Below are 70,918 nucleotides of genomic sequence, written 5' to 3'. Positions count from 1 at the left end.
CCCACCCCTGCTCCTGTTTCGTTCTTCTCTAACCTTTCTCAGGCTTGGGAAACTGATGCAGGCAGATCTGAGGCCCTCCACTCACAGTCCCGTCTCCAGCACTTCCCCCCTCCTCCCCGCAGTCTCTGCTGCCTTCAGGAGGCCCCAAGGGCTAGGTAGCTTCACCCTATCCCACTAATAGCCCTGCTATACTGTCAGGTTCACCCCTCTCACCCCGTTCTTGGTTCACGGAAGTCTCTACAACTACTAGTGACTCCATCTTTGGATGAACGGAAGCCTCCCTCATCCTCCCACCACAGCCTTGACTTGCTGTGATTTGTTTCAGCCCGAGACTGGTCTTCAACAAGGCGGGGGGCGGGGGCAGATGGAGAGCAACACAGCCTCCAGAAGCGAGACTGTTACTAGAGAGACGGCCTCCCCCTGGAAAACCAGAGTAATTAACTTCAGCAAAAAACACAGGTCCCTGGACCAAGACAGGCGCCCACAGTGCCTCTCTACAGCCTTCCAGGGCAGCAGACCCCATTCTGACCACCAGGTGGCGCTAAGTCCCCAGGTGACTGGCTGCCTTACGCGCTCCCCAGCTTCTCTGTGGGAGAGATCTAGAGCCGGCAAGAACCAGAAATTGCCAGAATGCAGCAGAAACACCGAAGTCCACTATTGGACTTTAGGCCTTCCTGGCAGGCCAGTCTTTCCCTAAGGGAGGGAGGCCTGGGAGAGGAAAACGGGAGAGAAACAGACTCAGTCAGGCGACCCCCTCCCTACCTTTTGCTAAATTCAGGTTTATGTATGTATGCTCATAATCTCAATTTCACAAATGAGGGAACAGAGACACAGAGAGCTTAACTTAGCCCATTCATGCTGAACTCCCTAGCACCCCAGAAGAGGTAGGATGTTAACAGCCTCTTCTTGCAGGAAACTGAAGCCCAGAGACTGATAATCAAGTCTCTTGATAAGAGCTTGAGCCCTACTCCACACACCACTGGCAACCCTGAAATTCAGATGCGACACTGTGAAGTACCCAGAGTCACTGTCCCTCACCATACAGATGAGGGAATTCAGGCCCAGAAAGGGGACTAATTTATCCCTGGGTGGTGCAGAAGCAAGATGGGAACTAATGGCTTCAGACCCGTGTACTTCCTTTGCCCCTTGTGATGTTTCTTAAACAAATGTATGGATGTATATGTGTATATATATGTGTGTGTGTACACAATTAAAATTAAATTAAAATATATATTAAAATTTGTGTTTGTGCGTGTGCTTCCTTGTATGTTCACCATGCAGGTGTAGGCTCAAAGACCAGAAAAGGGTATTGGATCCCCTGGAACTGGAATTATAAACATCTATGAGCCCGATGTGAGACCTGGGAATGATAACTGGGTCCTCTATAAGTACAGCAAGTGTTCTTTTGGTTGTGAGCCTCGCCTTTAACAGCTGAGCCATTTCTCCAGTCCCAGTCTCTTATTTATTTAATTATTCGGGGTGGGCACAACTACACACACATTAGAAAACCACCTTTAAGGGGTCAGTTTTCTCCCTCCGTCATTTGGGTCTTTGGGATTGCACCCAGTCAGGCTTGGAGGTGAATGTCTCTGCCTACAGAGCCATCTCACCAGCCCTGCGATGTCTCTCCCTGTCCCTCAACCTCCAGGGTCCTTGTGGCCCTCCTTTGCCCTGCCGCCTGCCCTAACTCATCTGCTCCAGCCCTCTCCATAGGCCTTCCTACAGCCCATGATGGCAAGTCCCCGTACGGGGCTAGAGTGTGTGTGATGGCTATTTTTGTCAGCTTGACCATGTCTGGAATGAACTAAAACCCAATGCAGTGAGGGATTTTTCTTAATTAAATCATGTGACGTGAGAAGACCCACTTTCAATATGGGTCTTTTGAGATGGGGAGATCCACCTTCAATCTGGGCCACAGCTTCTGCTGTACGCTGTCTTCTGTTGTTTCTGGTTGCCTTGCTCTCTCTTTGAGAGACCTTCCCTTCTCTAGTTCAGCCTCGGCTTCCACCGCCTGAGCTGCTGGACCGCCTTGTCCTTACCTCTGTCTTCCCCTGGATGGCGAGGTCACCCCCTCGCTCTCACTTGTGTGAGACTAGGATTTGTCACTGCGCCAGCTCTGTGTTGCGAGATGGCAGAGATGGGATCTAGTTCCATCATTCTAAACTGTGCTACCTCGGGCAAATCCTCCAGCCTCTCAGAACTCTGGTTTTCTCGCGTGCACAGAGATTATAGTGAGAATCAGCAAGGCAATATATGCTAAACAAACCAGTATAGAGTGGTTATTATTTAGTGAAGTTGATAGTGCACTTTAACCCATGCCACTTTTAAATTAAGTTATTTCAAAAACAGGGTCTCAAAACAGGGTGTCACTATGTGGCCCTGGCTGTCCTGGAACTTACTCTGTAGAGCAGGCTGGCCTTGGGAAGCAGAGAGGCAGGTGGATTCACCTTGGTCTGCATAGATAGTTTCAGGCCAGCCTGTGAGACCCTGTCTCAAAAAACAGAAAAGCCACCAGGGGCTCCCTGCTACCTGTACAGTCAGGCCCCATCCTCTTATGGTTGGCTCTCACCCCCTCCTCCGGTTCTGCCCCATGTCATGTCCCCTTATTTTCCACTCCCCTGCAACCCCATGGGTCTGGGTATCTCTCCCAGGACACCCAGAGCTTTTTTGGCCAGCACCTGTGCTCAAGTTATATACAAACTGAACAAATACACTTTTGTTGCCCAAACAAATGTTTGTGTGTTACTTTTGGTCTGTTTTCTCCAGGGCCTCTTGTCTAAGCACACCTGCCACTCTCTAGCCTAGCCCCGAAAAGCTTCCCATTGCTGATCATTGGCAGGGGCACTCGTTGGGCACACCTGGGGTGCCTGCTGGTGTCTCATCGGAGGAGATGGCCCGAATATCTGAGGTCATTCCCACTCTGATCAGTTCCTAAGGTTAGAATTGAATGAGCTTGTAAATGGTAGCCTTCCTTGCCCAGGGCCTGCTCCATTTCCAAGTAGTTAAAGAGCCAGGGTTTCTAGGTCCCTCTGAGCTGCAGGCTCTCCTTCCAGACTCACAGCGCTAGGGGAGAGCCTACCACCGGAGAGAATCATGGGAGACAGAGAGAGGCATGAGGATGCTTCTGTAAGGCCCCACCAAGGATAACTGGGCGCCTGATCCCTGAGGACGCTCTTTGGCCCACCTCTGGCGCTAGTTAGTTAACAATGAACCTGACGCCGGCCTCCAAGGAAGTCAATTTATGCATTAACTCATTCCACAAGCATCTGCACCTCCTGCGCTGTACCAGCTCACTGAAGTGAGTTGGAAGGGAAGATGCCAAGGATGCTAAATATACTGACGAGGGAGACTGAGAAGAAACAGCCTCAAGAGAATGTCATTCCAACTGATTTCACACCAGGGCCGCTGTCCCTCTGAGTGCCCTTCTGGCTGCAGCTTCTCCATGGAGTGCCCCTTCTGGAAAGTGGGACGAGCCAGGTCGGGCTCAGAGGTCCTTCTAGCTTTCAGCGCTGCACCTGGGGCAGCAGGGGGAGCCACCGGGAAGGACCCTCGCGCCCCAGGAGCCTCTTCTGAAAAGGAAGTATTATTTAACCTCCATTGTGTGGGAGGGAAAACACGGGGTCCTTGGAGACCCGCCAACCTCTGTCTTCGGGCTGTTTGGCTTTGTTTGTTTTTTTGGCCTCTTTTTTTTTTCCTCTTTCTTTGGGCTAATTGTTCTCATTAAATCTTTTTGTCCTGTTTTGTTTTTTACGGGCTGACAATGCTGCCCAGTGCTCAGCGCTGCTTCCTGTGTTTCTGCCCAGCGCAAGCCGCGTTTCCTGTTGTGAACCGTCGTCATGGCAACTGGAGGCCACGGTGGGCTCCATGGGGGGGAGTTACGGGAGGGGGGCAACATGGGTGACATCACTTGGTGGGAAGGCGAGGGGCTGGGGTCGGAGAGGGCTGCTGGAAGCCGCCAGTGGGCACATTGCTGCGGGGTGACTCAGCCCGAGACAGGGAAGAATGCCTCACATTCTTTTGGGAGGTAAGCAAGGTCAGGCAGCTAGGCTGGGATCCTGTTTACCTGACCCTGGCCCCCGGGGGACCCTGAGCCGGTGCCGGACATCTCACTAAGACAGAACCGCCAGAGCTCAGACGAGGAGCCTAGAGAGGAGGAGGGGCGGGATCCAGGCTCTAGACCAGACTCCGTGTGAATGTCTGAAACCAGCATCGGATCACACCTCCGACAGGTGACAGCTGTCACTCTGAACAAATCACCTGGTTCTTGATTTCTGATGGAGGGATTCCCACGGGAATGACCCCTTGTTCTCCAGCCATCTGAGATTGGTTGGGGGTCCGGGAAGTACAGGCCATAGCTCTGCACTTCTCCCTGCCCCTCACCCGTTCATCCAAGGCTGTACGAAAACGAAAAGCTGGGGGAGAAGGGATGGGGGCTCCACATGTGTCCGGCTTATGAAACCTCAAGTACATAGCTCAGTAAAAGGGATGGAGAAAGTCAGCCCTGAAGACAGGATGTGCACCCGAAAATCAGGCAGTCTGGCCTGAGCTTGCCTGAGCTCACCTGTCCTACCGTGCATGCTTCTGTGACTCCTCTCAGCCACGGAGATGAGGAAGTCTGACCAAATCGAATCCCCACAGCCCTGAGACCTGCAAGAATTGCTTCCCAGAAGGGCTGGAACCGGGGTGTCAGGTCCCACCTAGAGACAAACTGCACACATTCACCTTGGGCCAGCTTCAAAACAAACTACTTGCCAATGGGAGCTCCCATATGGCAGGGACCAGGACAGGGTCCCCAATTGTCACAGATGAATGGAGACCCCTTGGCTCAGTGGTTGACCCATCACAGCCAGGCCGGCCTTGGGGGTTCCACAATGCTCACTAGTCAGTGCCTTTGGATGATGGCTTAGCTCCCCAAGCTGCAATTCACCTTCCTTTTTCTTCACCACCGTACAGGTTCAGGTTCTCACTCTGTAGCTCAAGCTGTCCTGGAACCCACTCTGTAGACCAGGCTGGCCATGAAGTCACAGTGATCGGCCTGCTTTTGCTTCCTGTGTGCTAAGATGAAGGCTTGAGCTACCTACCATGCCTGGAGCAGTTTTCCTCTCTGTGAAACAGCTTCCAGGGATGCTGGGAGATGAAGCCTCTGCTATACAGCAGGCCACTCAACGGGTATTAGAACCACACAGATGCCCACTGCCCTGGCATCACCCACCCAGCAGTGCCCATCCAAACACAGGGATAGCGCGCCAGATGCCCCGTGGTTTTCCCATAAAGGGACCGGGTTTCCCTGGATAGGAAATATCCTGTTCTGGCTGGAGTGGGGAGGAAGAGGAGCGGGAAGGACACAGCCAGCCGCCTACATTCTTGGCATTCTTGGCAACTGTCCTGTCCAGCTGCCTGGCTGTGACTGGGGGCACTGGCCTGGTGCCAGGCTAGCCTGGCCTCACAGAGCAGAATTCCTCTCACTGGGTGCCCCCTGGACTTGGGAGTAACAGGGGATCCCTCCTGTTTTCAACCCTCTCCTCAATTCTGCTGTACACAAAGCTGGAGTCCAGGCCAAAAGCTGGGCTATGGGGGTCTGAGGACAGCCAGTAAACACGGGGTGTGGGGCAGAGAGACTACTATTTTCAGTCCCTGCCCAACTAACTAACAATCCCTAAGGAGGTTCAGCTGAGTGGCCGGGGCACGGTTGGAAGGGCAGAGGAACCTTCTTGACTCTCCAGCTACAGAATGGTGGGGCCCATCCTTGTATATCGTAAGAACATTAAGACACTCTCCCCAATCAAGGGCAGGAAACCAGCCCTTCCCCACACAAGGGCTGGCAAGGTGCCTCACGGTGGTGTCCTTTTTTATTTACTTATTTTGAGACAACCTTGCTAAGTAGTACAGGCTGGCCTTGAACTCTCAGTTCTCCTGTTCTGTCTTCCCGAGTACCAGAATTACGGACATTACAGACAGGCGCTACCACACCGACTCGATCTACTGCCCTGAAGAATTTTGCTACTCGTAGAGGAGGGGCTGGAAGCAGTCGAGGGGCTCTGGAGTCACCCCCTGGGAGCGCCTCAGGGGTCCTGGAAGGAACTGGTCTAAGATCCCACAGTTAGCCGCGGTCAGCTGCCTGCAGCCTGCAGAGCTGGTGGAAGCTGCCTTTATTCTTTCCCATGTCCTCTGCAAGCTGCCCCCGTCTCAGCCCCATGAGAGCCAGAGCAGTGTGGGAAGAAGCAAGGCACTTTTGCTCCCTGGGATCTGCCTCAGAGATGCATCTTGCCAAAACTGGAGGCTGGGGACAGGTGACCCCAGACACTTTCCATTCTGGGAGCAGGAGTGGAAGGAACGGAAGATAATTGTCTCAAGCATTGGGCATCAGTATCCAGATCCGGGCTCTCCTGCCTGGAGACCTTTGAGCCCTTTCTATTAGATTGTCTCATTTTCCACCTCAACAGCCTAGACTCTGTGTGAGCCACACCAAGAGATGGACTTCTCGGTGCCCAGCCGGAAGCCCCAGGAGATCCTAGTGTCTGGACATCCCACTTCTACTTCACCACCATGCACTTGGGGCTCTGGGACCATCCTGCTCTGCTCTCTGTGGTCCCAAGTTTCTGCAGTTAAGTCTTTGGTTCCCTGGCTGTCTGTCTATCTATGCACAGCCTTGAGTATATTCAGAAGAGGGAGCCCTGTTTTGTTACCTGCCCTGGCCTCAAGCCAGCATCCAGCCAGGGTGGCAGATCTGCTCTCAGTAACCCCACTGTCTCCATTTTATCTGTCCCAGAAAGGCCAGTCATCCTCAAAGCCATCGCTCCACCTTCCCCTGGTGCCTCTCAGCCGCCTGTCCTGTCTGTCTGGCCATCTCTCTGTCTGTCTGAGAGACAGTAGGAGGAAAAGCCTGGAGCCTCACCCTGCTGAATACGCGTGCCCAGTGTATTGTTCTCTCTCCCCAGGGGAATCTCAATTGCAAAGCTTGGGAGTCACAGGGCGTGTGCCACGAGTCCCAGAGGGCTGTGGATGCATGTTTGGAAGTGTATTCGTGGAAGACAGGGCTAGAGAACACCATGATGGCCTGAGGAATGCCTGCTGGAATACACCATGATAAAATGATGCAACAGAATTGGGCATGGTAGCCGGGCAGTGGTGGCATACGTTTTTAATCCTAGTACTTGGTAGGCAGAGGTAGGTGGATCTTTGTGAGTTCAAGGCCAGCCTGGGCTACAAAGCGAGCAAGTTCCAGAACAGTCAAAACTGTTACACAGAGAAACCCTGTCTCAAAATTGGACATGCTGGTGCACAGCTGCAATCCCTGCACTTGGGAAGCAGAGGCAGAAGGATTGATATGTATTCAATACTAGCCTAAGCTACACAACAAAGCCTTGTCTAAAACAAAAACAAAAACAAAACAAATAAATAGGGATATGAGACAGCAACTACATACAATATCCAGGATGCTGGAGATGACTCAGAGGTTAAGAGCACTGACTGCTCTTCCAGAGAACCTGGGTCAATTTCCAGTACACTGATATGGGGCCTTACAGTCATCTGAAACTCCATTCCTGGAGGATCTGTCATGTCCTCCTGGCCTCTGTGGGCACCAGGGACACATGTGGTTCACAAGCAAAATACCCATACATATAAAATAAGAATTTACAAAAATTATGTGCAGATATTTCCCTTCACTGACCCTGTCCAACTCCCCAGGTCTGGCTTGGAACCCTCCTCCAGTGCACTGGCCTAATCCAGACAGCCCTGCTCACACTTCGCTTAACCAGAAAAGGGTCCTTGCTGGCCATACTCAACCTCTCTGCCTAGCCAGACTCTACACCTCTTGCCCTGTGGTCTAGCTGGGCAAGTATATATCTCATTCCCAACAACTTCCCTCTGTAACAGACCAAGACCCTTAAAGAAAACCACAACTGAGTTGGGCTTGGTGGCACATGCTTTAATCCCAGCACTGGGAAGACAGAGATAGGTGGATCTCTGAGTTCGAGGCTAGCCTGGTCTACAAAGTAAGTTCTAGGGTAGTCAGGGCTACACAGAGAAACCCTGTCTTGAAAAACCAAAAAGCAAACAAACAAAAAAGCATAAAAACCCTCAACTGATCAAAATACAGAGAACATGCCAGGCAGTGGTGGCACATGCCTTTAGTCACAGCACTCAGGAGGCAGCGGCAGGTGGATCTCTGTGAGTTTAAGGCCAGACTGGTCTACAGAGTGAGTTCCAGGCCAGGCTCCAAAGCCACAGAGAAACCCTGTCTCGAAAAAACAAAAACAAAAAACAAAAACAGAGAGAGAGAATAAGATACAGAGAACATGTGGTCCTGTGGTGCCCATCCCAGCTGATCTGTAATAAGGTATTTCCCGCACCTCAAGCTCAGGTAACACTGAGGAAGAAGGGGCAGAAAGACCGTAAGAGTCAGAGGGACAGGATGTGTGCTATGAGATTTCATCTTCTAGAAATGTCAGGAAAGCTACACCCGTGAAGTCTCAAAACGGCTCAAGGATAAGACCTGAAAAAGGATTCCACCAACAGTCACGCTACCATAGAAGGGGGAAATCTCACAGGACCCCAGCCATAGACAAAATCCTCCAGGCAACTAAGGAACACTAAGAGTGGGAGAAGGAATCTTCCCCAGGGAAGGGCTCCTGTAATGGTTATCCAATACCAAGCAGTCAGTCCCAGGATCACATATGTTCAAGTAACATTATACGAACTGAGCAGAGCAGATTGTATCACTCTGTTTAGGAATAGAGATACGTATAAATACATACACACATATGTGTAGGTGATGAAAATCAAAGAAAAAAAGGCTAGAGGCCATGAATTTGAAGAAAAGTATTGAGGGTAAGTAACATGAGAATTGATGTGTATGTGTGTGCATAAATATTTTTATTTGTTTTCATTTTATGTGCATTGGTGTTTTGCCTGCATGTATGTGTGTGAGAGAGTGTCAAATTACCCTGGAACTGGAGTTACAGACAGTTGTGGGCTGCCATGTAGGTGCTGGGAATTGAACCTGCCAATTGCTCATAACTGTTGAGCTGTCTGTCTAGCCCTAATGTAATTACACTTTAGTTAAAAAGCATGTGATGTGTTTTAACAATGATGATGACAGCCAGGCATAGTGGATAGGTAAGGCCTGTAATCTCATCACTTGGAATACAGAGGCAGGTAGATCTCCACGAATTCTGGGCAAGGCTGGTCTACTATCAAGTTCCAGGACAGCCAGGACGACATAGAGAACTAATGGGGCCCAGAGGGTGGGTAATTGGCAGAACACCCAATTAGGACCTGGATTCTAGTCCCAGCAGAGAAGATAGATGATAGAGAGACAGACAGACAGACAGACAGACAGACAGATCCTGAGTGCGAGCGCATTGGATAGGTAGCTCAGTTGGTAGAGGGCTTACCTGGATTCAACCACATAAATTGGGCATGGTGGCACACACCTGCACCATCAACACTCTGGAGGTTGAGGCAAGGGGATCAAAAGTTCAAGGTTATCCTCAGCTACCTAGCAAGTTTGAGGTCAGCCTGAGCTACATGAGACACTGTGTCCAAGAAAAAAAAAAGCTGCAGGGATGACTCAATGGTCAAGAGCATTTGTTGCTCTTGCAGAGGACCCAGGTTCAGTTCCCTGTACCCATATGGTGAATCATAGCCATCCATAACTCCAGTTCCAGGGGCTCCCATGTCCTCTTCCAACCTTACAGGAACCAGGCATGCATGTGGTGCATATATATATACACACACATACATGCAGGTAAATCACTCACAGACAAAAGATTAAAAAATTAATCTAAAAATTATATATATAAAATGGTATAAAATTATATGTATGTATGTGTATAGAAAGGAGGAAACAAAGGGAAATGAATCTAATAGAATGAATGAAAGAGAAACTAGAACATTAAACATGCCCTAAAATAAATTAAGACCTAATGGAAAACAAACAGAAAACCGAACCAAATGTTTAACTCAGCAAACATTGCCTGGACACCTGCTGTGTGTCTAGGCTCTGCTGAGTGAACCCAATGTCAAGAGAATGGAGTGGTCACCAGACCCAGCAAGCAGCCTCAGAGGGGAGCTGGCTCTCCTCAGGAGGGCACCCAACAAGAGGCAAGCTAGCAGAATGGGGGGATTTGAGGTGACTGCTTACAGATAGTGAGGTGGAAGCCCTGGAAGGAACCACAAAGTACGTGGCTGGAGCTCTCACTAGCCGGAGCAGGAATGACAAGCAGGCTCCAATTCTTTAGAGAAGTCTGGAGTGCTGGGTTGAGAGATATTTGGAAGCCAAGTGGGCATGCCTTTGGAAAGAATTCAAGGACCAGGTCATTCAGCCATTCATTTAACAAATATGTCTAGATGCCTGTCCAGGCCCTACATACCTCTGATACCACAGGGAGCTTCTTCCCAGGTACAGGCAGTATAGCAGCAATTGAAGAGAATGGGTGGACAGACGAACAACAGACGAGGCAGGGTGGGGGTGGGGAAGCTGTAGAGAGGCGGGTTGGTTTCACTGATGTTGTCTGGGAAGACCTGGGGGACATACGGGGTAGCGCTTTGGTTAGAGGGGGTTCCTATGCAGAGCTGAAGGAGGCACAGCTCAGGTGAGGTCAGGGCAGGACCCTGTTGACCCTCATTGGCGGGGAGGGGCAGCAGAGGCCAATGGGGTGCTGAAGTTGGGGCCTCAGGAGAGCCAATGGGAGCCAGGGTTTGAAGGTGGGCTGAGAGAGTGAGAGAGTGCCCACTAGATGAAACGGGGAGATGAGGCGAAAGTCAAGGCCAGCCCAGAGGTTTGGAGGCTCGGACAACTGGATGGGGCCAACCTGGAAGGGGCAGGTTTGGAATGGGGACAGGAAGGAGAGGCACTGAGGATGGGCAGGACAGGGATGACATGAGGGATGATGGATGTTAAATCAGTTGCTGAGTAGACACCAAATGCCCAAGTTCAGGCGGGACACACATCTGGGCAGCAGTGGCCTGTGGGTGGGTGGCAGTTACCCTGTGAGGCTGGCTGAGTTCACCTTGACAACGGTTGTGGAGGAGACTCCTGAGGCTACCTCAGGTCCCAAACACTAAGACTCTGGAGGTAAAGAGGGGCCAGAGAGGTGCTCAAAGGAGCAGCCAGGGAGGTGGATTCTCAACAGAGCCAGGCTCCCAACAGTCACAGTGCAGCGCCCTCTAATGCGTGGAGGTCCCGGGAAGGTAGCAGCCATGGGAGAGAGAGGTTTTGAGAAACAGCAGCGGAGAAAACTCAGAAGGTGAGAGGAGTGAGCTTCTGTGAAGACCGTGCTACACATGGGGTAGCTGTGTAGTCCTGAAAGCCAGGCAAGAGCCTCGGCAGCCCCATGCTGGCCTCCTTAATCCTTCCCAGGTCTCCCTAGAACAACTGTTTGCTCTAGGGAGGGTGTTTTAGTTATGGTTTTTATTGCTGTGAAGAGACACCATGACCACAGTAACTCTTGTTTGGTTGGTTGGTTTTGGTTTTTTTTTTTTTTTTTTGGTTTTTCATGACAGGGTTTCTCTGTATCTTTGGAGCCTATCCTGGAACTAGCTTTTGTAGACCAGGCTGGCTTCGAACTCACAGAGATCCGCCTGCCTCTGCCTTCCAAGTGCTGGGATTAAAGGCGTGCACCACCACCACCCAACAACCACAACAACTCTTATAAAGAAAGCATTTAATTGGGTGGTTCACTTAGTTTCAGAGGTTTAGTCCATTATCATCATGGCAGGGGGCGTGGCAGCGTGCAGGCAGACATGATACTGGCTGCATCTTGGCTTGCAGGGAACAGGAAGTCGACTGAAGACACTGGGCAGTATCCTGAGCATAGAAAACCCGAAAGCCTGCCCCCACAGTGACACACTTCCTTCAACCAGGCCATACACACTCCAACAAAGCCACAGCTCCTAATATTACCACTCCCTAAGAGATTATGAGGGGTCAATTACATTCAAACTGCCACACTGGGACAATATGGACAAGGTTTGGTCTAGATAAGGGTCTACACTTTGAGACTATCCCACATGCACCAGAAGAGGAGAGGCAGGGCCAGGGCTCAAGGCAAAGACCAAGGGCTTCTTGGGCAGCCCTTCCTATATCCATCATGCTCCAAGAGTCAGAGAATTCCTGGGGAAACCTCTCACTCTGATGGCCTGCTCACCAGGCACCATGGATATGCCTGCAGTCCAGCTACTTGGAAAACCTAAGAAGGTACATAGCCCAAGCCTAAGAGATCAGGATCACTACCTCTAGCCAACCACCCCTCTATCCAAAAGTGGGGCCTAATTCCCCACGTCTTGAGCCTGGGCAGTCTTGGGAATCATGCTGCACCAATGGAACATGGCAGAAGGGACTCTGAGTAACGGAACGTTTAGCCTGCTGGAGCTATGAGCTACACTCTGAGGAAGCCCACAGTGACTGTGCAGCGGTGCTCTGGGGATGGTACGGGAGCAGAGAGACACCCGGCTTCAACTGCCATCTGACTGCAACTCGCAGAGCCTTCGTGAGGCCGTGCCCCATGAAAGTTTATCATGAGCCTTTTAGGCTTTGGTTTACTAAGCTCAACGGCCGATTGGAGAAACACCCAAGGCCGAGTTGAGATCTGTGACTATGAATTCATTTTCTTTTTCGTTTTGTTTTGTTTTTCGAGACAGGGTTTCTCTGTATAGCTTTTGGAGCCTGTCCTGGAACTCACTCTGTAGACCAAGCTGGCCTTAAATTCACAGAGATCTGCCTACCTACCTCCCGAGTGCTGGGATTAAAGGCGTGCACCACCACTGCCCGGCTATGAAATCATTTTCTACAGCACTGGGTACAGAGCTCGGGGCTTTGGGCACACTAGCCCACCAGCTAGTCCTACTGAGCCATATTTCCAGCCCTTAAGGTTGTCAATTTAAAGTGACTCTCCCTTGCCAGACATGGCAACTGCTGTCTGTCATCCTAGCACTTGGGAGGCCAGGCAAGAGTTTGAAGCTAGTCTGGGCTACACAGTGACTGCTGTGGGACAATGGTCTTGTGCCCTTTAAAGATTTGTCACTTGTATTGCTTTAATAAAATGCTGATTCGCCAGTAGCCAAGCAGAAAGTATAGGCAGGGCAACCAGAACAGGAGAATCCTGGGAAGAGGAAAGGCTCAGTCTGCAGTCGGCACCCAGACACAGAAGAAGCAAGATGAAATGCCTCACTGATAAAGGTACCAAGCCATATGGCTAACACAGACAAGAATTATGGGTTAATGTAAGATGTAAGCATTAGTTAATAAGAAAGAAAGCCTGAGCTAATAGGCCAAGTAGTTTATCTTTAATGTAGGCCTCTGTGTGTTTCTTTGGGACTGAACGACTGCAGAACCTGGCAGGACAGGAACCTCTGTCACAACCAACAAAGCAATTCTCCCAGTGATAGCCAACGTTTTTGTAGAGACGAGAGGCTACAGGCAAAGACAAGGTGAAGGAGAGAGAGAGAGAGAGAGGGAATTGGCTTGTACCAGGCACTGCAGCTAACTGCAAGCCATGGAGCATGCTCACTCAAGGCTATTACATGATGTGTACATGTACATCCACTCTGGGAGCACAGGATCTAGCCTCAGGCAAGCTCTGATGTGGACAGGACAAGAGCATTCCCAGAAAACCAAGCCAAAGACTGAGGTCTAGGGACTCATATATAGCCAATGGATTGGGAAACAGCCTTGGTGTTCCCCTCCGGAAAATGGAAGCAATGGACTTAGGTCTCTAGGAAGCTTAGTGGCTAAAGCAGCACCAGCAACACACAACTGAGCCATGTTGTGGAGGAACAACTCTCACAAGCAAATGACGGGTATCAGGTTGAGGAGTGTTGTCAAAACCTTTACAGAGGCTGCGGGCAAAGGAGATTGCCCTACTGGCCTGGGTTCCATGCCTGGAGCCTGTGTGAAGGTGGAAGGGGAGAATGGATGCTACAAAGTTGCATCTGACCTCCACGCCCGCAACGTATACAACAACAATAATGTTACATAGTCTCTTAACACAGGTGCCCACATGAGGTCCCTGTTCCCTAGGAGAACTCGGGTCTACTGCCAACGCAGCCCCTGCGGCTCTCCTGTAGACCAGACGCTACAGGACCTCGTTGCCTAAGGCTGGGCTCACAGGGGCCAGGAAACTGCAGACAGGGGGTCATTGTCTAGCCCAGCCAAGCCCAGAGCCACAGCTGCCAACCCATCTCGGCCACAAGGTCTTCTTGAGACCAGCCTGCTATGTGTGGGGACATTTGTATCCCAGTTGCCACGGGAGACACAGATTCTCCACTGAGTACACTCTGAAGTGTCCTGATGGTGACCCGAGAGCATCTCTGACCAGCAGGCCTGGGAAGGCCTGGAGAGACAAAGCCACTTTTGGCTGCAGGGGCGGCTGGAAGCTGAATGTTCCTCAGTTCACAAGCCTGGCTGGCCCTGGGTGTCACCATGCGCATCTTGTTTTTTGTCACGACACGCATGACCGAGCAGATGTTTCTCATCAATTCTGACTGAAGTATTTCTGACACTCGCCCCTACTGTCCACCCCATGGCACTGCCCTGTCACCTCCCTTTCCCCAGGCTCTGTCACAATCTGTCCTGCAGCTAGAGGGAGCCTTTAGAAACACAATTTTACTACATCCCTCCTGGGCGAGTGTCCAGTGAGCGCAGGGCCCACGTGTCCCAGCACTCCACATCAACCAGGACAGTTGGGAAAGCTGAATTTGCTTTTGTTCCTAGCCTAGACTCTTTTTCTTTCTTGTCACTAGTCCCCAAATGGTAGTGCACAGGGGCTAGTTACTGGAATTTACCTTGCTTTGGATTTGGGGGTTTTGTTTTCTTGTGACAGGGTCTTATGGTACCCCTAGGTACCTCAAACTCATATTCAAGATGACTGAACTTCGAATCTTCCTGCCTCTGCCATCCTCATGCTAGGACTGCAGATTTGTGCCATGACCTTATTGAGTTGGCAAGGACTCAATAAGAACTACTGTGTGCCGGGGGTACCATCTCTCCTGTCAAATCTCCCACCAGGCTGCTTCTCTCCTGAGATCTCAGAGCCTCTCCCTGCTGCCGCTCAGTCCTCCACCTTGGGACCAAACAGAACACTTTCCTATCACCAGGGGGATCCCAGTGCGTTAGTTACTTTTCTGGTTGCTGCAGAGAAAAAAAGATAGAAAAATGGCAAAAGCAACTTAAAGCAGGCAGGCATTATTTTGGCTCACAGATCCAGGGTACCAGCCATTGTGAAGAGAAAGGTGTGGAGGCGGGGCTTGAGGAGGTTGCAGGTCACCTTCTAGCCTTAGTCAGGAAGTAGAGAGAGCTTTTCTCAGTCCGGGTCCCTAGTCCAGCACCTAGGAAGGTGCCGCCCACAGTTAGGGTGGGTCTTCCCAGATCAGTTAACCTAATCAAGATAAACCCTCAAAAACATGCCTGGAGGTTCATCTCCTAGGTAATTCTAAATCCTGTCAAATTGACGATCAATATTAATCACACTTTGAGACTCACAAGTCCAAACATGATCTAAGGAGCAGTGGTCACTTTGCCAGAATAATCTCCTCCATATCAGAGGACTCCTAAGGGGATTTTAATTAGTTTTCCAACAGGATTTTGCATATGCAGTGGGCAGGCATGTACAGGCTGCTGCCTCCCAGAAAGCGAGAGGCTAAAACATGAGCAATTGTGGCAGCCTGTGCCCATGAATCAGCAGCCCACTCCCGGGCACAAGCCCAAACATGTGGCACCCAGGTCCAGGGGGACCTCCAGGGCCCTCCTGAAGCAGCTGAGAGCTGCGGTAGCCCAGGTGCGTCCCAGGAAAGAGAGACACAAAGAATCAGCTAGGCCTAGAGTGGGCTGGGTCGATAAGGGCACCTGCTGCCAAGCTTAACAGCCCAACTCCACCCCCCACGACCACACTAGTGGAAGGAGAACCAACTCACACAGCTGTGCTCTGAACCTGTGCCATGGCACGCAGTCCACACACACACACACACACACACACACACACACACATCCTGAGTACACAATAAATATGTGATAACTAAAAGAAGAGAAACAAATCATTTAAAGAAATAATCATGATTCTCAGGCATGGCGGCTGTGCTGGATTGTTTTGTCAACCTGACACAAGACATTTGAGAAGAGAGAAACTCAATTAAGAAAATGCTCCATGGCTGGGCAGTAGAAGCACATGCCTTTAATCCCAGCCCTCGGGAGGCAGAGACAGGCAGATCCCTGTGAGTTAGAGGCCAGCCTGGTCTACAGCAGGGGTTCCAGGAAAGGCTACAAAGCAATAGGGAAACCCTGTCTTGGAAAAAAAAAAGTTGAAGAAAATTCTCTGAAGAGGCCGGGCGGTGGTGGCGCACGCCTTTAATCCCAGCACTCGGGAGGCAGAGGCAGGTGGATCTCTGTGAGTTCGAGGCCAGCCTGGTCTACAAGAGCTAGTTCCAGGACAGGCTCTAAAAAAGCTGCAGAGAAACCCTGTCTCGAAAAACAAAAACAAAAAAAAATCTCTGAAGAGAAAGGATGAAAGAAGGAGTCTTGGGACATCAGGAAGGCAGCAGGCAAATATCTTGGGTGAGTACCACAGGCTTTCCTTCCTTTGTGCTTAACTGTTAAAGCAAAAGTCGGGTACAGTTCTCTGCGGTTGAAGACAACGACAGTACAAAGATAGAGTGAAGGGCTTAGAGAGCTAAGGTTTCCACAGCCAACTGAAGCCAATGAAATAATAATGCAACCCTGATATAGATAATATATAATAAATAATAAATAATAAAGCAACCCTGATATAGATAGTATGGCTAAAGAAACTGTGGGGGGCGCTATACAGAGGGCTAGCAACATGGCTCAGCAGGCCAGAGGCTTACCAGCAAACCTGACAACCTGAGTTTGATTCTCCTCTCACATGGTAGAAGGAAAGAACTGACTCCCACTGGCAATCCTTGGACCTATGCAAATCTATATACCCACACATACACAAAGATGAATAAAAATGGATTTATAAATAATGCTCAAGTCAGGCATGGTGGCCCATGTCTTTAATCCTGCACTTAAAGGCAAGCAGATCTCTCTGAATCTGAGACCAGTCTGGTCTACACAGTGAGTTCCAGGACAGCCAGAGCTAAATAGTGAAACTCTGTCAAAAAAAAAAAAAAATCAAGTAATCCAATGGAAGGCAAGAGAAAGAAAAAGAAAACAAACAAAAGACCACAATTAATCCCTAGAATACAAAGCTTACACTAAATGTTAATGGTTTAAATTTAGTAATCCAGACAGAAATTGGCAGGCTATATGCTGTCTACAAGAAATTCATTTCAGGTAGAACAATATAGGAAGGTTGAAGGCAAACAGATGGAGAAAAGATATTTTGTGAGACTATTTACTTAAAAAAAAAAGGAAAGGAAAAGTGGGGTTGGAGAGATGGCTCAGTGGTTAACAGAACTGGCTGCTTGTCCAGAGGACCTGGGTTTGATTTCCCAGCATCTGCATGGCAGCTCTCCACTGTCTATAGCTCCAGTTCCAGAGACTCTGACCCCCTCTTTTGACTTCCGAGGGCACCAGGCACCCACAGCACACAGACAGACATATATGCAGACAAAGAAGCCAAACACGTAAACTAAATAAACAGAAACACACATACAGGAAGTTAAGCCTAGCATGCTGGCAGATGCCTGTAATTCCAGCATGGTGAGACTCTGGCTTACCAAAGGGGGAAGAAAGGAAGGGGCTGTGAGATGGCTCAGTGTATTAAAGGTGCTTGCTGAGTTCCAGCCCAGGACCCATATAGGGGAGGTAAAGAACAGCTCCCGGGAGTTGCTTTTAGAGTTCCACATGCAAGTGCACATGTGCTGAAAACAACAAAATGCTGGCCAAGGGGACAAGCTTTCTTTTAGGCCACAAGCCAGCTCCCAAATCATGACGTGGAGACTTAATATTAGTTAGGAATGCTTGGTGTAGCACGAATGTAATTAGTCTTGATAATAAAAACCCGGAGGCAGATATTAGGAGGTGAAAGCCGAAAGATCAGAGAAGCAGAGCAACCAGCCACTAGTTCTTAGCTCTATGAAATCCTCAGACCGAATGGGATATGCCATCTCTAGGAAACCTCAGACTGGATCCTGAGCTCCTGTGTCCTCCTGCCTTATATTCCTCTCTCCGCTCAGCCACAGCACTTCCCTTCTTCCTCTCCCTAGTGCTGGGATTAAAGGTATGAGCTTTTTCTTTCCTTTCTTTTTCTTTTCTTTTTTTTTTTTCCAGACAGGGTTTCTCTGTTCTTAGCTCCAAATATAGCTTTGGAGCCTGTCCTGGAACTTACACTCTAGCCCAGGCTGGTCTCGAACTCACAGAGATCTGCCTCCTGAATGCTACCACCACCTGGCATTTTTGTTTCTGTTTTGAGGCAGTGTCTCACTATGTATGTAGCCTCTGCTGGACTGGAGCTCACTATGTAAACCAAACCAGGGTGGCCTTGAACTCACAGAGACCTTCCTGCCTCTGGCTCCTGAGTGCTGGGACTAAAGGTGTGCACTTCTATGCCCGGTTCTTGAAACATAATCTTAAGTGTAAAAATATAAAATTTTGGGGGAAGGGGCTGTGGAGATGGCTCAGATGCTGGCCTGGTAGAGTTCAGATGGGCAGCACCCACGAAAAAATCAGGCGTGGTAACACAGGCCTGTAGTCTTAGCACTGTGGGACAGAGGGAGGGAAACAGGAGGATCTCAGAGACTTGCTGGCTAGCCTGTCTAGATCGACCAGTGTGCTCCAGTTTTAGTAAGAGACCATAAGGTGGCTGGGCAGCGGTGACACACACTTGTAATCCCAGGCCTCTGGAGGCAGAGGCAGGGGTATCTCTGTGAGTTTGTGGCCAGCCTGGTCTACATAATGAGTTCCAGGCCACCTAGTACTACATAGTGACATGTGAGACCCTGTTTAAGAGAAGAGGGGGACAGTGGTGCCACACGCCTTTAATCCCAGCACTTGGGAGGCAGAGACAGGCAGATCTCTGTGAGTTCGAGGCCAGCCTGGTCTACAGAGCAAGTTTCAGGACAGGCTCCAAAGTTACAGAGAAACCCTGTCTTGAAAAACCAAAAACAAAAAGGGGGGGGGGGGTAATGTGAGCAAAGATAAAGGAAGACATCCAACATCAATTTCTGTCCTCTGTAAGCATGCACACACATATGTACATGTTTACAAATGTGCATACACATGAACATGTGCACACATATAAAACATACACATACACACACTACGGTTTGGGGAAAACAAACTGGAAGGAAACCCTTGGAGTTTAGAGCTGGGAAGACAGCTCTCCTTCTTGATCCAAAAAGCATGAGCTGTGTGGGGATACAATGCAGGTGGCAGAGTGCTTGCTTAGTGTTTGCAAAGCCCTGGGTTCCATCCACGGGACTACATGACCCGGCACGAGGGCAAATGCCTATGAATCCTAGCACTCTGGAGGGCAGTCAGGAGGCTCAGAAATTCAAGCCTGGGCTACATAAGCCAAAGGAACAGCAAACTACAAAGGAAAGATGGATAACTTTGAATTCACCAAATGAAAATCTGTTCCTCTATAAGGGCCCACTGTGGAGAGGATGAAATGGCAAAGTCCAGACGGGGGTTGGGGGAGGATGCTCACAAGTCGCTTACCCATCAAGCACCAGTGTTAAGAACAAGTAAGAACTCTCACAGCTCAGCAACACGGAAGGGAGAAAAATCAATGAAAAAACAGGCAAAATGAGGTGACGAAACTGTGTCCAAGACGGTCGCTGGTGCAGAGACCACGGAGCTGCCTTCTGGCTTGCTTCTCACCCATGGCTCGCTCAGTCCACCTTCTTCTAGAACTCGGGACCACCAGCTCAGGGAAGATGGCATCACCCACCATGGGCTGGGCTCTCCCCCATTGATCACTAATTGAGAAAATGCCTTACAGCTGGATCTCATGGAGGTATTTCCTCAGCTGAGGCTCCTTTCTCTCTGATGACCTTAGCTTGTGTCAAGTTGACACACAAAACCAGCCAGTATATATCCCAAATCTACATGTCTATTCTCTGTGACTATAACCACGGAGCCAGGAAAATAGCTTGATTCACTGACTGTTCTAGGCTCACCTTTGGACCTGCTTCTCAGAATTAAAGATTCCTTTTGAAGTATCATTGCTCGCTGATAAGGCCCTTGGCTTCCCCCAGAGCTCCAAAGGAGGCTGATTCACACCGTCCTTCTGTTCTGCAACCTGTGGTCAAAGACTGGTTCTGACTTTCATATCGGATTATCCAAGAAGAATATTACTAGGTTCTTGCCACCATAGATTGTGATCCCTCTGATGAATTCAGGCAAAGTAAACAGAAAACAACCTTCTAGAAGGGACTCATTATTCTAGATGTCGTTAAGAGCATTCACACATAGGCAAGGTAGCATATGTCTGTGGTCCCAGCACCAGGCATGCTGAAGAATTTCAAGGTCTGTCTGAGCTACATAGTAACCCTGTGTCAAACAAATCAAGGGCTGGGGTTGTGGAGATGGATTAGTAATTAAGAGTGCAGACTGCTCCTGCAGAGGACCCAAGTTCAGTTCCAAGAACCTATGTCAGATAGCTCACGACTGCCTGTAACTCTAGCTCCAGGGGATCCAATACCCTCTTCTGAACTTCTCAGAAACTGATGTCTAATGTCCTTTTGTATATGGACTGCTTTTATTGATTGATAAATAAAGATGTTTGGGCCAATGGCTTAGCAGAATAAAGCCAGGTGGGAAATCTGAACAGAGATATAGAGATAGTAGGTGGAGTCAGAGAAACGACATGTAACTGCCAAAGGAGACAGATGCTGGAACCTTACTGGTAGACCACAGCCTCGTGGTGATACACTGATTAATAGAAATGAGTTAAATTAAGATGTAATAGCTAGCTGGAAACATGCCTGAGCCATCAGCCAAACAGTGTTGTAATTAATGTAGTTTCTGTGTGATTACTCGGGTCTGGGTGGCGAGAAAATGAACGAGCAGTATCTGCTTACAAGGCACCTGAACTTCTGTGCACACACGTGCGCGCGCACACACACACACACACACACACACAAATAAAGAGGGCTGGAGAGATAGCTCAGTGGTTAAAAGCATTTGCTGCTCTTGCAGAGGACCTAGGCTCAGTTCCTAGAAACCACATGTTGGTTCACAACCATCTGTGACTCCACTTCTAGGGAACACGATGCCCTCGTTTGATCTTCTTGAGCACGGGGCATCATGTACATCCATACATGTAGTCAAGTACTCCTAGACCATAAAGTAAAAATAAACTGTATCTGTATACAGGTATTTTAAAGGGTTGGAGAGGTAGCTCAGTGGTAGAGCACTTGCCTAACATGTGTGAGCCCCTGGATTCTTTCTCCAACTCTGCCCCGCAAAAGAGAGGTGGGGGTAGAGACAGAGAAAGGGAGATGAAGAGAATCTGCAGATGGCGTAAGCACATAGCAATATGTTCACTATCACTAACCATTAGTGACTGCGAATTTTAAACCACAACGAAATATCATTACACACCTATCAGAAGGGCTGAAGTAAAAATGAAGAGAAACAGCAGCACCGGCACACGTTGGCAGAGCTGCGGAGAAACTGGAGTACTTGTTCTTGGCTGGCAGGAATGTGAAATGGTCCGGCCGCTCTGGGAAGCAGTCTGGCAATTCCCTTTGAACGTTAAGCATGTAAATACCGTACAGCCCAGCAATTGCACCGCCGGGCACTTCTCCCAGAGAAATGTGAGCTTATGCTCACATGGAAACCTGTGCAGGAATGTTTACAGCAGCTTTATGCAGAACACCCTAAACCTGGAAGCAGCCCAGACGTCCTTCAACACATGCAAAGTTAAACAAACCAGGGAATATCCACACTATGGAAAACTACTCGGCAGTAAAGAGGAGCGAGCCATGGATACACAAGCGCCTGGATGACTCTCCAGGGGGTTCTGCTGAGTGGGAAAAGCCAGCCCCCAAAAGGTTATATGCTGTGTCATTCCATTTATGTGGCATTCTTGAAACGCCAAAGATGCAGAGATGAACACAGAGGCAGAGGCCAGGGGCTGAGGAGTACGAATCAGACGGCGGGATAAAGGGCAGCATGAGGAGCCCTTTCCAGCTCTGCTAGAAAAGACAGTCAAGACCTGTCCACGCTGTGACACCTTTTTCTAGCTCTGCTATGCTAAGACAGAGCAGCCTGGCTCTGGGAAGGAGAGCTAGAGCAGATGGAGTAACTGGGCCAGTCTGAAGATGCCGTGTGTTGATGGATGTGGGGTGGGGGGCTCATAGATGCCTCTCTGGGGTTATTACTGTAACCTAGAGTATTTGGAAGGCATGGGTGTTTTCATCTGTCCATCTGTACCCTTATTACCCTGACTCCAATAGCTCCCATGGCAAAATTCCCATCTCTTTCTCTGAGGGTTGTGAAACAAGGATGAAGGAACCATCTAACACCCATCAGGATGCCAGCGGTGTAATTTGGCATGTCCCCACTTATAGTCAAGTGTGTTGACTCTCGGAGAAAGGCAGGCGCCTGCCCATCATGATGGCCAGGGTTAGAATACAGGCATCCAGCTTTACACTGGACGAGGTGACCAGCGCCCCATCTGGCATCTCTCCCCGGCCATGGCCAGAGCCCTGGGTCAGGCCCTCTGCATCTGAGACCTGTGACCGATGATTGTTCCTCCCAAGACAAGTGCTGGAAACGGTGGTGCACCCCACAAGGAGAAATGGGGCACACAGCACACTCTCAGGTCCCTTGCTCCATGGCACTATGTCATCCTCACCCCTCATCCTCTCCTACTTGTCCATCCTTTTTTTTTTTTTTTTTTTTTTTTTTAAATATTTATTTATTTATTTATTATGTATACAATATTCTGTCTGTGTGTATGCCTTCAGGCCAGAAGAGGGCACCAGACCCCATTACAGATGGTTGTGAGCCACCATGTGGTTGCTGGGAATTGAACTCAGGACCTTTGGAAGAGCAGGCAATGCTCTTAACCTCTGAGCCATCTCTCCAGCCCCCTACTTGTCCATCCTGACTGCCACATGCCATCTCCTGCTACATTACATAAGAGAGGCCCAAGAAGCATTCTTCCTACCCGAGTTCTGTCTCCTAAACACACACACACACACACACACACACACACACACACATGCATGCACGCACGCACGTACACAGCCCAAACCTCCCTGACTCAAAAACAAACTTCAAACCTTAACTCGGAATTCGTGGCCCAGCTGGGATGGGGGTGGGGTTGGGGGAAACACGACAGGTAAGACCTGAACTAGGGTTAAGAGTGGACACCAGTCTGGAAGACAAACTGAGTCTCCAGCCATGGAGGCTCAAGTCCTCTTCCTCCACAAGACACCCCCACTTCAAGGTCCATATCTAGAGGTCACTAGGGTGCAGTGAGGGGAGGTGACAGCCCTTCAAACAACAACTTCAAGGTGCCATGTCCTGGGCCATCTGCCCAGCACCTAGATCCCAGGTGACCTTCTAGGAACGCCTCTGAGACCCGAGTAGTCATCATGAATGACTACTTAGTCCCCAGCACAGTTCTGCCCATGAGGGAAAGCCGCCAGTGTCCTGCTTCCCACTCTAAGGCCTCTGGGAGAATGTATTCTAATTAGCCTGCTATCCTGAGAGGCAGGGTTTGGGAGTGGGGTCAGCATGGGTCTGGAAGTTTCCCAGGCCTGACAGGTGGCCAGGGAGCAGGACTTGGGGAGGCCCCACCGGAGGAGCTTTCTGCCTTCATCAGAGAAACATTCCAGCATCCGTCATGGGAAGGCGGCAGCTCCTTGCCATCAGTCACCCAGGAAAGGCAAACAGCTCCAGCTGGGCCCAGCCCTGCTTCCCACAGAGCCCCAGCTTCAATCCTACCCCACCCGGAACCAGGGGCCAGGTCAGGGAGAACCCCAGACCTCCATTGCCACTGAGGCCACCAGGGAGGGCTGACTCAGGCTCTTCTTGCCCTACCTTCCTCTTTATACACGCACACACACACACACACACACACACACACTCACTCACTCACGGCTGCCAGCAGCATACAAACACACACACAAGGACAGAGGCTTCTACCACACCCACAGACAGCTGTGCACACACACACACCCCTCCACACAAACCCACAGAGAAGGGGTACCAGTGTGCACTTTCACAGCACCCGCAATAGGCGGGGCTCACTGGGGGCAGAACTGTGAGGGCTGGTATCTGACACACGGTAGGTCATCTTTGGTCCTTCTGCATGCTGTGCGTATTTCTCCGAAGCCTATCTTCTTCCCATTTCCCAACTGGGATATGAGAGCCCTAGCACAGGGTCTTGATCCCCTATCAAGGGTGTCCCCTGTGCCCAGCATGGGTCCTGACACACAGTATGAAGGCACGAAAGGCTGATGGGTTGAGGAAATAATGAGGCAGCCTCAGCCAGAGAAGAAGTGATGGACAGCAGAGACCTCATCCGGGTATGGTGGCACATGCCTGCAATTTCAGCCACCAGGCGGCTGGGGCAGGAGGATCCATGTGTTTAACAATAGCCTGGGTTACTGAGCAAGACACTGTCTTTGTGTGTGTGTGTGTGTGTGTGTGTGTGTGTGTGTGTGTAAGGGACTGGGCACAGTGTACAGTGGTGTTTGCCCGTGACCTCAGCACTTAGGAAGAAGAAACAAGGGCATCAGATGACTGCTACATAGTGAGGTTGAGGCTAGCCTGGACTATGGGAGACTCTGTCTCAAGAACAGAAAATGGAGTGGAGGTGGCTCTGTTGACAAAGCACTTGCTTGTACATGAGGACTTAAACCCAGGTGCCACATAAAGAGCAGCACTCGTCTGTGACCCCTGTGTTGGAAAAGGGGGAAACAAGAGGGTCGCTGGAGCTCACTGCCCCTTCTCCTCTTGGAATCAGTGAACTCTGGGATCAGTGAGACCCTGTCTAAAAACATAAGGTGAACGGCAACGGGGGAAGACATCATGTCAACTCCAGCCTCCACACACATGCACACACCTACACGAACATGTATGTACACCAACACCCCCTCAGCAAAAAGAGAGGGAGAAGAAAAGAGGAAAGGAAGGAAAATGGTGTGGGGATGTGGTCCTGTTGTTGGGGTGCTTGCGGAGCCTGCACACAGCTCTGTGGGGTGGCACACATCTGCAATCCCAGCACTGAAGAAAGGAAGCAGGAGGATCAGAAGATTCAAGGCCATCCTCGGCTATGCGGGGAATTCAAGGCTAACCTGTGCTATACTTGTGTGAGGCTTTGTCTCAAAATTAATTAGTTAATTAATTTTTAAATAAATGAAGGAGCAGAAACAGAGGGACAAGGAGGCAGAGCACTTGGCCGGTCCAGGGCACTGAGCCTTAAACCTCCTCCCTAGGAACAAAGGTAGTCCATCACCGTGGGCTGGAGACTCTGTTCAAGGCCTCCTTTCTGGCTTCTGTCCCTCCCCCAGGGAGACCAGGTTTCCAGGAGACAGGCCTACAGCAGCCCTCCTTCTCAGCGGAAGCCTGAGTCCACAGAGTAATCTTCAAGCCCACACTTCAGATGCTCTCTCAGCCTCACAACACGTTCCCCCACCCTCGGGGTCAGGTGGCTTCTCCCACTGGCACAGGGCAGGAAGGGCAGGGAGCTCAGAAATGCGCATCTTACCCAAGATGGAAAAGAGCCTGAAGTCAGATAAAGGCTGACACTTGCCAGGCTACATGATAGTTTAGTAGCAACGAGTCACAGACAAATGAAAGAAAAAGAAAAAGAAAATCCCACTTGGTGCAGTGTGGGGGGAATGAGGTCGCCTCTGCCCCACAGAGCCAGCTTTCTGTCTTCTCTTTCTTTCATCCTTCTTTTTTCTCCTTGAGACAGTCTTGCTATATACAGCTGAAGCTGACATTGAACTGGCAGTGATTCTCCTGCCTCAGTTTACTCCGTGCTGGCAGGCACTGTGTCCTATTCCTTGACCTTTTTTATTGCATCCTTCCTGCCTCATTTCTACAAAATGGCTGCTGATCCCTTACATGTCTTATCAACAGAGCGGGAAAGGAGAGAAGAGGACCTTGCCACTGCCACAGAAGTCTCGACCTCCTTGCTGGAGAAGGGACCCCACATTCACCGCCCCCGAACAGCACACACCTCCTTTCCCATTTCATTAAGGTGGAATGAAGTCACGTGGCCACACATAGACCAGCACTATTCCAGGGGAGTCAGATGTTCATCCTCAGGTTAGAACAATCACACCAGATTAGATCATCTCTGGGGCTGAGATCCCAGAATTTCTGCTGACTCAGCACGCAGACAAGGGTTCTCTACTCAGCCGGCTTAGCAGCTCCCAGGCATGGCAGACCCGCCCAGACACTTAGCTAGTAGATAGAGAGCCAGGATCAGGGCTGGGGAGAATGCTCAATCAGAACAGTGCTTGCCACGTGAGCTTGCGGACCGGAGTTAGGTCCCCACCACCCCACCACACAAAAAGCAGAGCCCGGTGGAGCGCTTGTAATCCTAGGACTGGAGCGATGGAAACGGACAGATCCCTAGAACTGGTTGGCCTACCAGCCTCGCTCAACCTGTGAGCTCTGTGACCCAAGGAGAGATCTCATTTCAAAAAACCAAACTGAACGGTTTTTAGGAATGACACCTGGCATTGACCTCTTGTCTTCACATGCATGGCATGCATGGACACACACTCACACACACACACACACACACACACACACACACACACACACACACACACACACACCAGGGCCCACGACTGTGTACTGACAACTCCCAGGTCATTCAAAGCCAGGAAGACAGAGTCCTGGGCCATGGGCCTTCTACAGGCCCTACCTACACCAACACATCCATGCCTACTTCTCCCTGCTCTGAGGGTGCCCGGCCAGGGCCTCAGAGCTCTGCTGCTGACAGGGGACAACACCGGTGTTTAGAAAGGGGCTGTGGCTGCAGAGCCCAGTGCAGCCATTGGGGCGGGAGCTGAGGGAGGGGGGCTGGGCTGAACTCCCAAGGCTATTCCTCTACCCACTCACATCTTGGTGACAGTTGCCAAGCTGTCACGAAGGGCAGCAAGGACAACAGGGTGGTGCCTTGTGTACAGATAGCAGCCTCAGAGAGGCTTCCTTCCTAGTTCAAGGGTCAGAACATCTTAACAGACTCAGAAGAGAAGCCCACACTGGCCAGAAGAGCCACAGGGCAAACTTCTGTCTCCATTTTTAAAGTGGAAACACACCCTTAACATGGAATTTACCACTTCTGCTGTTTCTGAGTTCACAGTTCAGGGGTACTGGGGGTATCTCATTAGAGTCGGCACCACCACCCCCTTCATCTAGCTGCTAGATTCTAGCAAAATAGACATTCTATTTCCCATACACCTTGACTTCTCTGTTCTCTCTTCTCCAGCCCTGGCAGCTACCCTCCCATCATGCTGCTTGCTGCCTGCCTTCCTGAATCTAACCAATCCAGGGACTTCGGATGAGGAAGTATTTGGATTTTTTTTACTGTATTTAACTTTATTTCATGCACATTGGTATAATGATGTCAGATTCTCTTGAATTGGAACTACAGACAGCTGCAAGCTGCCATGTGGGTGCTGGGAATTGAACCCGGGTCCTCTGGAGGAGCAGTCAGTGCTCTTAACCACTGAGCCATCTCACCAGCCCCAGTATTTGGATTTTTGTGCCTGGTTTATTTCACTTAGCATGTGCCCTAGAGGCCTGTTCTGTTCTATGTCAGAAGGTCCCTCCTTTTCGGCACTAAATAGTACTCTGCTGTAGAGATGGATCATACCCACACGGGTGTACTGATGAGCCTCTGACTATCGTGACCCATGCTGCTACAATCAGGACTGTTCCAATCCCTCTTTGAGAGCCTGCTCACAGTTCTCACTGCTGTAGACCCAGCCGTGGAATTGCTAGATCGAAGCATAATTACATAAATTCTTTTTTTTCTATATAGCCCTGGTTGGACTGGAACTTACTATGTAGATGAGGATGGGTTTGAAATCACAGAGATCTGCCTGCCTCTGCCTCCTGAGTCCTGGGATTAAAGGCCTGCGCTCACTATAAAATCCGTGTGTATATCTGTGTGTGTCTGTGTGTGTGACACAGATAGGCTGGTGTAGCCTGATATCGAACGTGTGGGCACTCGGAGTGTAGACTCTGCCAGACCACAGGGCCTTTTTGCGTCTTGAAGGCAGGACACAAGGCAGACGTAGAGTACATGGTGAGCACCTCTCAGTCTCTAGGAGCCTAAAGCATTGGCTGAGAGGGGCTGGAGAGATGGCTCAGAGGTTAAGAGCACTGGCTGCTCTTCGGAGGTCCTGAGGTTCAATTTCCAGCAACCACATGGTGGCTCACAACCATCTGTATTAAGATCTGGTGCCTTCCTCTGGCGTGCGGGCATACATGGAGGCAGAATGTTGTATACATAATAAATAAATAAATCGTTTTTAAAAAAGCATTGGCTGAGAGTAGGGTGGACTTCAGTTGAAATTCTGATATCTGGGTCATCCTAAATTTATCATTAGAAGTATTTTTTTCCCCGAGACAGGGTTTCTCTGTGTAGCCCCGACTGTTCTGGAACTCATTCTGTAGACCAGGCTGGTCTCCAACTCACAGAAATTCACCTGTCTTTGCCCCCTGCTGAGATTAAAGGCGTGTGCCACCACTGCCCGGCAGCATTAAAAGCAACTTTTGAAGGAGGGTAAGGGAAATGTTATTCCACGGGGGCATCAGAGTGTGTGTAGGAATCACAGAAATGGTTCTTTTCTGAAAGATGAGGGGGTTGGGATTCTGAACATGGGGCGGGCGGGAGGGTGAATCACCACTCAGGAGCAAGACAGTGAGAAGCAGGTGACACTTCTAAGGAAACATGGAAAGGGGACAATAGAGGCTGGCAGATCTTGGGGAGCCTAAGGCCAGCTTGTTCAACCTAGCAGGAGTGACATAGTGAGACCCTGTCATGAGAGAGAAGGGGGTAAATCAACCTCACAAGTGTCCTAGGTGACAGCTGTCAGGTGATGTGGGTCAAGTGGGTAGAGGGATGGAAGTGGGTACCCCATGCAACAGATGGACGTGGTATTAGTCACTGCCGAGAACCTAGAAAGTACTGCAGTCTTGACTCAGGAGGATGCAGGCTGAGTTGAGCTTGTTCAAGAAACAGGTGTTTATGAGAGAGGAAGGGATACTGGCTTTGTGCCACCGAGCCACAGGGGTCCTGGATGACAGAAGGAACATGTGCACTGTGACCTCTAAGAGATCTGTGTTCTGTATGCCGCACTTAACATCTCAGGGGACCAGGGAGTCTTGGCAAGCAGTGGCCTCAAGACCCCAGAGACAGGACACCACCCGAGCCTTCAACCACTTCATTTGACACATTGTTGCTGGTGTTGCAACTTATCACAAGAGTCTTGGTCTCAGGTGCGGCAGTTACTTTACAATGGGCTGTGAGTCTCCAGCTTGAGGCTTCAGCTACCCTCCATGGCCCAAGTCCATCCTCTGAAGGAGGATCAACTCAAATTTGCTTAGTCCAGGCCCCAAGAAGACCAGGCTGTTGTCTTTCCATCATTGCCTCCCTGAGAAGGGTCCCCTGGGTGGCATCCAGATCCTGCTGCTCCCATCAGGTCAAGTCACAGCTGTGCATTCAGACAAACCAGTGGAGCAGCAGTGCCTTCCCAGTGACGCATGGAGGGGCAATCGGGGCTGCTGCAGCCTCCTTGGCATCCAGACCTTTTTTTGTGTGTGATAGAATCTTGCTATGTAGCACAGACTGGCCTACAGTTCATAATTCTCCTGCCTCAGTCTCCCAAATGCTGGGATTACAGGTATGTGGCACCAAGCCCAGTTTTGTATATGCATGGTTTTTTTTGTTGTTTTTGTTTTGTTTTGAGACAGGGTCTTTCTCCATAGCCCTGGCTGTCCTGGAACTCTCTATGTAGTTCAGGCTAGCCTTGAACTCATAGGAATCTGCCTGCCTTTGCTGTTGGTATTAAAGGCTTGTTAACTTTGATTTTTCTAGAATTCTGCGTGCACCAAGTCATCTGGATGGCAGAGGGCTCTGCTGCCTTCACACCCAAGGCCAGTGCTGCGGTCACCTCACCTCACCTGGGCCCTGATTCAGCAGCGCCTACTGTGCACTCATGCCTGCACTGCAGCAGGACCAGGGCTCCAACAGAGGATTTCCCTTCCCCACCCTCCAGTTTATGGCCAACCAGAGGGATGGGTGCTGGGCCACTTCCTGACCAGGTGCGCCAAGACAAGACTGGAGGTAAAGCAGCGCTGCAGAGCTTTCTGGGGCTGCTGGGTCCTGAGGCAGCAGCCCTGTGGTGGGTGCTGGGAGTGGGAGGGGCCAGTCACAGGGCAATGTCACACCTGTACAGAGTACAGTTCTCCTGCCTGCTAATCACGAGTGAAGCACCCAGCATTCTTTGCATATTCACTATTTAAACAATCCTTTCTCTTCCAGTTAACCAGGGCTCTCTTGCTGGTGATGGAGAACAACACCTTACATAGAAACTGGAGCCTGGTCTGGCCACAGGCAGGGGCTCTGGGAGATTTGGGGAAACTGGAATCGGTTATGGGGATTGCTTGGGGATGAGTTAGTAAGAATGGGCACATGGTTAAGACAGCTGTAGAGACCTGTGGTCTGTAGCTGGAGTCAGGGTACCTGGTATGCAGCCAGAGAGAATGTTAGCTCTGCCATTTGGGGTCACCTAGATTGAACACAAAGACCTGTGTCTCTGGTCCTTAGAAGGAAATCAAGGAAGAATTCCATTGTGGGAAGACCAGGGGATAATATCTTAAACTCCTGAATTCTTTTTTTGTTTTGTTTTATTATTGTTATTTTTTTTGAGACATGATTTCTCTGTAGCCCTAGTTGTCCTCAAATTCACTCGGTACCAGGCTGGCCTCGAACTCAGAGATCTGCCTGCCTCTGCCTCCTGAGTGCTGAGATAAAAGATGTGCACCACTAATGCCAGATTCTTACTCAGGACCCAGATCAAGAACTGAGGGCACAGCAAGGCTCTGGGTTCCATCCTCAGCACATATGAGCAGAACAAAATAAACTAAGAGCAAATCCCAAGGACTTCTGCCACTACCCTGAAAGTTCAACAAAATTCTTGTAGCCTCAGGACAGAGTTAAAACTGAAACCCAGACCCAACCTGTAGAACGGTGAATTACATCCTTAGAAGGGGATCACAATCCCTCAGGAGCATCTCGGGATACTCTGAACCAGGATCCCCGCAGAGATCCTTCACAGCTAGTGAAGGAAGGGATGGCGGATGGATGGATGAATGGATGATAGTGTATAAATGGATATTGGATGGGTAAATGAGCAGAGAGATGACAGGTGGATGGATGGATGGATGGATGGATAAGTGGATGACAGGTAGATGCTAGATGCTAGATGGGTGATCATGTAGATGGTGGGTGGATAAGTGGTAGATAGAGAGGTGGGTAGATAGACAGGCAGGGGATTGTGGATGGATGGATGGGTAGAGGATAAGTGAACAGTGGGTGGGTAGATGATGGATAGATAAAGGGATGATGGGCATATGGAAGGATGATAGATGGATGAGTAGATGATGGATGGGCAAATGGACGGCTGAATATGTAGGTGGGTAGATGATGTGTACACAGAATTGGATGCCTGACACCTGAGGCTGCACCTGACATTACCAGGGCCCCTGGGAACACAACCTATGAGGTTTTGAGACTATGGTCAAGTTTATAAAAAGTTGAACAATGTGAGGACTTCTTTTTCATACCAGTAAAGCTCCAGAGGCCCCAGAGTGGGCTGCCAGTGTACACACTGAAGATGTAGGGACTGTCATGGGGTCCCACAGGATCTATGAATGCAGCTGTATTTATTAGTGTCTCTGAATTCAGGATGCTGTCGCCATTGGTGAGAGTGGCTCTGACAGCTGAGCAGAAGTATGATCCACACTGACCAGGGTGGACACACAGTGCCCAGCAGTCCACAGGGACACATCTTCTAGAAGGGTTTAAGTTTGTTGCTCAGTAGTCTGACTGAGACCCCAACTGGCCAGAGACATGTAGCTTCCCCAGCCCCACATCTGACCTGGTTCTCAACTCAGAACTTCTTATGGGGAGGAAGTGGTCTGGCCCATGAATGTCCCTCAAAGGGAATGTTGCCTTTTGTAGGGGGACCAATAGCACCCTATGGGACTGTGGGTGGGGACTGGAACTCAGTGAGCCCAGGTGAACTGAGCAGAACAATAGGAGAGCACCTATTGTTGCCCCAGTGAGTCTGAACCCCTTTGCTCTACCAGGTTCTAGCTTCACCTCACCGCACTGCCGTTAGCCATTGGCTGGATGCTGAGAAGAGAGGACAAATCCATCACTTACCAGGCCAAACACGCTGGGCAGGCATGAATGAATGAATGGATGGATGAATGGGTAGGAAGATAAATGGATTAGGAATGGATGAATTGGTGGATGTGTAGTTGATAGATGAGCAGTTGGATGAATGGCAGAAACACAGAAGGACAGATGGAAGGATGGATGGATGGATGGATGGGTGGATGGATGGATATGTTGATGAGGGCATGTGTAGATGAGTGGGTGGATGGATGAATGCATGAGTGGACAGGCAAGTGGGTAGGTGTGGGTATATCTGAATGATGGATTGGCGGGTGGATGGACAGGCAGATGGATACGTGAGTACACAAATGGATGTGCATATGAATGAGTGGTGGATAAAGGAATGATGGGTAAATGGATGTACAGGGGGAATGTGTGAATGGGTGAGTGGATGGATGCACAGATGGACGGGTGGATGGATGGGTAGATAAGGTAGATGAGTAGACAGCCAAATGAGTAAATATATATGAGTGATGGATTGGTGGGTGGGTGGGTAGGTGGACAGATGAGTGGATGAGTAGACAAACTGATGTATATATGACTGATGGATGGCTGATGGAGGGGCCTCTACCTCAGCAGACTTGGAGTGAGATGACACTGGACACACATAGAAGGTATTGGACATGATCTCAGGCTCCATTGGTCTCCCCAACCAGGAAGGCAATGGGCCAACAAGGGACTAGTGAGAAAGTGAAACCTCTTGTCAACAGTGGCACCCCGAGTCTATAGCTCTCCAGCCACTGAGTACGCAGTGGGTGCACTCATGCAGAAGAGCTGGCCTTTGGGGCAGACGCACTTCCTCCTTCCAAGAACAGATAATGACCTTCCCAGCAGTCTTTTCCGAGGGTCTGCGACATACATATCAGATACCTGTGAGATGCTAAGGAGCAGTGACTAGAGTAAGTCCTGTGGCTTTTCCTTGAAGTGTTACCATGGAGACAAGGGAGGCAGGAAGAGGGTGCTGAGCAGGCACTCAGGATGCAGAGACAAGAAAACCTCTACAAGTTCAAGGCCAGCTTGGTCTACATAGTTGGGCTCCAGGCCAGTCAGGGCTATATAGTGAGGTTCTGTCCCAACCCTGCCCCCGCTCCCCAAAAAAGAGAAAATGCCTTCTCCAGCAGAAGAGTTTTTGGGGGAAAAGTTTTTGGGGGAATGCCATTTTAGCATGACAGTTTGGAGGTCCACTAGGTCCCTAAAGGTCCACAGATTCAGTGTGTCTACCTGGCAAGAAACACAGGTAAGAGAACTGATCCAGACAGCGTTTCTGGAAAGTTCCTGCTATCATCCACCATGAAGTAGCCCAGCTGTTAGCAGCTGTCAAGATGTCTCACGCCCTGGGGCCAGCAGCTGTCTCAATTCCTATATCCTGCTGAGTCTCCTCCCACTCCCGCGCCCTCCCCCCCAAACCAGCACTGGCTTTGGTGTTTGAGAAACTGGATACTGGGGTCCAGAGAAAAGGGTTCTCCATCAGAATGTCAGAGTGGATAGGTGATCCTAGGCATTTCCCTCAGCTCCACACGTGGCCATGGGCTAGACCCAGGTTGGGACTCTGGACAGACTTAAATCATGTGGTTCTGGAAGCATTGGCAGGGACAGACACTTGTGGTAGGGCTCAAGGGGCACGTGAACAAACTGAGTTGTAACAATGGAGACTCTACCTCAGCCGAATGGCGGCCATGCCTTTACACATATCAAGGGACACTTTTTTTTTTTTTTTTTGGCTTTTCAAGACAGGGTCTCTCTATAGCTTTGGAGCATGTCCTGGAGCTAGCTCTTGTAGACTAGGCTGGCCTCGAACTCACAAAGATCCGCCTGCCTCTGCCTCCCGAGTGCTGGGACTGGGATTAAAGGTGTGTGCCACCACCGCCTGGCCCAGAATATTTCTTTATAAACTGGCACCCAAGGCTCCATGGGCAGAGAAGACTATAAGGTTGGAGTGTTGCTCAGTGGGAATCTGTGTGCCTAGCACATGCTTGGTCCCTCTCCAGTACCAAAAGAACAGGATGAAGAAAAAGCATAGGACCCTAGGGCTCTTCTCTTCCCTTCCCCTTCCCTTCCCTTCCCTTCCTTTTCCTTCCCTTCCCTATGCCTGGCTTAAGGTCACATAGCAGGTTTAGGGCTGAGTCCAGCCCAGAACTTTACCCTTTTTTTATGAATCCCACAGTCCCTCTAGGGCCTCCTCCAGTTCCCCATGTCACCCCTACAATGCAGGGGTTCCACATTCCCCTGGAGACTCCTGTTCAACAGAAATCAATCTCTCCACAGAAAAAGATCCAGGGGTCCAGGGGTCAGATCGTGCTATGGAGCCAGGAACAACTCTCCCTCTCTCTGAGACAGAGGCTTGCTCCTGGAGCCAGGCCAAAATATGCACGTGTGTAAGTGTCTGAGCACATGAGGATGCCCGGTGGTGCCCAGCCTCCCTGAGTGAGAGGAACACGTAGCAAGCTGCTGGCGCATCCTGCCAACATAGAAAGGTTAATTGTCACACCCGATGCCAACAGACAGACTTCCGGAGGATTCGTTTGGTTTGGTTTCGTGGCTTTTTTTTTTACAACTTTAAATATGGAATATAAATAAACTTTACATTTAAAAAATAAAAAGAAAGCCCCCAAAAATATAATCACCAACTTTACAAACTGAAGGAAGCAGACCTGGGAGGGAGAGGGAAAAGTGCAGGGGGAAGTGGGGGGGGGGAGTGGGTGAGTCAACCCCAGTCCTCCTGAGGGCGCTATGGCTCTCCCTCTCTCTCCCGCTTCCAGTGTACCAGCTAGCTTCCTGGAAGAAGCCATCAGGTAAAACCACAAAAGATCTGAGGGGCAATGGGCTAGCAGGGAAGAGGGCAGCCAGGGCGGCCCCTCCTGTGGAGAGCTCCTAGTATCCCGCACCTGCCAGGAAGGAGACAGCTGAAGGAGGCAATGGGCAAAGACCGTGTTGCTCCCCCAGCACCTGAGGCTCATTCCGAGCTTCAGACTGGGTCAGTGTGCACACAGCCAGTCCGCATAGGGCGTCAGTATGAATTAAAACATGGCCTCCTTTCCTCAGAGGCTCGACCTACATCTGCCAGAAGGTCATAATAGACAAATCGGCCATATTTAGGGTGAGAACAAAATTCTCCACATGCGGTGCCCATGTGCAATACACATCCCACACAACCTTGTGTGGCTGTCTTGGCTGGAATGGAATATGACAGGTCTCCTGCCCTAAGGGAGAATAATAGTGTGGTTCAGAGCCTCAATCAGGACCCAAGCACCCCTGGTGGAGCTGACTGAAGGGTACATGAGAAGACACGGAGTGGAGGTAGAGAAATGAAGCAAGAGAGATGCAAGGGAGGTGGAAAGAGGCAGGGGATGTGGCCCAGGTCACAAGCACACTGCATCTCCAATCCATCAGAGAAGGCATGTGGCCACCTGCCCAGAGGAGTTCATATCTTCCTTGATTTCATACTTATAAAATAAAAAGCCACTATGGGCTGAGGGGACAGGGAGAGATGAGTGGCAGATCCGGGTGCTGAGAGGTTTCCTCTAGTCTGTGCTCCCCATGTGGTCCTGGCCACAGGACTACAAGGGACCCTAGCCTGCCTGAAAGTGCTCCCTGCTGGCTGGCCAGGGGTCCAGAAACCAGGCAGGACATGCAGAGGCTCTCAGACCAAATCCTAGGCTCCTGGGGCCAGTCCACAGTCCCCCGTGAGGCTCCTGCACACTTGTCCCACGTTCTTGGGGTCAAGGGAAGAAGCAGCATGGAATGGAGTCCTTTGTTTGCTTCTGGAGTCACAGGACGGGCCGAAGGACTGTTGCTGGTGGAGGTGGCCGGGCACGCGGGATGAGGGAAGCACCATTGGCCGTCCGAATCAGGCATCGAGACAGACGGACGAGGGGAACAACATTATCACTCCAAGGACCCCATGGGGGCGATACAGCAAATACCATATTAAATAACCCTGCGGGTAGAACAGACAGACACAGGGTCAGAGATGGCACAGGGGTTCCCTTGGCTCCTAGGACCCCTAACCAAGAACAGGAACTAATGTTCCTGCTTTTATGCTTCCAACAGACCCCAGGGCTGGGATGGGGGAGACATGGGAACTGGAGTGGAAGGACAGACATCCTCTTTGAGAGGCTGAGAGGCAGTTAGGCAGAATGACTGAGTGGGAGGGAGCAAATGTCCCTGCTGGCCCTCACCCCAAATCTAAACCACAGCCACGGAGTATCTGAGCTTTGGCTTTCTGGCCAGGTCCTCACCTGCCCACACGATTGCCGATGCCCCTAAGCCCCGAGGGTCTCCTTCAATGCCTCCTTGTCGTGTGTGTGCTTAAATTTTCGATGCTTCCCTTTGAGGGGCCGGCGGACTCGCACCGTCCGAACAGTCACCCGAGTTTGAGGCATCTTGGCTGCTCAGGAAGAAAAAGTGTTTGTCAGCATGGGATGGTCATGGGGTATTCTTTTACCCCAACACCTGTTGTGAACTTTAAAGCTGGCTCAGGAAGAGGATGGGGAAGGTCAGGTCAGACTTTCTGATGTCAAAGCCAAGCCCCCTTGCTCACCAGCTGTGTCTTCTGGGGATGTGACTGAACCTTTCTATGACTCAGTTTCTCTGAGTGAGGCAAGAGGATGGCCACCTCATGGGAAAGGGGGGTGGACTACATGACAGTATGCTGGCCAAGCAGTGCCTGACCCAAGAGGTTAGGTTTCAACGTGACCCCCAAGTCCTGTCACTACCCAGAGATGGAGGCACGTATCTTCCCACTTCCTGCAGGTGGCCTGGCCCCGGGTCCCTCAAACCTAACAGGGGGTCCTGCTGGTACTGTGTACCCATCGGGTACCTGTCTTCAGAGGATGGGCACAGCCCACTTTTGTACTTTGGTCACCCTGTCACATTGTATGAAAAATCTGGCTCGAGAGGTCGCTTGGGGACTGGTTCTCTTGCACCACAGGTGTGGCTGTCCCCTCCAGCCACAGCTAGACTACAGAAGGATCAAGCAAGCTACCCAAGGAGCCTAGCTCCTTCCTACACAGAACTGCGAGGCCAGGTTCCGCCACAGTACAGCATGAGTGGCAGCCCCTCACCACCGTGACCCTCTTGCTTCCCATCTCCCTGGCTAGTGCTCCTACTGAGACCTCTGCCACCAACCTCCAGTTCCTCTAGCCACAGGGTGAGGAGGAAGCCTCTGGGTTTCAAGACAGAAACAGACTTTCTTTGGAGCTGGGCCTGTCACTCAAATTTCTGGGCACTCTGAGAAACAGAATGGAGGGCTGGGCCACAACTTAGAAGGTGGTCAGCCCTGGGCCTAACCTGGACTCTTCCAGGGGGGGCAGGTCACTTAACCATTCTGTGCCCATGCCTTTAAAGAGCCCGTGACCTCCTAGGGCTGAGCAAGTGCATCAAAAGAGCCAGAACCCCAGCAATACCTGCTATGCACCCGATTCCACTATAAACGCCTTTATTTTCACAGTGGGTATTATTCGTCATACAGTGTTGGGGAAACTGAGGCAGAGAGCTGTATTTGAAGCCCTGGAATCTATCTGTGCTTCACACTTCCAACACTTGCTTGAACTGACAGTTCCTGGGAGCCCTGGTCCACTTTGACTCTCAACTACTCTTCCTTCTGGTCTCTGGGAAGCCATGCAGGAGGCCAGCACTTCCTGGGAGTCACTGGAGAGTCCCTGGCCTCTGGCTAGTGAGACAGTTTCACCTAGTTTTCCCTGCAGTGTAGAAATCTAGCTCAGGTTATCTGGAAGAAAGACACCTAGGAGGGCCAGGGATAATCCCCCCAGAGAGATTTTATCCCAAAGGCCAAGCCGTGCACAGGAGGCTCGGCTGGCCCAAGCCTGAGTCCATTCATGTAACTCACAAATGACAGATGTTTGAGCCTAGGAATTCCAAAGAGCCAGCACTGACCTGTGCTATACCAGAGATGAACCTGGAAAAGTTCCTCAGTATTCTGAACATTCCAGCACTAATACTTAGGAATTCTAGTGTACAGACAGTACACTAGAAAGCAGGCAAGCAAAAGCCAAAGAGCTGCCAGGGGCAGGGGAGAGCCACGAAGGGAATCTAAGGATACCAACGGCCTAGGATGGGCTGTGTGACCTGGAGCAAGGCCCCAGCATCTTTGGACCTCAGGTACCCCCACTACGAAAACAGGAGGAGCCACTAGGACATTTTCAACTCAGATCTGTCTGAAACTTGTGGAAACAAACACATGAGCCGATCTGATGGATGCTTGATCACCAGACTCAGTGTCACACCCGGCTATATAGATGCCCAGCCTTTGCTTGTATTATCTCCACGATAACAGAAGTGAAGAGGACTGGTTGGGTTGGTAGCAAGGGCAGGGGCTGCAACCTCATTCAGGGTGGGAAAAATCTAGATTGTTCTCAGTGAGATCAAAAGTATCAAGTAAATTTAATCATAGATGTTATCCATCTGATATTTATTAATAATTTATGTGTGTGTGTGTGCGCATGCATATGAAGTCAGAGATTGACATTAAATGTCCTCAATTGCTCTTCACCTTATTTTCTGAGGCAGGGTCTCTTACTGAACTTGGAGGTCACCAACAGCGAGGCTGGCGTCTGATGATGCCCTGGATCCACCCATCTCCACTTTCCCAGTGTAGGATGACAGACACAGCTACCATGCCGGACCAGCCCTACCAGGGACTTAAACTCTGGTACTGATGCTTGCTTGGCAAGCACTTTCCCCACTCTCCCCAGCCTCCTGACCCCTATTTAGAGATCCATCCTTTTCCCAGCTGTGGGCTGAACCCCACAGAGCAGCCCCTAGGAAGGCGGTTTACCTCGCTGCTCCCGGGATGTCCCAGGGCTCCGAGTCACAGGCCGAGGGGTCACTATTGTCTCACACTTGCAGGCCAGGTGGTCCTCCAGGGTCACTGTGGCCTTCTTGAAGATTGGCTTCTTCCGTACAATCTCAATCTTTCTCACCTGGGGGACAGAATGAGCAAAATTCCCCTGTAGAAGCCACCTGTGCCGGAGCAGTCTTACAGGCCTGGCAGTCTCCTGCGCTAGGTTCTTTCCTCGAAAGCCAAAAGCCAGGCTTGTCTGCAGAGCGAGGGCTCTGGAGCAAACAATAGCAAGGCCTTGCCCTAGGTCCCTCTCAGAGCTTTTCCATCAAAACAAGCCCTTCGACCTAGCTGACCTGGCCTCAGCTTTGCTGTAGCAACCCCGCCCCCCACACACACCCTGACCCCCCAGAGTGGGAGAAAGGCATTTCCGGGTAGAGCCTGAGTCCCGTGGGTCCTCATTCCTGGAGCAGAGTACTGGCCAAGGCCAGGGGCTGCAGCAGAGTAGGGGGGGCAGGGGGGGAGATGGTTATCTGGAAGGAAGTGAGAGAGGCCTTATCTAGAAGAGAGGCTGGAAGGGGGAAGGCAGCTGTCAGGTGTCTGTCCCTAAAGCTGGGGACAGGAGATATGGTGACAGTGGGTGGGGATGCATAGCATGTCATTCATTTGTAATCTGGGGCACAGTGAAAGGCCAGGAATGAAAGACAGGCAGGAGACTGGGCACAGGCCACAGGCAGACGGCAGAGAAAGAGCACAGTCACATAGTCAGGGTGCTGGGGAGGGCTGGTGCTAAGCTTTGTACCCTGTGCTTAGGGGAACCTGAAAAAGGGAGGCTGACCCAGGGTACTGAGACCTGGTCTTGCAGAGTTAGAGATAGCTGAGCCTCCCTGTGCCCTTCCCTGTCCACATAAGAGTAGGAGCTTCAGAGACTGCCTCTAGTTTCCTCCTACAGACTAGCATCTGCGCCCCACTACCCCCCAAAAAACAAGGTGACCACAGTGCTTGCCACCTGGAGGACACTCTGTGCCACCTTCATTAAAGACGAAGCTTGCCAAAAAGACAGATAAAGTCCCAAAGTGTAGGGGGTTCCTGCGTATGATAAATCATTGAGGGGACCTGGGCAGTTGTCCTGAACATTCTTAATGTCAGATGTTTGAAGACAGGAGCTCTGTGGGGTTGTGTCCCTGTAGAGCAGGTGACACTGGTCCACCACTTAGCATTGCACACCCAGCTACATTCTTTTTTTTTTTTTTTTTTTTTTTTTTGGTTTTTCGAACCCAGCTACATTCTGCCAGCCTCTCGGTGACTACGGTCTGAGACGCCTTGTAAAGTGCATCCCAGGACACTCAGAAAAAGCCCTCCAACCCGCAGCAGCTGGGGCGGAGCCCGACGCGGGGCGGGGCCCGACGCGGGGCGGGACGGGGCGGAGTCTGCGCACCTGCACTGGCCTCATCTGCACTTGCGAGGCCCGGCACTGCACGTTGCGGTTGTTGCAGCAGCCAGAGCAGCGCTGCACCTCCACGCAGGGCGGCCACACCAGGAAATTGGCGTTGGTGCGATCTATGAGGTTCCGCGAGATCTGGAACACCTCTGTGCGCGTCTTGCACTCGGCGATTACAGCGGGCTCTGCGGCTGCCAGGGAACCTGAGGGAGGGGCGACAGAAGAGGTTGTCAGGAGAGGAAGGTCTTCTTTGGAACCACCCCCCAATCCAGACAGCCCTGAACTTGGGTAGATGGCTGGACCATCCTGAGGCTCAGTTTACATCATCAGACAACGAGGACAATGATATCTACCCCCCAAGAAGCATGGTCAGGGTCAGGCCAGATCATCCCGTGTGATCTTGTAAATGTTTAGTGCATGCCAGTCCCACCATCCTGGATTCCAATTGTTCAGATTCACACAGCTGTGTGATTGGCCCACCTGAGTCCTCACCCACTGTTAGCCTGCCGGCTTGCACTGGTCTTTTGTTGTTCGTTGTTTTCATGATCAAACTATCCAGGATAGCGCTGACTGTCCTGGAGCTCACTCTGTAGACCAGGTTGGCCTCAAACTCACCGAGATCCGCTTGCCTCTGCCTCCAGGAACGCTGGGATTAAAGGTTTGCACCTCCAGCGCCTGGCTGTACCGCCCTATTCTTTTTTTTTTTTTTTTTTTTTTTTTTTTTTTGGTTTTTCGAGACAGGGTTTCCCTGTAGTTTCTAGAGCCTGTCCTGGAACTAGCTCTTGTAGACCAGGCTGGCCTCGAACTCAGAGATCCGCCTGCCGCGCCCTATTCTTACGAGACTCTTTCAAAGTCTCATTTGCCGCCGGGCGGTGGTGGCGCACGCCTTTAATCCCAGCACTCGGGAGGCAGAGGCAGGCGGATCTCTGAGTTCAAGGCCAGCCTGGTCTACAAGAGCTAGTTCCAGGACAGGCTCTAGAAACTACAGGGAAACCCTGTCTCGAAAAAAAAAAAAAAAAAAAAACCCAAAAAAGAACAAAGTCTCATCTGCCTCATCTGTGAAATGGGGTAGTGGCAGAGCAATACCTCTCCCCTGAGCTGAGAGGAAGAGGGTAGGTGAATCCTACAGCAAGTGCTCAGTCATCTCCAGAGAAAGGTTCACAGATGGCAGTGGGACTCAGGGACCTGCAGGATCTGCCAGCCACATCTCCAGGGACTTAGAAACTGTAGGTGGCTTCTCCACGGCCTACAGATCTACTGGTTTGGTCTCTGCCAAGGAACAACCAGCAGCCCTAAGCTGGGCTTAGTGCCTCTGCACTAGGCCACAGTGTAGCCCTGAGCCACAGTGGGTAGAGGACCCACCCAGAATACCTTGGGCTGTAGTGCGTCGAGTAAGGGCTCAGTCCTTTTATTCCAGTTTCCCCACCCTGGTTTCTAGGCCTTTGGAGTGCAGCTGACTACATCTATTCCAGGGTTGGAGTGAGGAAGCGGTCAATGTAAAAGCAAAGGCAGAGGTAGGCAGATTTCTGGGAATTCGAGGCCAGACTGGTTTACCTAGTGAGTTCCAGGCTGGCCAAGATTGCACTAAAACCCTGTTTCAGAAACAAAAAGACCGAAGCCACTATATTTTAAAAGCACAGCATGGGACAGAAAGCATGGTAACTCAACTTCAAAGATGGCTACACTCCTCATTCAATTCTAACAGTAGGGAAGAGATTTGGAAGGTGACCCCAATCCAGGATGGCTGTGTGCCCTGGATTTCCTTCCCTGGATCCCACTCTTTGAAGGGCCACTATATGGACCTTTGGTTTTACCTAGGCTCCTCCTCCCTCGAGATGAGCTTTCTGGCTCGCCTCCAGAGTGTGCTCGGGTCATGTTCAGGTCCAGCTCAGCCCCATTTTCATCTGCAAGGGAAAGGAAGCATAGTCAGGCATGCTGGCTCAGGCTGCTACTACAGGACTGGGTTGAGGATAGCATCTCTACACTCTGAGACCCCGCCCTTCGTGCTCTCAAAACCTGAGGTCCCTGGCCCTAAAGAGGCAACCAGGCAAAGCCTTGGGCAGCTGAATGGCTCATGGGGCTGGTGGGGCCTGACTGCATCTTTGGGAGCTTCCAGCGAGTTTTTAGCCCCATTTTTGGCCAGAACCCATGTCAATGGAGTTAAAAATAACCCTTCCCCTTTGCTACTGTCAGCGAACCCTCCTCGGCCTCCAGGGTGGAGCAGGGACCCAGAGCACTGGAGGCCAGTTCCCAGTGCCCTCCAAAGCGTTCCCATAGGAAGTGCTGGTTGGAGAAATTCCCAGAATCCCCTCGGGGCTAGCAGGCCCAGTACAGCCTGCTGGAGCCTTGACAATGGCCCTACTGGTCTGGAGAGAAAGGGTGGAGAGGGAAGGGGGTGGGAGGGCCTGCGCCAGCCACACTAGGTCAGCTCTCTCCTCAGCTTTCATCTTTCTGGGCTCCTCTTCCTATCACTAGCAGAAGTTCCCTTCTCTAAACTGGAGTCATGCTACCAGCTCTCCTTGGTGACACCTCCACCCACACACCTCACTGCCCTGAGACATTGGCCAGGGCTGCCTACTCTTCCTAGGATGGGAGGGTGGTGAGGAGGCTTTGAACTTGATCTTGATGGTGGAAAGCCCCTCTTGTCTCTCAGTGGTGAGGATCAGCAAATGAACTTAGGGATGCTGCGGACAAGCCTCTGCCACCTCCTTATGGCACCTGGGGGACCATATATCTTCCCCAGCCCGCTGGTCCCATCAAAGGCAAAGGCTTCTGCCAGCTGCCGCCCTATCTAGGATTCCAGGGATCCCGCAGATCGCCACTGACTGATTAGTCTGCTTTGTCCAGCCCAACAGTGTCAATCACGTCAGCCTGTCTGTCTGTCCCTTATTCTCTTTCTCACTGCCATCTCTGGAATGCCCCTGGTGGGGAGGAGAAGGGGAGAGATGTACTTTGTGGAAAGGTTAAGTTGATTAGGAAAAAATAGCCACATGGTTGCCTCGAAACAGGCCTGCTATTGAAAACCTCACATCCAAGATCCCGACCCCCACCAGGGGTGTGGAGGGGCTGCCCGAGTTGGGCAGCAGAGCGCCTTGGAAAGAAACAGCAAGATGGCTAAATTTGGAAGTTGCCCCATTGTGTGGCCAGGGCTGGTCAGCCGGGCACGGGTGGGAGACATCGGGTGGGGGCCCTGGTGAACAATAGGGGGGCCCAGCTGGGCCCCCTCCTGCCTGCCTTGACACCCCCCAGCCCAGGCAGTATTGAAAGGGCCCGGGAATGCTTTTGAGAAGGAGCCAGGGGCCCAACGGAGAGAGGAAACAAAGGCAGGAAATGCTGTTCCCCCGTAGATAGCGTCTGGGCAAGAATTACAAAGTGACAAAGAGACAGGACCCCAGAGGGACAAGGGCCCGCGGGTGCGTGGGGGTGGGGGCTGGGGGGCTGCTGAACAGGACTCTAGGGACCAGGCCAGAGGTCAGAATAGAATGGAATTTGCTCTGAAGACTGCATTTATAAATACATTCCCAGCCCAACCCGCCGGCCCCGCCACGTGTGTGCCACCAAGCACGTGCCCATTCGCCCAGTGCACTCTTGGGCATGGGCAGGGCTGCCAGCTGGTCTTGGCCAGGTGTCCCCAGGAGACCTTGTCAACCAGGCCCTGGACCAGTGGGGCAGGGAGATGTCTTCTAAAGCTCCGCCCTCTTCACCTGGAGAGGTATCTAGTGCATGCCCTGAGTGCTTTCTCTCTGCCCGCCCTGCTCCAGGGACCCCACCCTCTACACCAAACCAGAGTCACACGTGGGTGCTGCTTCTGCCACACCCCATGTCCCAGGTACCAACCCGTCAGCCTGCTCTGCCCTGCCCTGGGTAGGTGCGGTCAGGCCTTCACTGGGATGTGCCATGGATCTAGTTCCCCTATGTCAAGAGGAGTGTCCCTGCCTGCCCCTCCCCACTCTCCCAAGCACCAGTGGAGGCTGAGGTTCTGGAGGAGGATCCGATTTACCTACGGAGTCTCCATGCAACAGGCGCTGGAGGTCATCAAAGGAGCGGATGGAGCGGTCACTCAGCATTTCATAGAGTTCCTCTGGAATGGGGTCCCCCTGTTGGGCAGACACCAGGAACTGAGTAAACTGGGGTGAAGTCTCATCAGGCATGGCTCTCTTACCAACCACATGCTTTCTCTTGCACAAAATTCCTATGAGGCCCCTCTCTCCCCAGCAAATAGACAGTAAGGCTGGAGTAGGTGGGATTCAAGGCTGAACCAGGAGCAGAAGCCCAAAGGCTTAAAGAGCTAAATCCAGACTGATATGCCCCACCCCAGCCCTCCACAGTATCCAGACTTGCCCCCAGCTCCAAGGCTTGTCTACATCTGTCTCCCCCATCAGATCACAGGTCCTGGAGAAACTCCAACAATCTCACTTCTCGATACTCTCCCTCCACACCTGGTAGCTAAGACATACACGCTGTATGTGCAGGGGCCCCCAAACTCAGTGTGAGCAGAGGCTTCACTCAGACAATGATAGTGAAGTGTGTACTCCAGCTCCCCGGCCCCCCCAGCCCAAGAGATGCTTAATAATGCTTGCTGAGCTGTGAGGTCTCAGAAGGCTGTGTGTCCCAGTGCTACCGACTTAGTCCCTGCCAAAGAGGAAACAAGGGAATCCTCAGGCCCAACCAGGGAACCTGAGCGCTTACCCATGCATGCCCCATGCCCAACCAAACGCTATTTTTAGAGTCCCTCTGGCCTGTCACCAAACACTTGAAACTTAGTTAGAACCTTAACAGGCCTCTCACTACAAGCCAGCTTCCTCTGGGGAAACCACAGGTCCCACAATCACATTCATACAGCTGGAGAGAGAGGTCACCGCCGCATCGCCACGGCTCCAGGAGTCTCAAGAGCCTGGTGCCAAAGGCTACAAGAGGTGAGGGCAGAGGGGACTGGGAAGTGTCCTCACAATAAGGAGCAAAGGAAGGATGCAAGATGCCAAGGCATGTTTAAAAGTTGTGGCCATGATGAGTGCACACGCATGTGGAACATACATACATGCAGGCTTGTGACAAGACCATGCGGCTTGAGAGAAGCTCTGCGAGGACTAAGCCACTCTGTGCCTCAGTTTCCCTGGACTGAGAAGTGAAGAGGCCCTGCCCTGTGTTTACTGAACCACTCTGGGAGCGATGCTTTGAGTACTAAACATAGGTGTGTGTGTGTGTGTGTATGCGTGTGTGCGCGCGAGCATGTGCACATGTGTATGTTTGAGCATGGGGTTGTTTGCTGCTCTCTCACTGTCTAAGATGGAAAAGAAGCTCTCGCCCCTGGCCTGCTGGAGGAACGTCCTCAAAAGCTGCATGTCTCAGACACTTGTTGAGAGCCAGGTGCATGATGCCCCATGCCCACCTATGTCCCAAGCTACTCTGGAGGCAAAGGCAAGAAGATCTCTTTTTTGTGTGCTGGTTTTGTCAACCTGACGCAAGCTAGACTTGATTGTGAAGAAGGAACCTCAATTGAGAAAAGTCCCTATCGGACTTTGGGCAAGCCTGGGGGATATTTTCTTGATTGGCTGACTGATTGATTAATGTAAGAGAGCCCAGATCACTGTGGGTGCGTGGGACCACCCCTGGGCTGGTAGACTTGTAGCCTATAAGAAAGCAGGCTGTCAAACCATGAGGAGCAAGCCAGTAAGTAGCAGCCCTTCATGGCCTCTGCTTCAGTTCCTGCTTCTAGGTTCCTGCCCTGCTGGTCGGTGCTGTGGAACTGCAAGTGACATAGATTCTATCCTCCCCAAGTTACTTTTTGGCCATGGTGTTATCATACAACCAAAAATCTAAAGCAGTTTGTGTTTGCTTTTTTTTTTTTAAGACATGGTCCTATGTTGCCCTAGCTGGCTAGCATGAAACTCAAAAATAGGCTAAGAAAGCCTTGAACCCAACGATTCACCTGCCTCTACTAAGTGCTGAGATTAAAGATGTGAGTATGCCTAGCAGGAAGATCGTTTGAGGCCAGGAGTTCCAGGCTAGCCTGGGCACCATAGAGAGACCCAGTCTCACTTAACACTTAAAACAAAGCAGAAACACCTTGTAGTCCTTGACACTTGTGGTAATGTTTAGAAAAAGTTCCTCAGGGATTTAGTCATACCCACCTCTGGTCCCCCATGTCAACATAGGAAGTAGAGGATACAATCTGGAGACTGAGCGGGGTGGGGGGCATAACTCCTTGAAATCTGGCTCCTGGGACCCCATTCAGCATCTGGGTCATTTTGTTCAATCATAGAGTTTATGAACCTGACTGGTATCCTGGGAATGTTAGAAGTTTGAAAGAAAAGCTGGGGTGAGGGCAGGGGCTTAGTGGCCTATAGTGTCCACAGCTTTACAGTTGGGCCGAGACGTGCAGGACAGATGTTCAAAGCTGGTCCTGGTCTAGAGAAGGCCACTGCCCCAGGTTCTGTCAAACTCAGAACTAGTATTCAAAAGACTTGGATTCCTTCTGCACCCTGCCACCATCTGCGTGTGACCTCCAGCTAGCCACTGCCTCTCTCTGGTTTGGGCTCTTATCTATGAACTGAGGTTGTTAGAAGACATTGGATTGCATTCTAATTCTGCCTGAGGGTGGCAGAAACAGCAGAGGCTAGCCCGAGTCAGGATGTGTAAGGTGGCTTGCTTGCCCTAGAGAATGAGAAGCCAGTGGTGGCTCAATCAGCCCTGGGGGGGGGGGGGTACTTCTGTCAGGATCTCCTTGTCCACTCAAGGGCTGGCTGGAGCTGCCAGTGAGGCAAAGCAAGCTGAGCCCTGAAAAGACCAAGTGGACACCTCAGTCTTCAGTCCCCAAGCAAAGGAGACAAACTCGCCCCTGAACCCCAGATGGAAGCCGTAGAGGTGCAAAAGCACTCTGCTCAGTAAACACTGGTATCCATCCCTTTCTCTCCAGTGCTCCTCTCAGCTGTGGTCCTTCAAGCCAGGCAGTCCTGAGGCCAGCGTTATCATTAGTCCCATATTCCAGATGGGAGAACTGAGGCTGAGTGAAATTAATTCACAGTCACAAGTCTAGATGACTAGTCAGTGGCAGAGGTGGGTCCCTCCCGGGCCATAGCATGCCTACCTGCTCCTGGCCCATCAGGAAAGGTTCAGACATGCTTCCCTTCTCTTCTGATGATGCCACTGGACCCAACATCATTTGAGATTCCTGCTGTTTCCCTTGTCCCTATCTCTCTCCTTTTTGGTTTTTCAAGACAGTCCTGGCTGTTCTGGAACTCACTTTGTACCCAAGCTGGTTTCAAGCTCAATGAAATCCGTCTGCCTCTACTTCCTGAGTGCTTGGATTAAAGTCGTGCTCTTCTTACGGCGATGGTCTCAATTACACATTGATATCATCTGAAGACATTTTTGGTGGTCATGGCAAGAGACAGGCTGCTAGCATCAGTGGGTGGTGGTAGGGATGCTATTCACCATCCCACAATATGAAGGATGTCACGAAGGATACAGTATTACTGGTCCCAAATACCCACAGTACCAGAGGTGAGAAAGCCACAATAGAGAAAGTCAGGGCTCTCCGTATAAAGGGAACCACGGTGCTCAGAATAAATCATCAAAAACTTACTTTCTGCTGGACGTAACAGCACAGTCCTATAATCCCAGCTGCTTAGAAGGCTAAAGTCAGGATTGCAAGTTCAAGGCTACTCTGGGCTAAAGGATAAATTCAGCGTCAGCCTGGGCTATGAAACAAATTCAAAGGCCATCCTGGGACACTTAGCAATACCCTGTCAAAGAAAGGGCTTTGAGTGTGCCCAGTGGCAGAACAATTGCCTAGCATTAGTGGGGTTCTGGGTTCAGTCTGAGGAAGACTGACAAAGAAACAAACTATCTTTCTCCCTTAAGTAGAGTTAACCACAACTGGCCCTGAAGTCCCTGGTAAGTGTAACTGTACAGAGCAGAGCAGCCCCAAATTAAGGGCATTTGACGAGATGTTATTGTTTTCGTCACCAATTCTTTCATATGGCTCCCTGAGAGCAGCATGACACTCATGTGCTGGGCCAATCACAATACTTTCAAGGATGGTGACAGATGGGTGGAGAGTTGCCATCCCCCCACACTGGACAACAGGAAATGGAACCTAGCCCCACATTGACACTACCAGGTGCCCTGTGGGCTGGTGGGTCTCTTCCGGACAGGAGGTGTGAACGGTTACCCTGAGGTCCACTCCAGGATGCAATACTCTGGGGAGAGTCTCAAGGGCACGTGTTTGCTGTCAGAGTCTGTGTGTTTTCTGCCACAGGTTCTGGAAGCCTCTAGGTGGGCACCCACAGACTCCCCCATACACAGTAAAGGACATCTGACAGCTTGAAGAAGCTGCCCCAGGTCTCAGGCCTGGGGCTCCTGGTAGGACAAGGGTGTGGCATGGAAGCAGTTGGGGCTAAGCCAGCCTGGCAGTCAAGAGAAACAGCCTCCTCCCTGCCCCGCCCCCAAAGCCAGCTGCACGAGGCACGAGCAAGCATGAGGCCAGGTGAGTTACCTGCTCCCAGCCAGGCTGGCAGATCAAAAGGGCTTGTACCCCACCCTCCACCTGGGCCCCAGCACAGCACACACACATACATACACAGGCAGACATACACTCCAGGCTGCTGCCACTGCAGTGAGGGAGATGGGCTCTCTGCCCAGCACCCAGGGCGTTGTCTGTGGCTGGCAGAGGCAGAAGCTGACGAGGCCTCCTAGGGCCTGCCTGCTTGCCGACTTGCGTCTCATGCCGTATTTAGACGAGATGGCAAAGAAGAGCTCTTTGAAGAAGCCCTTTCTGGGCACAATATAAATACCTTTTGGAGCCAGATTTTCTACCCAACAGTTCCATTCCTGGTTCCTGGGATTACCTTCTCTCTCACCTTGCCCCCACCCCCTGTTCCTGCATCCCAGTCAATCCACCAGCCTCCCCTACCTCTGCTAGAGCAAGAGAAAAAAATGTCAAAGCTGAAGAAAAGGACCTGTCTTAAGGATGTGCCACCCTGGTGGCCCATTGCAATCACTGCCTCCTGCCTCAACTCAATGTGAGCCAGTTCCCCTATTATTTGTAACACTAAGTGAGTCCAACCTGCTCCATATTTTAGGTGTGGGAAACTGAGGCCCAGCCTGCTTCTCCTTCATTGTCTTCCTACCTCAGTCCTCCCTGCCGACAGTCCAAGACAGAGAAAGTGTATTGGAATACCTCACCACGGGGGAGGGGCAGGGTTACAAACCAGATGCCCACTGTGGAGTGCACTGTACCGTGGGCGGCTGCCCTCAGAGGCCAGGCTTCGTCCAGGCCGTGTTAATAAAACACACTTGACCTGAGCCCACTCCACCATTCGTGGTTCTTTCCACGCTCCTTTGGTGATTGTACAGGCTACACACACTCCACTAACAGTGGAAATCAAGACAAAAATCCCTCTGGCGCAGTGTGCAGTTCATGGGAGAAAGCAGGAAACAGGCAGCTAAATAAACCAAAAGTTGAAAAGTTGTCCTAGTCAGGTATGAGAGTGCATACCTGTAACTCTAGAGGTGGCAGAAGGAAGATTCAAGGTTCAAGGCCAGACCCACATACACAGTGAGTTGGAGGGTAGCCTGGACTACATGAGACCCTGTCTCTAATAAAATATCGGAAAGAAAATATATCACAGAAAAAGCATCGAAAAGAGGGAGGACATCATGAACCCAGAGAGAACACCTTGAATTGATTCCTCCACACGGACGCACTATGTACTTCCTGCCTCTTGCACTCAGGCCTCCAGAATCTATCTGACCTTGACTTTGACAATTCCGGGCAGGGGGATTCCAGCAAGTGGGTTTCCCCACCCCCCTGTAGCCATTAGGAAGCCAGAAGGAGACTGGGTTGGTGGCTATGGGGCCCCACCACTCCTTCCTGGCAGAAGGGTGCTGAGGCAGACAGACTGTCACATGACAGTCACCTTCTGGGAAGCCAGCTCAGCTGAGGGAGACCGGGCCTCAGCAGCCTTTTCAGACTCTCCTCAGGCCTGCTTCCAACACCTAGACCTCCCTCTAAATACAGCCAACTTCGGGGTCACCTCCAGAAGCAAGCCCCTCCTTCTGTCTCCCTGCTTGCCTGGGCTGGCCCTATGGGGAAAGGGTCCTCAGAATTTCAGTACTCCTCATGGTTATCGGGGAAAGTCAACTGAAAAACGCAGTGCAATTGCGGTCCCAGAAGCGTCTATGGAGGAGCAAGGATGAGCTTCTGAGCTGCAGCCTCAACCCCAAATGCGAATATTCATGGCAGTGGTGGAGTGCTCCTGCAGGAAGCTGGGCTGGTTATGTCGGCCTGGGAAGCCGCATTTTACAAATCCAGCAAGCCCCTGCCAGGATAAACAAGTAGGGAGGGTGTAGGGGACACATTAGGTAGGCTGCGTCCTTTATGTCTTGGAGGGCAAATGGGTGCTTATTTGAAATGAAAAATGCTTGGCTATCCCAGCACTCTAGGGTCACGCCAACATCACTATCGCCATCATCATCGGTTGCATAGGGGTGGTTGAAAAACCGTTACAGAGAGGCAAAGTTTGAGGGATGCCAAGCTGCTCTAACCAGGCCAAAAAAAAAAATGGGTGCTGCAGAGCCCAGATCAGGATCTGGGATTGTCCCTTCCTCTTTAGATCCCCCCAGGAAGGAAATGGGATGGCTACAGAGGCGGTGAGGTGCCAGGGCCCACGGCGGGCCCACCTGTTGCGTGGGGGCGGGCACCTGGCACTAAGTGTACAGAGGGGCTGTGCGTGCCTGTGTGCGTGCGTGGGTGTGTGAGCGCACGTGTACTCGGGCCGCGCGCGCGTGTGTCCCGCGTGTGCACGGGCGTGACGGCGGGCGCGCGACCTGGCCGCCTTAGTGCGTGCCCGTCGCTCTGCGCGCCCGCCCGCGGGAGCGCAGCATCGCCTCCGGCCAGGAGTGTGCATGCGTGGGGTGAGTGAACGAGTCGGGGGCCGGGCGTGGTGGGCTGCAGAGAGCAGCCGCGGGGCGCCGCCGTTCTCAGGACGCCCTGGCACCGGGCCAGCCCCCAGGTCCCCGCGGCGCGGCGAGGCGGCAGCTGGGGCCTGCCGGCGTCCCCCTCCCCAACAGCTGGCCGCACCCCGGGGGACTGCAGGCGAGGCGGGGAGGGGACATCGCGAGGGGCCTGCAGCGGCCGGGCCATGCCCAGCTTGCTCTCGTTCGGGCTCCGGCCGCGGGGGGCGGCCGCGGAAGGGCGGAGCCCCCAGGGCGGGCGGCCGGCGGCCCTCGAAGAGTCCCAAGAACAAAAGGAGACGGCGACGGCTCCTTCGTGGTCAAAACAACCTGCGCTGGCGGCGGCCCAAGGTCGGGCCGCGGCCTCGGAGCCCTTCGCCTTAACCCCTTCCCTGCCGCCGCCGCCGCCTGTGCCCTGCGCTTGGCTACGGACGACTGGGCTGGCCTTGCCCGCAGCCTACTAGGTGCGGGCTCTGGACCTCAGCGGGCGGAGGCGGGACGGGCCCCGGCCACGCCGCTTTCCCGGCCCTCGCCCCGCTCCAGCTCGCGCCTCCTCCTGCCCCGCCCCCTTCCCACCTGGATTCCCCGTAGACTTGCCAACTCACTGCTACGTGAGGCTGGGAGGGGTAGGGGCACCGATCCGACCTGATCGCTCCCGCAGACGTCTCCATACCCCACCTCCCTTGCAGCTAGGCTTCTGCAGGCGCTCGCTCCGCAGCCTGCATGCGGGGGAGAGAGGTGCTTCCTCTCGCAGGGCGCTGGCGCAGGTATGGCCGGGCCTCACACACACACCGCCCTTGGGGCTGGATTCCTTAAGAACTCCCCCCCCCGTCCCGCGCGCGCGCCCCAGTCCTGTCTGTACTCCAAGCGTCTGAACCTACCGTATGTCTGTCTGCCTGTCTCTCTAGTGTCTCTGTCTCTCTCTGGGCCCCAAGATACAAGGTACTTTTGGACCGTCCAGCACGACCCCGAGGTGCCCACCCTAGCCCAGAGCAGAAGCTTGGGTGGGACCAGAACGCTCTCCAAAGGTCTCCGTGGATATCCTGAGATCGAGGGCGCACACCACTAGGGCAGGCCGGGTCCTGGGCAGAACCAAAGCCCACGCTGGTGCCAAATGGACTCAGGAGATCGCGAAGTCTTAGGCACCCTAGATACCACCCCACCCTTTCTCCCCTGGCCGGGAAGGGGCTTAAGAGCTCTGGCTCTTGAGGCAGAGGGCAGGGCAACACACATCTTCCAGGACGCCACGGAGGTTTAGGGATCTAGGTTGGTCTACTGTAAAGAGAAACCCACCGCTGTCTAGTCATAGATTCCAGAACCCTGGACCTGGCCTCCCAGCCCTTGGGGCCACCCAGTGCCCGGCGTCTGGCTCACGCGCTGCGGGGCTCCAAAGTTCACTGCAGGGAGAGGAGGGGGCGGCCAGGCATGGGGGCTGGGAGGGCTAGGGAAGGATCCAGCCCCGGCGCCGTCGCAACTCACCTCGGCGCTGACCAGACGCAGGTAGCAGCAGAGAGGCAGGAAGAGCGCCCAGCAGCGATTCATGCCGACTCCGGGCCCGGCCCCGCGGGGCCCCGGACGCGTAGACGGAGCGCGCCGCCCCCGCGGCCAGGGTTGGGGGCTGGGGAGGAGGGTGGGCTCCGCTCGGGTCCGCCGCGATCAGGCGCTCAGGCCGCTGCAGCCGCCGCCGTGGCTCACCCGCATGGCCCCCGGGCGCCGCCGCCCCCGGCCCCGGCTCCGTCGCTGGGGGGCTGGGGAGGACCTGGACACGGGACCAGGGTCCGAGGCCGCTACCTGGGCGGATCCCGAGCCCACGCGAGCATCCACGGCCGGGGGGCTGCGTCGCGAACCAGCCAAGGCGTCTAGCCGTGTGGGGGCGCGCAGGGGACTCCAACCTCCGAGAGGAAAAGAAACACGACAGTCGATGGTTCGTCTTCACTCGCCTGCTAAAGGCGTGTTCCTCTGCCCTCTGGCTTAGCTTTTTTGCAACATTTTTTGGAAAGGCTTCCCAGATCAGAAAGCGCAGGACTGAGCACCTCCAAGCCCAGGTCTCCCCCAAAAAACTTTTTTCCAAAGTTGGCTTTGCAGCGGCGGTCCAAGCACCCGGGCAGGGAGAGGTGCAAACTCCCGCCCGGGCCGGGTGGCGGGGCGGGAGCGTGTGCGCCCTGGCGCCGGGCCCAAGCGGCGGGCACGGCTGCTCCGAGCGCGCGGCGCGCCCACTGCGCGCTGGGCCGACCCGGGCCGACAGGTGGACGCGGCGCGGGTCAGTCGGTCGATCCGCCCACCAGCTCGCTGCTCAGGGCGTCCTCTGCGGGTTTCGAGCTGCGGCTGCTCCGGCTTACTCGTTACAACGAGGCTGGGGGGGGGGGGCTTTTCCCCCCTCCTTTCCCTTTTGCGCGTGTGTGTATGTGTGTGTGTGCGCAAAATATCTCTGGAGAAAAAAAGATGGGCGCTGGCGGCCGGAGGGGAGCCCTCAGGGAGGCAGCGGGGGAGGCAGGCAGGCTGCTCCCGGCTGCAGGAGAAGTTGCCACCCTTCAGCTGTTCCGGCCTTTATAAAGGAGAAGGGAGAGTGCAAGAGGTGGGTGGAGACAGCCTTTCCTCCCCTGGCCCCGAGTCAGCGCCGCCGGGAGGGGGGCAGGAGCCAAGGGAGGGCCTAAGGCGAGGACTGCAGCTTAAGGGGTCTCTGAGACCAGGCAGCCCCTCTGGTAGTAAATCTAGCCCCTTGGCAAGTACTGGAGGCGAACCATGGCCCCACCCCTTGGTACAGTGACCTGTGTTTAGGGGCATGTCTGCAGGGCCAGGACCAAGACCAGGAGTGTAGCCTCTGAACCCCAGAACCAGACATCTGCAGCCTGGCAAAGGCATGCTGATGAAGGACTGGGGCTCCGCAACCTGGCAGCTTAGATTCAGGTCCTGTCGAGTAGCTGGGTCACCTTGGGCAAGTCACTTTCTTCTGTGCTTCACCATACATTTCTTTAAGTGGGGACAGGGTATCGGGTGGCTTAAATGTCAGAATGATCAGAAAGCATCCAGCCGCACACCAGCCCCAAGGTTAAAACTCTTAAACCCACAGTGGGAGCCCTTCAGCTACAAGCTGGGTCTGCCTCTCCTTGCTTGTTGCCTGGCACACAGAAGGCGCTGCCATGCCAGCATGGCATTTGAATTTGTTGAACTGCAAAGTCACACAAACCCCCACAGCCCTGCAGCAAGCATCCTCACAAGATGCTACCATCACCAGGGTGTTTACTACCTCCCTATGTCCCCCAGTTCCAGGCCCAGAGGCCACCCACCCACCCCCAGCTTGGGGAGCTGCTGTGTCCCTGCCTTCAGCAGTCACAGTGACACAGTCATACTCACGCTTGTTGGCCCAGCACCCACCACAAGACCAGCAGGCTCACTGCATTGCCTCCTGCCTTTAGGGCACCTTGTCCTCAGCCACTTCTGCTGCCTGTCACCGCTCCTTGGTCCTCATGTCAGCCTGCAGCCCCACACACGCCGAGTGGTGCTACTGCCTCTCTTGGCCCTGAAGAGGGTGGTGCTGGGTGAGGGAGGCCCTCCCAGGCCTCTTTACACATGACTCCAGGCATCCACTTTCCCAAATGACCAGCTAGCAGAGTGGCCCAGTGGCTGGGAGATCGCTTGGGGCAGGTGACCTTTGGGCAGGTTATTTACCCTCTCCAGTGGTACCTTGCTTTCCTCCTCTGTAACTTGGAGATGCAATTGGAGGAAAAGAGGAATTTCAGTGGAGCCTGGGAAAACCATAGGGGGTTGGAAGTGTTTGCCATCTTTGTGGTTGATGTCTGCTCCCCAGAACTCATTGAGCAAACTCGGCAGAGCGGCACACACTTGTAATCCCATTGCTGGGGAGGTGGAGATCCGAGCTTGTTGTCAACCAGTCTAATCAGTGAACTTCAGGCCAATGAGTGATTTTGTCTCAAAGGAGGTGGACTACCCGAGTTTCTCCAGTCTCCACACTCACCTGTACACATTTGCATGTATGCACACACACACGTTAACTTCGTTTTTAACCAATAAATGCAGTTGGTTGTACCTCAGCGCAATGAAAGGGTTTGCCCTCCTCACAGAGTGGTAGGAAGCTCACAAAAGATACTTCTCCATAGGACCACCACTCAGGACAGATGTGCTGAGAGACAAGCTGGCCAGCCTAATTGTGAGGAGATAGTCCAACACAGTAGATCCCGTGTCAAGATTTAAAAATGCTTCCACCAGACAGCTGGGTGAGTTCGTTTCTAGGAATACAGTGATAGAGCCAGCATTGAGTGGAGCATACACACCCCCTCAGTGCTTCTGGGAGATATGTTAGTTCATTGGTACCGACATAAAAACTGGAGCACACAGGGACTCAGCAACTTGGACCAGGTCACATGATACCAGTAAGTGGTGGAGCCACGGCTTGGGCTCCAGGGTCCAGCTACAGAGCCCAAATCTGTAACCCACCATGCTGTACTATTTTCTGCAGGTAATGGGATGATGACCACAGTGGCACTATAATTTTTTTTTACCTATGTGTATAGGAGTTTTGTGTATGTCGCATGCATGCAGTAACCATAGAGGCCAAGAGAGGGCGTCAGAGCCACTGGGCCTGAAATTACATGAGCCACCATGGAGGTGCTGGGAATTGAACCCCACTCCTCTGGAAGAGCAACAATGTCCTTTAATCTCTCTAGCCCTCCCCCCCCCCACACACACACACAAGGGCACTTTTTTTTTTTTTTTTTTTTTTTTTTTTTTTGGTTTTTCGAGACAGGGTTTCCCTGTAGTTTCTAGAGCCTGTCCTGGAGCTAGCTCTTGTAGACCAGGCTGGCCTCGAACTCAGAGATCCGCCTGCCTCTGCCTCCCGAGTGCTGGGATTAAAGGCGTGCGCCACCACCGCCCGGCAACACAAGGGCACTTTTGCACAGTGCTTTGCACAGAGTCAGGAGAGGCAGCAGGGACTGCAGGTGCTGAGATGAGAGCCCCGTTCACCTCCTTGCAGGGGAGCCTCTCCCAGGACCGTCCTCTCTCTCACCAGGATCGACAGACACAGCAGGTGCCTCCTCCAGGAAGCCTGCCAGGCTTGACACTTGCTCCGGGCTCTCTGTATGCGCCCCCACAGAGTTGTCTGGACACTGCTCTTGTATCAGGACTAAACTGAGTTGAGCACAAATGGAGGTTCTGGGTGAGTATCTGCTGGTGCAGTAAATGAATGAGCAGATACCTTGACTGTTTCCCCCCTCCACCCTGACCAGAGACATCTTGTGTGGAGACACCAAACCCTTCCTAAAAGGTGGCATGCTACAAAACTCAAGCACAGGGGATCCGAAATCTAAGGTATATCCCGTCCTGTCTGCCCATCCGTGTCCCCTGCCTCTCTGCTGCCGCTGCCATTGCTACAGAGGTGGATCTACAGGTCTCAGACCTGGGAAGATAAGACCTGAATTCTGCATTAGGGTCAGGAAGGAACCAGATTCCCCTGTCAGGTCAGGCTAGAAATAGGAATTGACCTTGGAGTGGGGGGGAGCCTCACCCACCCCACATTCTGACCCACCCATATAAGCTAAGTGGTGTAGTGACTGGGGTAGGTTTGCCCACAACGGGGGACTTAGCCATCTTTAGAGTGGTCTCAGCCCTCCTCCACTGAAACCATCTGCCTTAGTTTGGTTTCTGTGGTGGTGATGAAACACCATGACCAAGCAGTCAGTGTGGGAAGGGAAGGGTCTCTTTGGCTTTCACATCCTGATCACAGTTCTTCACTGAAGGAAGTCAGGGCAGGAACTCCAGGCAGGGTCCCGGAGGCAGAAACTGATGCAGAGGCCTGGCTTGCTTCCTTGTGGCTTGCTCAGCCTGCTCTCTTTTACAACCCAGGCCTACCTGATCTAGGTGGCACTGCCCACAGTAGGCTGGGCCCTCCCACATTAATCATTAATCAAGAAAATGCCCCACAGACCCGTCTGACGGAGATGTTTTCTCAGCTGAGGTTCCCTCTTCCCAGATGACCCCAGCTTGTGCCGAGTGGACAAAGAAACTGACCGGGACACCATCTACACCTGGGTGTGGTCACCTAGGGCCTGGCTGGAGCGAGGAGATGTCAGGGAAGGAGGTGGCTTCTTCCCAGGGTCTCCACCTTCAACAGTGCCTGGCAGCCATGCCTTTCCCCCTGCTACAAATGACCTTGCATCCAAGCCCTGAACCGTGGGATGGCAATGCCTATGCACTACCCCCTGTGTATGGCGGCCATCCCCTGCCTTCCTGTGGAAGAAACCTACGGTAAGACCCAGGGGGCCTCCTCCCTGTTCTGCCTCACCTCAGAGCTGCCAGACGGGGAGAGAATACTGTCACACACATTCATTTTATAGATAAGAGACCAAAAAGTCAAACTCCCAGGGAAAGACCACCTGGATCTAAAGTCCACTTACTAGCTGTAGGACCTCGGGAAAATTACTTAACCTCTCTGAGCCTCAGTTAACTCATCTGTAGCTGTGGGTACTGGTAGTAAGGTGATAAACCCCTCATTGGTTAAAATGGCTTCACACACGCGGCCATTGAAGGCGCCACATGGGCTCTGTACAAATGTTGACCTTTATAGTACTAAGGTAGTGCATGTGTGCACACCACCCACCTCCAAACCCAGCATCCAGTGTTAAGAAAACAGCCCACGGTTGGAAGGAGCATAGGCCTTCAGAACGGGGAGCACTTTGTCCTCGTGTAGGGCCCTAGCCCTTCTGTCGGATAGGTACTCCCTTCTTCCATGAGGTTCTGGCCCCTGTGCTGTAAGAATTAGGGTGCAGGGAGCCCAGAAAACCAGACAGATGGACCATAGGTCTAGGCTACCCACAGGAGCCTATCCTGCTGCCTTGGGCCTGTCAGGTACACAGGGCAAGGGAAGCCAGTGTTTGTTTACGCCACCAAGCAGAGCTGAAACATTTTTAGATCCTCCAGGCTCCAGACGAGGAAAAGGATGTGAATGTTTGGACCAGCAAATCAGAGCTGCCTACCTGGAAATGGCTGGGAGAAGCCGAGTCCTCCAGTGTCGCAGAGCCGGCCCAGATGGCTGGGAGGAGGCCCACCCACGGCTTTCTTACAAGAGTGAACAAAGGTCCCTTCTCCCTGGAGGAGACAACCCCCCCACCAGCTGCACCCCTGCCAGGGTTGGGGCACCAGCAAAGTACAGGCTTGGGTCAGCCTGGAGGCACTTCCTGGGCCTCTGTCATGGCTGCCTCAGCTGTAGACCACAGCGGGGGTAGGGCAGTTGTGCCCCTGGAAAGGAAGGACAAGGAGATGGCTGCATCAGCCCTGAGCCCTGTTCCATGGTGCCTGCCATGTTGCCTGGCTCAGGGTGGCCCCGCTTTGGTATGTTGTGGGGTGCAGAAACTGTATGTGCTCCCTGGAGGGGCCTGTTAGGGTTAGAAGTGAAAAGTCAGGGATTCAGTGTACCCCAGGACTCGCCCAGGGCAGGGAGCCACTTGCGGGAGAAACGTACCGCACCCTGGCGGGGAGAAGCTGTCTTCTGAGGATGGGTTAGCCAGCTCTCTGTAAATCAGCGTCATCAGCCATGTTCTGAACATTCTGGAAGGAATGGGGCAGGAGGGAGGGACAGAGGCAGCCCCTCTTGGTGGGGTTACCAGCTTGCTTGACAGAACTGTGTGTAACTGTGGCGAGCCTGTGAAAAGAACAGGAAGCCTGGTACAACATAAAAGTCACCGATTTCCCATCAAAGGCGCACACGCTGAGGCCCAGTGCTCAGCAGGCAGCTTGCCCCCAATTTTCTGTGCAGTCACTCATTTAAGCTCCTCAGCCTGCAAGAGCAGGGTGTTCCCACAGGTAGGGACACCGAGGCCCTTAAGCAGCTCTGCCAAGGTGCAGCCCCTGCCTGTCCACCTGGGCTCTCCCCTCCCCCTCCCCCACTCTGGTGCACTGTCTCTGTACCTTCCCCTTATGTGTGCAGCAAATAAACAAAGCCTTGAAAAGAAAGATGTGTGTTTATTTTAAAGTGTGTGTGTGAGAGACAGACAGACAGACAGACAGAGAGTGTGTTTGTGAAGGTCGGTTCCCTTGATCTTCAGAGGCCTCAGATTCCCTGGAGCTGGTGTTAAGGCAGTTGAGAGCCACGTGACATGGGTGCTGGGAACGGAACTCAGGTCCTCTGTAAGAGCAGTAGACACTCTTAACTGCTGAGCCATCTCTCCAGCCCCTCCTAAAGTCTTTTTTTTTCTTTCTTTTTCCCCCTTGAGACAGGGTGTTACTATGTAGCCCAGGCTGGCCTTGAACTCACAGAGCTCCTCCTACCTCTGCTTTGGCAGTACTGGGATTAAAGATATTCACCACCATGCCCACCTGGAGTCTTTTTAAATTTTTTTAAGGGAATGAAATTAATTTCATTTTTTAGGTAGGTTGGTTGGAGACAGTCTCTTGTAGCCCAGGCTAACTTCTAACTCACTGTGGAGTCAAGAGATCTTGGAACTCTCACTTCTCCCACTTTCACCTCTCGAAAAGAGGTAATGCTGGGATGAAGGACACGGATGACCATGCATGGCATTTTTATTTGGGGGGCAGTGTTTTGCTGGGGTGTGGTTTTGCAGTCTGGGGTATATAACCAAGACTCACCTGAAACTAGCCATATAGCTCAGGGTGTCTTCAGACTAGGAATCCACCTGCCTCTGCTCCCAAGTATTGATTACAGGTGTGAACCACTACACCTAGGAAAATACACTAATTTTTTTATGGTTTACATCAACCTTCTCAACTGCCCAGCCATGTGGGTAAAGCACATTATCCCTGTGGACCAGACAGGAAAGTAGGATCCCGACTTGGAGGAGCAATGCCAAAGACATCAGTGTCCTTGTCTGTAGGATGGGGATGCAGACACTGAGTGCCAGCAATGTGGTACCGTACCATGGAGCTTCCTCATAAAGATATGGGCATGACACTGCCAGCTCACGCTCAGGGCTGTACGCTCTGTCTGGGGTCTGAGGGGTGGTTTACAGACTCAGGGAGCCGGAAAGATCTAGATGATTGTACAACTTGCATCAGGTAGCTGGGTGACCAGGGGTCTCGGTGACCTCCACTGTCAGGGTGCAGTGCAGGAAGAAGATAGGCCCCAGCCATCCAGCTCGTCCCTGCACCAAGCCATTGAGTGAGCTGTCAGTGGAGTCCCAGAAGATGGACTTCTCATCCCCCTCCCCTTTCTCCTGCCCCTCATCCCTCTTTGTGCCTGCGACTGTCTGGTACCGCCTTTATTATTCTACCATGGTTGCAAGCAGCACCCCTCAGGTCCCAGCCTTGTGACCGGGACTTGTCCCATTCTGAAGCCAGCTACATTAGTGATGGTGTTGGGTTAATGGAATGAATGAAGGCAAATGTGTGGCACCAGCGCACACAGAAGGGAGCTGTGGTCACTATCCCTCACTAAAGCTTCTGGGAGATTCTCTGCTGCTTAGACTTGGACCTAGGCCTGAATGCCCAGGACTCCCCCTACAGTGCTCAAAGGAGGAAGAAGAGGAGTGTTGTGGAGAGATGTCTCAGTGGTTAACAGCACAGACTGCCCTTGCAGAGGACCCAAGTTCAATTCCCAGAGCTCCTCCACCTCCAGAGGATCCATGGCCCCTTTATGGCCTCTTAGGGCATCTGTACTCAAATACATGTGCATCCACGTACACATAACTAGAAATGAAATAAATCTTTAAAAAATAATAACTCTTGGGTACAGTGGCAGACAACCTTTAACTCGGCACGGGGGAGGCAGAGGCGGGCAGATCTCTTAATTCAAGGCTACTTTGGTCTACAGAGTGAGTCCCAGGACAGCTAGGACTACATGGGGTTATATGCACTTAAACGCAGATCTCAGGAGACAGGCAGGCAGATCTCTGAGTCTAAGGCCAGCCTAGTATATAACAAGTAACAGGTCAGCCAGTGTGACCCTGTTTCCACATAAAGGATTGGTCTACAGAGCAAGTTCCAGGACAGCCAAGGCTACCCAGAGAAACCCTGTCTCAAAAGACAGCAAAAGTCAAAGGATATGTTGGTTTAGTTTGCTTGTGACCGGCTAGCTAGGTAGCCAAGGCTATCCTCAAACTCTTGGTCCTCTTGCCTCAACCACCTAATTGCTGGGACTACAGGCTTGCGCCAACACACCCTGTTAGAAAGACAGACAGATCCTTCTTTAGATGACTGAGCTATTTCCCGTGTGGAATAGTTTGGGTGTGCTGGGAGGGTAAGCGTGGCTGTGCGACGTGGTCTGAGTGGGACTTGGGTCTGTGTGCTTCAGGGTACATGCTGGGAAGAAGTGAGACCTTGAACACCCAGGGATGGCCAGGCTGGATGGTGGGTCCCCCCTACAGGCACAGAAGGGCTTCCAATCCGGGGAGACCACCTCAGGGTGGAGAATGACACCTCAGCCTCCCCTTCATCTCCCGCCATCCCCCACCTCCCCAGCTTCTTCCTGTTTTGATGGAAGGAAAAAATTTTCAGCTTTTTCCTTCTTTATTTTTCCAGACGGGTGACTCGCTCAGGAGAGGAATTCCCCCCTCCCCAATCCCCATTCCCCTGTCATCCTATGCATCGATGCCATAGGTCCGGCCCATCCTGTTGTGCTGGGACAGTCATGTCTATTTTTGGGTGCTTTATGGGGGTGGCGCCTCAGGGGAGGGGATGTGGGGGTGCCTCGGCAGCCTCCTTCCAGTCCCCTTCCCCCTTCCAGGTTCCTCCCCACCCCCACCCATCCTCTGGCCAGCCAGGCTCTGGGAGGAGGGAAGGAAGCCTGCTTAGGCTGGGTATAAATAACTCAGGTGGTTACTCAGCCTTGCGAACATGACAATGTGAGTCACCGTGTGAAATCAAGAGGAGCAGCGAGCAGCCTCGGAGCCTCCCAGGGCAGGGTTGGTGCTGCACGAGGGCAGTGTGGTACCCGGGGACCTGCACCGTAGGGCCCTGCCCAGCAAAGCCTTCCTGCAGGGTGTGCTGCCAGACCCTCAGGATTCCACTTTAGGATTTCAAGGTGGGAGTGGCTTCATTTTCAAGGTCCCCTCTGAGCCAGGGAGCTGGCGGGAGGCAGGACCAAGCTCTGAGCATCACCACATCCCCTCCCCCTGCCTGTCATAGGCCAGGATACAGAGCAAGTCTACTGAAAGTTCTGCTCCCCTCCCCTATTTCCAGGGCAACTGGGCCAAGCAGTGGACTTGTGGAATGGGAGTGGGGCCTGGGCTGGAGGAGGAGAGTCTCAATACTCAGCCTGCTGAGTCTTCACCCCCCCCCCCCCCCGAGATTAGCTCTAAATGAGAACAGCCCCATTACCACCTTCCCTTGGAGGCTGACTGCAGTGTGGGTGCCGAAACAGGACACCCTGAAGGATGTGTGACCCAACAGTGGGATTAGCCTGGGCAGCCTGCTGGGCTGTAGCCCATTCCTCAGCTTTGGCAAGCTAAGTCAGAGGCACCCTAGCCCCAGCTTCCCCATCTCCAGAGCCACACAGGTCAGGATCATCGTTGCCATGGCAATAGGTTTGGGTGTCTAGGAAGGCCCAGCTTCTTCTGTCCTTCTGCCAAGCAGGCCTAGATCAGGCAACAGGACCATGAGGTCAGGGAATCAACTAACACCTCCCCCAGGAGGAGAGTATCAGGCCGGGAACACTGTCGGGATAGTCGGCCTAGAGCAAGCAGGACAGTAGGGTATCTATCCATGAGGCCTTGGGTGCAAAGTCCCTGGATCTGAGCTGAGATCCCCCACCAGGACAATGGCAGAACAAGGTAGAGAATCATGACTTTCCTAGCTGTAACATCACGAAGCTAAGAGCTGGTGATGAAAATCTGAAAACCTCCAGGGCATCTCTTTCCCACCTTTGAGCTTAATCCGAAGGGTAGTGCTCCCAGAGTCCAGAACCTACCTCTCTCTACCCTGACCTCAACCCAGCTTCTTCTCCAGCTTCATCTTGACCCCCAACCCTGCTCTCACCCCAGCCACCACCACCCCTGTGCCAGACAACTTGGCATGGAGCAGGACTTGCCCTTTAGCCGGCAGCCTGCCCTCTGGCCCCTCACGAACAATAGGGACTCCAGGAATATTGTCTACCCGGACTGAATCAAACACTCTAAATTTAGTCTGTCTGATGCACCCTCTGCTTCCTGCCCCTGTTGCCCTCCTTTCAAGGCGATGAGGTCACCCCGGAACTGCATGCCTTGGCAACCAGACCCAGGGGGTTTCCAGGTCCAGGGCACTCTCCTACTCTTGGGAAATGGACCATGGGGGCAGGAGGTCCTGAGACTTTCCCCTTGCCCCACCCTGAATCTCAGGAACTTCTCTAAAGTGATTTAGGGATAACCTATGCTCGCAGAAGCCAGCACCAGGGAGAGACTGGGAACTGGGAGCGGAAGGCAGAAAATGGCCGAGCTTTGTCCCTGCCCTGGAGGTGACAGCCCGAGGGAAGGACAGTCAGCAAATAAACAGGAGTGAGCAGAGCAAAGTCAGCGGTGTCAGGGCGGCAGAAAGGACGCACACCAGAAATCTGATCGACAGACACAGAGTGGGTGGAGGCCTTGGCTTAAGAAAGAGGTCAGGGCAGGCTTCTGGGAGGGTGTGATATTTGAGCTGAGGCTTGAATGCCCAGGAGGCTGAAGTCCTAGGTTGGGCTACTCCCTGAAGGCCAGAGGAGGGTAAGTGCGGAGTTCAGCAGGGAGACACAGCGAGGACACCAGTGTGACCGGGTGGGAAGGATGGCAAGGGAAGAAAGAGAGCAACACCCCCATGATGAGGTTGAAGGGGGTTGCTATGGTGACAGGTTGGGCAAGTCTAAGTCCCCATAGCTCAGACCAAGAGCACCTGGCATTCTAAACTGGCCGATGGAAGGCACCTTCTCAGGTACCTGCTTTGGTTGGGCCTTGAGTCACTGACCAGAGAGGCCATGTGTCCTGCCCAGTCAACGCAGTAAGTCAGTCTCTTCCTACGACACTTTGGACAGTAGGAAGAATAGGAGGCACTGGCCACCTGGCCTCTGCCCAGTCCTACTGAATCCATAGGGGAAGAGGCAGCCCCTGAGATCCATCTGGTGGGTGGGAGGGGTCTGCCCCTCCCCCACGATCCTCACATTGCTACCCTGAGCATCCTGAAGCCCCTGCTCTCCCATGTTGCCAAGAATCTAAGGTTGGCTGGAATGTGATGGAGTGAGGGGGGGGGGGCATTCTGGAATGTTGTTTCCTGGTGCCAGCACCAACGTGCCAGCCTCACCAGAGGCCTCGGGGGCGAATGGGGGATCACCAGAACTTGTCTGGAATGGGGAGCTGGCAGCAGTGCCATCATGGGAAGGCAGGGCCCTGCTTGCCTGCCGAAGCTCGTGTGGAGACGTCCCCTTTTGAAACTCTTCTACCTGACCTCTCCTGCTTACCATGTAGGGTGACTCAGGAGTGCCACCTTGGTGCACTTGGGTCGCACGTGAAACCCAATGCCAGGGAAGGTGAAGGGCTCCGGGAAACCTTCTAGACACTGTCTAGAGAAGAAAGCTTCAGGCGCAGGTCCCACCTGAACTGTGACCATCTGTCTGAGCTTGTTTCCCCACGGCTGCCCCAAGGTTCTGGGTGAGCACTGAACACCAGGATACAGACCTCGCCCTGGTCTCAGCGTACTTCAGTGTCCCTGCTGTGTTGGCCGTGTCCCGGCTACCCCACTGGGTGTCTCCTCTCCCCGGAGAGGCAGAAGTCTGTGGAGCAAGGATGAGGAACGGAAGTCCCAGGAAGGCAGAGCCTTATGGTTGAAGGAGGTGGCAGATGACCTGGTGAAGGCATCAACTTGAAAGCCCAGAAGACGTCATTATGAGCCCTGACTCCTCCACGGTCTGCTGTGTGGCTTTGGAAAGTTACTAACCCTTTCCGAGCCTTGGCTTCCTCTTGTGTGCAGGGGGAACAATTACCATGGGCACACCAGGCTTGTGAGCTGTAGTTATTACTGTGGAACCATTAGCTAATAGGGAAAGGAGGATATTGGGAGGAGGGCTTGTCTCCCCCATTGGTCAGGGACTGTTAGGGACTTGGGGAGGGGCAGCTCCCCTACCCCACCCTAAAAGTGCATTGAGAAGTACTGCCCCCCCCATACTGCCAGCCCAGAAGAGGCTGAGGGACCTCCATGCTCCCAGCGATGGTGGTGGTAGAGCTGAGTAAGACCTCTTATTCTGCCAGATGTCAATGAGCCCTGGGCCAGCACTGCCCCTCTGATCTCCAGCAGGGCTCAGGCCAAAAAACCTTTATTTTTAACCTTTGAACAATGGCTGGTGGGGCACAGCCTCTGCAGAGAGTGTGAGGGAGGGGAGTCTCCCTTCCCAGGCCTGCACTGTAGCCCAGGGGACACTTCCCTCCCTCCAAGAGGCATAGAGTCTAAGACTCCATTCCTTCTGCTCAGCTTAGCCCTTCACTTCTTCAATGTCCATGTTCTAGAGCCAACCATCACCCCCTTAGCTGGCATACATAGTCCTCTCTTATTAGACAGTGAGGTACACCGGGTATCACAGTGGACATTGGGCCCCTCGGGGAATTGATCTGCACCCCCTCCATCTTTTACAACCTCCTGGAGAGGAGAGAGGAATAGCTACGAGGAGCCCACACACCCAGCACCCAGGATGCCCACTGTTGCCCCTCATGACTCCCTTACACACAGCCCAACATAAAACTCCCAAGTCTGCATCAGGAGACACTGTCCCCAAAGGTGACCAGGAGCAACTGTCCCTGAGAGCCTGACAAGAGAGAGTGGTCCTCTTTACTGGTGCCTCCTGCTAAGACAGAGAGGACCTCTCCCTGGAGCCTGGCCTCACCACCAGACCCTGGGGGACCCTGCCTCTAAGTGAGTAGGAGGGGGGACAGGGCATAGATGATATGCCAATAGGAGAAGCTTCCCGTCCACCCCACCTCTGTGTGTTCTGGGACTTGCTGCAAATGGCACTTCCTATAGCTATTCTCTTGTGTGTCCTGTCCCCACCTCCCCTCTCACCATAGGAGCACTGGAATTACAGATGTTCATGTCACCACATCTGGCTTTACCTATGTTTTGGGGAACTGAAGTTCTCACACTTGTACAGCAAGCCCAGTATCCCCCTAAGCCATTTCCTCAACCAAGTTTTGCCTTTTTGATATATGTCTGCCCATCCATCTACCCATCTATTTTTCTCTTGGTGGTACGGGCGGTACCTTTTCCCAACAGTAAGAACCCCAGCACTCTTACTGTGAGATGGGAAACAAAGACAGGAGAATCTCCCAGAAGTCCTCGGGGCTGCTATCCCAGAATACACAACTCAGAAACAAGATGGACCCTTTCTCAACCAGAGAGGAGAGAACAGACTCCCAAAGTTGTCCTCTGAGCTTCACAGTTGAACCAAGGCACACAGGGAGCTGTACCACAAACTCAGTTAATTAATTTTTCTAATTGGAGAGATAGCTGAGTTGACACAATGTACAAGGACCTGAATTCAGTCCAGCATGGTTACAGTTACAGCATCCATATAAAAGCCATGCATAGCTGGGCGGTGGTGGCGCACGCCTTTAATCCCAGCACTCGGGAGGCAGAGAAAGGCGGATCTCTGTGAGTTCGAGACCAGCCTGGTCTACAAGAGCTAGTTCCAGGACAGGTTCTAAAGCTGCAGAGAAACCCTGTCTCGAAAAACCAAAAAAAAAAAAAAAAAAAAAAAAAAGTCACATATGCATGTAGCTCCAGTGTTGGGGAGATGTAGTCAGGATAATCCCTGGGGCTCTCCGGCTGGCTTGTCTAGTCAAATCAATGCACTCCAGGTTCAATGAGAAACTGTCTCAATAAACAAACAAACAAACAAATAAATAACCAAGGTAGAAAACAATTGAGGACGGCAACCATTGCCAACCTCTGATACCCACACACATGCGCACATGCACACTGCACCACCAACCACACAGACACATGCATACTAAAATAAAAGTGAATACAAAATGTGATGAATGCTGGGCAGAGATGCAGAGAGAAACCAACAGACAGACGCTGTTGGTGGGACTGTCAGTGGGTGCCAGCCTCATGGAGCTAGTGTGGAAAGCTCCTCAGAAAGCAGAAAGGCCCTGCTTTGCGGTGCAGCCCATTGCTAGGCACGCTAGGGATAGGAGGGGAAGTAGTGTGCTGGAGAAACCAGTGTGCTCCCCCTATCCCTAAAGCCAGAGCAAGGAACCAACCCCAGGGCTGTCAGCCCAGAGCCATCAGCTGATGGCTGGAGAGACATGTGGTTCCTAAGTGCCACAGAGTCCTAGTCAAGGGGAAGAGAAGGAACCTCTGCCCCTTCTCAGCAGCGTGCACAAGCCTGGAGGTCATTCCATTATGTGAAACGAGCTAGGCTGAGACGGAAACCACATGTTCTCACTTCCATGGGGAAGTTGAAAATGTGGATCTCGTGGGAGTAGAAAATAGAGGCGTGCTTACCAGAGACTGGGCTGGGGGCAGGGAGAGGAGAGGGGATCGTGAACAGTTTGGGGTTCAGCTGGACAGGAAGTTTGGCTTCTAGCTTTGGACCACACGGTAGGTGTATTGGTTACTTCTGGCTGTGACGAAATACCTGATGAAGTAGTCTTTAAGGAAGGAAGGGTTTATTGTGACTCCTTGTCCCCGGGTACAGTCAGTCCGTCATGGTGCGGAGGCGTGGGGAAAAGATCTGGAGGAAGCTGGTCATGCAGCCTCCTCGCTAAGGAAGCAGAAAGAGTTGAATGCTGGCACTCAGCTCTCTTTTATTTATTTTGGGACTCCAGTCCAAGGAGTGGTGCTGCCCACATGAATGGTGGGTCTTCCCACATCACCTAATCCCTCAGAGACATGCTCAGAGACTTGTTTCCATGGTGATTCTAAGTGCCATCAAATTGGTAATTAAGATTAACCAAGGCTGGAGAGATGGCTCACCAATTAAGAGCACAAACTGTTCTTCCAGAGGACCTGAATTTCTAGTACTCACAGCTGGCAAGTGGCTCATGACCACCTGGAACTCCAGCTCCAAGAGATCAGACGCCCTCTTCTGGCCTCCAGAGGCACTGCACTCACATGTGCAAACCCACATGTGTAAATATACACACACAAAGTATATTTAATGTGGAGAGATACCTTAGCCATTAAGAGTGCTGGCTCTCTGGCGGTGGTGGCGCACGCCTTTAATTCCAGCACTCGGGAGGCAGAGGCAGGCGGATCTCTGTGAGTTCGAGACCAGCCTGGTCTACAAGAGCTAGCTCCAAGAGTGCTGGCTCCTCTTGCATAGGATCCAGCACCTATGGGTGTTCACAGCTCTCTGTAACTCCAGTTCCAGGAGATCCAGTACCTCTCCTGAGCTCTGTGAACGCCTGCATCCATGTGGTACGCAGACATACTCTCAAGCACACACACATAGGCACATAAAATTAAAAATAAATAAATAAATACTAAAACCTAAAGCCAGGCAGTAGTGATGCATGCCTTCAGTCCTAGTACTAAGAAGGCAGAGGTAGGCGGATCTCTGTGAGTTCAAGGCCAACCTGGTCTACAGAGCGAGTTCCAGGACAGCCAGGGCTACTCAGAGAAACCCCATCTCGAAAAAACAAAAACAAAAACCAAGAAAGCAAAGAAATGCTGACATTTATGTGCAGTTGAGGAAAAGAAGCCTGGAGCTCACAGGACATCCGAAGGGGTCTCTACAACATTCTCCATGTTACACATCCTACAAATGATGTAGCAGAAAAGCCATGGGATGTCCAATCTTTCAGTGTCTGACCCCAGAGCCCCAGAGGTTAAATCCCAGAGCCACTACAGACAAGCCAAGGGGACAGTGTTTTGCCTCTCTGTGCCTCGGTTTCCTGGTGTCTGACATTGGGATGACGGTGTGCCCTGCGGGCAGCCAATCACCTCCCCTGCAGCTTCTTCCCAGGTACCTCTCTTGACCTGTGAATCGAGCTGGCTCCCTTAAAGGCAATCCCACAATTGAAGCCCCTTAGAGGGGTCAGGAGACCCCGTGAAGATGATGCCAAAGGGGACGAACTGCATTAGCTGCTTTTCTGTCTCTGTGACCAAAACGGCCTGACACACATAACTTAAAGATTTCTTTTGTTCATGGTTTCTGAGAGTTCAGCCCTACCTTCTAGGTAGGAGGAGCAGAGAGGATCCCTTTACATGCAGTGGCCTGGGATGCAGGAGAGGGAGCTGCTGAGCTCATGGGATTTCTCCTCCTTATTCTTTGCAGGCCCCAGTTCACCAGCGTCACCCACATCAGAGATTCTAAGCCCAGGCCAGTTGGTAGTGATGAGCCATTGTGCTGAGTGTCATGGCGCAGGTTAACCGCAGACACAGAACGTTCACCAGAAATCCAAAGTCAGCCTGGTTTCCCTAGTGAGTTTCCAGACCAACCAATGTTACACACACTCCAAAAAAAAAAGTTAACTGGTGGCACATGCCTTTATTCCCAGCACTTGTGAGGCAGAGGCAGGCAGATCTTTGTGAGTTTAAGGCGAGCCTGGTCTACAGAGTTAATTCCAGGCAAATCAAGGCTACATAGAGAAACCCTGTCTTGAAAAACAAACAAACAAAAAACCCAAGAACAAACAAACAAACAAACAAAAAGTTAACTCACAAGAATTGTTACAAGAGAGAGAAAGCGTCAATCCTGGCTGAGGGAGGAGCGAACAAGTACAGAGGCCCGGGGTGGGAAGGAGCTTGCTCATCAGAGAAAAAGACAAGGGGCCAGTGCATGAGGAGAGCAGTGGCTGGAGAGAGTCAGAGGCGCCAGGGTACTGCCTGCTTCCCCCTTCCCTCCCCACTTGGCCCACCTACCCCTAACTCTAGCCTCTGCTTCCCCTTCCCTTTATGGCGGGGAAAGCAAGGACCACATCCTTTCCTAGATGGCACCCCCCACCACCATTCCCTTGGAGTGGGTGGCCTCATTTATTCTCCTGGAGGCATGAGGACCCAGCAGCTGACCCTCACTCTGGTTCCAGCAGCCGCCCATCCTGGAGATTCTTCATTTTTGCCATTCACAGTTAAGACACCTGCCCCTCAGCATGCTGCGAACTCACCTCGGCCTACACCGTTCTTCCTGCCCTTCTCTGTCTAACCTCACTGTGCCCTGGGCATCCTGGGGTGGCAGAGAGAGTGAGGCTTATCCTTCTCTGTACCCCAAGGACTGGCACAGGGCTGCTCTCTGAGAAGCATCTTAAGGAACAGAAGGATGGACAGAAAGATTGGGTGGACATGGACTCAAGTCCAGGTAGGCCTAACTGTTGGGTACTGTGCCAGGACAAGAAGCTAGGCTACCTCTGATAGTTGACGCCTCTCAATATTCATGGGCAAAGATCTCTTCCCCAGGCTAGGACTCTAGAGCCACTCTGGACACTACATTAGTCTGCTGTGACCTTGAGAAGCCTTGGGTCTACC

At 52.2% G+C, this 70,918-nt stretch overlaps 1 protein-coding gene across 1 annotated transcript; it reads right to left on the bottom strand.

Annotated features, from left to right (window-relative positions):
* Positions 1-34,971: 34,971 nt before the first annotated feature.
* Pdgfb (platelet derived growth factor subunit B) lies at positions 34,972-53,753 on the bottom strand. Its single transcript, XM_038343203.2, has 7 exons — positions 53,030-53,753; positions 44,595-44,691; positions 42,409-42,498; positions 40,592-40,797; positions 39,151-39,295; positions 36,593-36,741; positions 34,972-36,291 (listed from the first exon to the last, which is right to left on the bottom strand). The coding sequence occupies exons 1-6, from the start codon at positions 53,090-53,092 to the stop codon at positions 36,617-36,619; spliced, it is 726 nt and encodes a 241-aa protein (XP_038199131.1). The 5' UTR covers positions 53,093-53,753; the 3' UTR covers positions 34,972-36,291; positions 36,593-36,616.
* Between the last annotated feature and the right edge of the window lie 17,165 nt (positions 53,754-70,918).

Source organism: Arvicola amphibius, chromosome 9 (genome assembly GCF_903992535.2).
Source record: "Arvicola amphibius chromosome 9, mArvAmp1.2, whole genome shotgun sequence".
In the NCBI taxonomy this organism is placed as follows: domain Eukaryota; kingdom Metazoa; phylum Chordata; class Mammalia; order Rodentia; family Cricetidae; genus Arvicola; species Arvicola amphibius.
The sequence above is the reverse complement of the archived record's forward strand: the minus strand, read 5'-3'. Positions and strand labels throughout refer to the sequence as shown.

Bases quoted from the DNA above. Each gene is read 5' to 3' on its own strand.
- Pdgfb (XM_038343203.2), bottom strand. From the start codon at position 53,092: ATGAATCGCTGCTGGGCGCTCTTCCTGCCTCTCTGCTGCTACCTGCGT. The intron at 44,692-53,029 runs GTGAGTTGCGAC...TCTGCCCAACAG, and splicing joins TGCGTCTGGTCAGCGCCGAG to GGGGACCCCATTCCAGAGGA. The intron at 36,742-39,150 runs GTAAACCGCCTT...CTTCCTGAGCAG, and splicing joins GACATCCCGGGAGCAGCGAG to CCAAGATGCCTCAAACTCGG.